Source organism: Hemicordylus capensis, chromosome 2 (genome assembly GCF_027244095.1).
Source record: "Hemicordylus capensis ecotype Gifberg chromosome 2, rHemCap1.1.pri, whole genome shotgun sequence".
Classification (NCBI taxonomy): domain Eukaryota; kingdom Metazoa; phylum Chordata; class Lepidosauria; order Squamata; family Cordylidae; genus Hemicordylus; species Hemicordylus capensis.
The window spans coordinates 150918386-150990474 of record NC_069658.1 but is presented as its reverse complement, the minus strand read 5'-3'; the positions used below and the strand labels follow the sequence as shown (position 1 = coordinate 150990474).

At 47.7% G+C, this 72089-nt stretch overlaps 1 long non-coding RNA gene across 1 annotated transcript; it reads right to left on the bottom strand.

The window, feature by feature from the left end:
* Window positions 1-25030: 25030 nt before the first annotated feature.
* On the bottom strand, window positions 25031-31912 carry LOC128344695 (uncharacterized). The gene is made up of 2 exons (XR_008315991.1): window positions 27244-31912; window positions 25031-27148 (listed from the first exon to the last, which is right to left on the bottom strand). It is a non-coding gene; the product is annotated as an uncharacterized LOC128344695 (long non-coding RNA).
* Between the last annotated feature and the right edge of the window lie 40177 nt (window positions 31913-72089).

Genomic DNA, 72089 nt, shown 5'->3' with positions numbered 1-72089 from the left:
GGTCTTGAACCGAACCCGAACCAGGTGGTTTTGTGCACACCCCTATGGTTCACTGAGTGGTGGAAACTGGGCTGGGCTTTCTTAGCCTGGTTTCCACGGTGCATGAAAATAGCCTGATTGCTGAGAAAGATGTTTCCCCCACAACACACATACTATCTGGGGAGAAAATAAAATAAGCCCTGATAATTTTATGGAATTGGACCAGAGCTCTGTGGTGTTTTTAGTTAACCCATCCCTTGGTCCAGGCCAGCTGTTGAATGGGGCTTTAGTTATTTGTTTTCCAGTCCTGGAGTAGAGGCGGGGCTAACAAACAGCCAGCAGCAAGAGCACTGAAAAGCAGCCTGCACTTGCCTCTTTCGGTACATAATATATATTTCATTAAACTGTTAATATTCCACTGCCTTGTCCTTGCAAACCACAACTCTTTCTACATGCTCTAGAAACCCAGAGGTGCCCCTGCAGCTTCAGGGATGACCATTTGATACCTATATATACCAGAAGTGGCAGCCTTGCTCGTTGCTCTCCATCTCTTTGCTTTTAACGTCACTTTGCTCTACAGCATGTTTGCTGTGTAATTCTCCCTCCGTAAAGCTTCCCATCACGGCTCCCAAGTGTCTGCCTTGCCTTCTAAGGCAACTTCTTCGCTCTTGAACAGGTGTTGGTGTAAAATGTGTTCCTGCCTCTCAGCCAAGGTGGCTTACCCCCAACTCTCAGAACACACAGTCGGAATGATGGGAACTCCCAGAGATTGCCCCTGAGACAGAACATCCAATGCCTCCCATGCTGGCATAATAATATACTATAATAATAATAGTCAAAATCGTGGGACCAGGGGCGCAGTGTTGATTGGACAAGGGGGGACAATTGTCCCCAGGCCCAGAGGGTCAGGGAGCCCCACAAGGCTCTCCCTGGCTCAGGGTGCACCTTGCTGCCGCTCTTTCCGCTGAGTGCTAGTGCCCTGCAGCTGGGGTGCATGCGTGGTTTGTGTTCACAATGGATAGAAATATGCTGGGGCTCCTGGCAGCAGCCCATAGTGACTCTGCAGTGGGAACGGTGGTGGAGATTCGGGCACTTGCATGCCTGCACAGAGGCATGGGAACCCTTTTGGCCCCGCCCCTGCAGATGAAGTCAGACACAGGGGGTGTGGCTTGGGGAACATGCACGCTTTGCATGTGCAATGGACAAACAAGGAGGGCCCCTAGCTGCACTTTATCCCCTGGCCACTGGAAAGCTCACTACGCCACTGAATGGGACATATCCTGTCTTGTGTGTGTTCCCAAATCATCTGCCTCATTCCACCTAGCTGTAAGGCCAGCTCTAGAAAATCCTATAGAGAAGAATCCATGCATCTTCTTCCAGAAAAATGTGACAGCCATCTTAATATATTGTTAGCCTACTTTCCTTAAGGAAAGTAAGCTTATGAGACCACCCAGCTCTCTCTCTCTCTCTCTCACTCTCTCTCTCTCTCTCTCTCTCTCTCTCTCTCTCTCTCTCTCTCAACTTTGTAGTGCCTGGATAGATTTGATAGTATATTTGTAGGGACACATAGGGACACCTCAATGGCATCATTTGTGATTATGTCATCCAGCCCAATTCAAGATAGTGGACATGTGAATGTTTGAGCTAGAAGTGGGCAAACTTGTGAACTGCCTAACCAATTTGGACCAAATCTGGTATATGTGTAGGGACACATAGGGACACTGCAATAGCATAGTTTGTGGTGATGTCATCCATCTCAATTCAAGATGGTGGAATGGCAATGAACCTAAACAGCACACCACTGTCTGGTGTGCAAAATGTCAGCCAGGAAGTGGCTCATGTGCACATGCTGTCATTTCCCAGCTCACTTTTCACACTCTGGTGGCAGCATTCATTAGTTCCTCTGCTGCTGTCCTTGCGGTGGCAGCTGAGAAGACAGGTGTGGCGAGAAGCTAGGTGGGAGAGGTGCAGGGCACCTCACAAAACATTGTGGTCCTGTGCCTCTGCCCCCCCCCCCCCCGCAACCACAGCACTGAGTATCCCCAAATCATCTGACTGGCTGGCCCTGGAAATTCCCATGGACGCATGTGCACCAATCCTCTTCCAGCAACCAAAATGGACTGTTTCTTCATATATGATTGTCCTGCACTGTACAATTCCAGCTTGCTTTTGGCCTCCTCACTTGAGGTGTTGCTCTCTCATTTCCTCTCTGTTGCCTACAGGACTTCCTGTTCACACATTGTTGTGAACTATACCTGGTTTCGCACTCTGTACATGCTCAGAGGGAAAGAGGCAAAGTCACATCATACACAAACAGAGTTGGTTCTTGGAGATAATGACCATGTAGGATCTGGGCGTGCAAACAGAGATAGAGAGACACACACTCAGAAAGTTCAATGGGCTTTATTATAGAGAGTTGCTCATCAGGATAAAATAATCCACATTAAAAACATGTTTCCGATTCAAGGTGTAGTGTAATGTGCCTAACTAACATATGTGTGGGCATTAAATCTTCCTAAAGCCTAATATAATTCAGATACAGGCAGAGAAATGGGGGGGGGGGGTAGGCTGAGGGCTGGCATGGTTTGGGGGAGATTCAGCTTGTTTTTGGCCTCCTCACTTGAGGTGTTGCTCTCTCATTTCATCTCTGTTGCCTACATGACTTCCTGTTCACACATCTGTGTTTAGTTGTGTTAGTCACTTTATGGGCATCAATGATGTTGCTGTATCTGGAGTTGTCTCCATCAGGCAAAGGTCTGCTTCGATGCCCTATTACTCCAATCAGCCACTATATGTTCATTTTACTGATTTCCTCAGGTAAGTCCTTTAATCATAATTTAAACTAACGGTCTGCAACCTTTTCAGAATGGCAACTCCTTTTTCATTATTTTCTTTATGGCTGGAAAAGGACAATTGGGTTTAAGGGAATTGGGGGAGGTACAGTTGAGAGTTGAGGGAATCATCTTTCCAGTCTTTTAACTTTGCAAAGTGCTTTGAGAATTTTTTTTTTTGAAAACCAGTATATAAATTGATTATAAATTTATTATAAATAACAACAACAATCCCCACAGTGTACATAGTTACCTTAGTCCCGCTGCTGTCTTAGTAAACCAGGTTCCTGCAAGAGAAATGATTTCTGAAATCTTTCATGAGAAAGTGCCACTGATGTGAACCATTTTTGGTGGGGAGAACACAGCCCAGTTGTGGGTCACAAAGAAGACCAATCATTTTAAAACAACCTCTGAATGAACTGCAGGTGTTTGCAGTTTGCTAAGAGACAGACAATCTCATGCTGTGAACGTTCTGCTTATTATCAGCGCATTTGAGATATTTCCTTCTATTATCAGTTTTGAATTTGTGAATGTTTTAATAGAAATAATACACTTGAAGATTCATCATGTTTAGTAGACCTTCATCTTTTAGAAATATACAACATTCTGTTTCTAAAGCTGCAACCCACCCACCCATCCACATGACTTTATTTTATTTTAATTTTATTCTTCTAGGTTGTGCTGTGGATCAGTCTCCAGACTTGGTGGTCAAGGAGGGGGGATCAGTATCCCTGAACTGCTCCCAAAGAAAAACCACTTATAATTACATATACTGGTATAAGCAGCAAAGCGAGAAGGACACAGAGCTTCAGCTTGTGGGTTTTTTCTTAAACGATTTCCACAGAGAGGATGATATTGCGGCAGCATTTCGAGACCGTTTCAAAAGCAAGGGGATGAAGGGTTATGCGGTGTCCTTGTTGCTGGAGAGCGCTCAGCCGGGAGATGCTGGCACTTACTTCTGTGCGAAGCAAGATCACACAGTGAGGCAACTGGTGAGGAAACCAGACAGAAACCTCTCCACAGAGAAATGCAAGCATGCCCAAGAGTGCCTGCTACACAAGGCCAGCCCAAGATATTTTGGTGCCAGAGAGAAAAAATCCAAGTTGCTGGCAACCCCTTGCCATTAACTCACCTGGAAGTTTTACGCACAGCAGTTTTACTGTGAGGTTTTTGCTTTTAGCTCGCATCTCCTCCGGAATGGAGGGTGCAAGTACACATATTGGCCAGATTTTCCCTGAAGTCCCTGTGAGTTATCAGGGAGCAGTCCACACGTGCAATTTGGGTTTTCCACTCTGCCTGAGTGTAGCCAGATTTATCTCCAGAGTAAAAAACGCCACTATTTTCAGCAGTTTTTTGAGACAGCTTTAAGTTCACAGTAACGCCTCCCGGTAAACCCGCTGTAAAATCTGCTGTGCATAAAACCTCCTGGGGCATAATCCATTATTATGGGTGTTATCCTGCACAAACCTCACTGAAGTGGGTGGGAGCTGTGAGAGGGATCGGTACCTTTCTGGTACGGGATACATGGTTTTCCTGAGGCAGATCATTGGTCTTTTTAAAGGTCAGTCTTGTCTGCACTGCCTGGTACTGCCTTGCAAAGGTCTCACGTCAAATTTGCCCAGATGTTCCTTTTGTGTAGATCCCATTCACTGCAATAAGGCTTTCCCAGAAGAACATTCCAGAAGATTGTGCTGCATGGCTCCAAATGATCTCTCCCCCCCTTTTCCATTTGGCAGTACTCACAGTATGAAAGGCCATCTCTGCCGTTGCCCACCTACACAGATCTTTGATGTAATTGAATTCGTGTTCTCTGCCAATGCAGTTGCTTCAAGACCCTGCACACTAGCTTCTCTCTTATTCACCTCAGCCATTCCTGTGTTTCTCCTTTTCAGTTCATCCAAATCCAAACCATTTCTAAATTCCCTCCATTTCCCCAATCAGTTTCATTTCAATGCTTCCCTTATTTCTTTACTTTCCCCTCTGTTCGCTGTCGCCAGAGCTCTGTTTTCTCCCCTCCCTTGTCTGCTATTCTCACCCCTCCCTCTTCATCAAAGGACCAGCCACTGGAGGCCCATGGGCCAAAGCTAGCCACTTGAGAGGGGTGATGCCTGTCCCTCCAGCTGCCAACTACTGCGCAAGGCGAAAGGGAGTGGCAGCTGCAGCAGAACCTGAACCCAGAACAGAATCTCTGCTTCTGGAGCCTGGCCTGCTGAGCTGCGCATGCTGAGAGCCTCATAGCCTCACCTCTTCTGACTGGGAGGGAACAGGGAATCTTGGGATTGATCAGACTTGTATAAATAATTCTGCAAACCTGGTCATCTGCCTTTGTCTGGTCAGCGGAGCAGCGTCTTTAGCTTGCTGCACTTCAGCCACTGGCCACAGGCACCCTGAGCCAGAAGGTCTACATTTTTGGACTGCCTTCCTGGCCCTGCCTGATCCTCACAGTGCTTCTCTGGGAGGTCACTGGGCTCAGGGCCCTGCGTCACCATCCCTGACTCCCTTCTTCAAGCAGGTATGGAATGACACTGATACAATGGAGATACTAGGCCCATCCACATGTTATGTTTAACACTCGTACAGTGAATGCACATTGTACACACGTACAGATCTATACACAGGTACAGTCATTCACGTGATATGAGGAACACAGGTACAGAAGTACACTTCCTAACCATGCCATGCGTTTGAAGGGCCGTATCCAGGTTCACTTTTGAAAATGAGCACAGGCACAGTCATTTACACAAACATGTGTGTGAGTGTACAGACTAGGCCTGTGCAAATCTGGATTCAAAAAGTTGGATTTTATCTGAAACTGTGGAAAATTGGTATTGGTAAAATCCGAATCCAACTTTTTTTTTAAAAAAAGTCAGAATTAATTCTGAAATGTCAACATTAATGTTGGAAATACGTTGGAATTTTGGAATTCACAAAATGGCATCCATGGCACATTTTGGTGGGATTGTCACCTAGAGTTCAATAAAGTAGTTAAAACAATGTTCTTTAGTGTATTTTGATGGGGGGTTTGTGGGGGGAGAAGGAGAAGCTTGAGAAAAATGCAAAAGCCATGCCTGCCTGCCTGCCTGAAGCCATGATCCAACCATCAGCCCCACCATCCTCGACGCTCTTCTCCTACCTGGGCTTCGCTGACCAACTCTGAGTGCTCTCCAACACAGGGTGACATTCTGCCCACCTGCAGTACAGTGCCAAGCCGAAGCACCTCTGAATCTTGGCCAGCCCATTCACCTGCCAGCCCACCTGCCTGCCTGCCTGAAGCCAAGCTCCAACCACTACCACCACCACCACTCTCTGCCCCCCTGCCCTCTCGCCTGCCTGCCTGAAGCCAAGCTCCAATCAACCACCAACACCACTACGAATCACCATTAATGCTCTCTGGGCTCCGCTGGCCAGTTCTAAGTGCTGCCCACCACAGGGTGCTTTGCTCTGCACAGTTCCAGCACTCCATGGCTACCTAGCCTTTCCTAAAATGTTGCAGGTTGCACTGAAAAGCAAGGGGGGCTCCATGCACTGCCCGTTTTTGGCATCTTTTCCTTTGACAGTTTTCCAAATGATTGTAAAGAATCTTTTAACGGTTTGACTGGCTTCCTTGAGGAAAGCACCCCAGAGGCCTGCCATCAAGGACGATCTCTGTGGCCAATTTCAGAGCTCTATGCTGAGCCATTTCAGAAATATAAGAGTTGGCATAATAAGGGTGCTGTTACCCTTTTTAATGAAGGCACATGAAGGCACTTTTTAATGAAGCCACTTTTCAAGGAAGACACAAATGGGATGGAATGAGGGTTCAAGAGGGGGATTCCATTCCAGAGGTTTTTGTAGTTCTCTGCCTTAAAACAAGCCAGTTCTGGCAATTCTTGGATTTCTTTTAAAATTAAAAATCCATGGAAAATTACAGGATTGCCCAATCTGCTTCAAATGCATACATTGCCTCTGGTTATCTAGCTCCACATGTGTGCCCAATATTTAATCCCTAGGACCATCCCCTGAAAGTTGGTGATTTTTTAAAATTTTCCCATTTACCATTATGGCGAAAAATCCAAATTTAAGTCAGAATTTGGATTCAAATTCTGAATCCAATCCAATATCTCACATCGCTAGAGCCCATCGAATCCAAATCTAACATTGTCAAAGTCAGATCAGGTTGAATCCAAATCTGAATCTTAATTTTCTGAATGTGCACAGGCCTAGTACAAACATCCATACACTTGTACAGCATAATGTCTGAATCTGGCTATTGAAGCTCTGGAAAGGTAAACAGGAAACACTTATTCCATAATTTGCTACTTTGTTACCTACACACAGCCCTTCCTTTTGAATTATCCCCCCCCCCCCGCCCCCATTCTCTTCATCTCTTCATTCTTGCATCGGTGCTGATTTGGACTCCAGAGTTTTGGCATTTCTGGCAGACGTGCCTCTGGTACCATCTGGTCCTATTGTGTTGGATATTTTTCAGTTGGTGCAGCCTGAGGATGTGGACAAGATCCTGGGCAGTGTGTTAGTGGCGACATCGTGTGCTCTTGACCCTTGTCCTTCGTGGCTAATAAAAGCTGCTAGGGAGGGGACAGGTAGATGGTTGGAGGTGATTATTAATGCCTCATTAAGGGAGGGCAGGATGCCATCATGCCTCAAGGAGGCGATGGTAAGACCATTATTTAAAAAGCCCTCCCTTGATTCCTCCAACCTGGACAACTATAGACCGGTCTCTAACCTGCCCTTTTTGGATAAGTTGATAGAGCATGTGGTGGCGTCTCAGCTGCAGGGGGTCTTGGATGATATGGATTATCTGGACCCTTTTCAATCTGGCTTCTGCCCCGGATATGGGACTGAGACTGCCTTGGTCGATCTAGTGGATGACCTATTCCGGGAACTAGACAGGGGGAGTGTGTCCCTGTTGGTTCTGCTGGACCTATTGGTGGCGTTCGATACCATCGACCATGGTATCCTTCTGGGCCGCCTCTCGAGTATGGGAATCGGAGGCACTGCGTTGCAGTGGTTCCGGTCCTTTCTTGGGGGGAGGGTCCAGAAGGTGGTGCTGGGGGACTACTGCTCGGCTCCTTGGCCATTGGGGTCCCGAAGGGTTTGGGCTTGTCCCGCATGCTGTTTAACATCTACATGAAACCGATGGGAGAGGTCATCCGGGGACTTGGACGGAGTTGTCAGCAATATGTGGATGACACTCAGCTCCATCTCTCCTTGTCACCTGATCCTAGGGAGGCGATGGATGTCCTGAATTTGGGGCTGGAGGCTGTGATGGGTTGGATGTGGGCTAATAAACTGAAATTGAATCTGGACAAGACGGAGGTAATGTTGGTCAGTAGGAGAGCCAATTGGGATGAGGAGATTTTACCGGTTCTGGATGGAGTTGCACTCCCCTTGAAGGAGCAAGTACGCAGCTTGGGGGTATTACTGGACCTGGCTCTGCTTCGGAAGCTCAGGTGGAGGTGGTGGCCAGGGGTGCCTTTGCACAGCTTCGGCTAGTGCAAAGGCACCAGCTGTGTCCCTTTCTCAAGAAGGCAGATCTGGCCATGGTTACCCATGTCTTAGTCATGTCACGGCTGGGTTACTGTAACGTGCTCTATGTGGGGCTGCCCTTGAAGAATATCCGGAAACTGCAGCTAGTGCAAAATGTGGCAGCTAGGGTTGTATCTGGAGCTGCCCGGTGGGAGCACATCACACCCATTTTGAAAGAGCTGCCCTGGCTACCAATTTGTTTCCGGGTCCAATTCAAGGTGCTGGTTTTGACTTTTAAAGCCCTTAATGGTTTGGGCCCAGGATACCTGAGGGACTGCCTGCTCCCAAGGGTTGCTGTCCGCTTGACGAGGTCATCTGAGGGGGCTCTGCTCCGGGTGCCGACAATGAGGGAGGCTAGGTTGTCGTGCACGCGGGACAGGGCCTTCTCTGTTGCTGCCCCCAGACTCTGGAATGCTCTCCCAGTGGCTATTTGCTCCTCAGTCTCCATCACAGCTTTTAGAAAGAGTGTAAAATCTTGGCTTTTTGCCCAGCCATTTATTTGATTCTCTGCTGCTGCTCTTTGTACTCTGTATTGCTTTTATGCTTTTGTTTTACATTTTTAATCAGATTTGTTTAATATTTTTCACTTAATATTTTCATTGTGTCTTTTTTACCATCTTGTTTTTAAATTTTGCTGTAAACTGCCTTGGGATTGTTTGAATGAAAGACGGTATATAAATTTAACAATAACTAACTAACTAACTAACTAACTATATAAATAAATAAATTCTGCTCCCCCTCCCCACCCACCACCACCTATTATAGTATTCAGCCTTTTTGTGATAAGTCTGTGTTCCAAGGATGGTGTGTATTGTTGGAACTAGCTTTCGGATCTGTTCATTGGTCTGTTGCAGGTATACTGATCAGATGCTCTCTCAAATCACTTCCAGTAGGGGGCAGTGCTGTATAAATGCAGGGCACATAAACCTTCTATACACTGAGACCAGGGGTCCCCAACCTGCAGCCCTCCAGATGTTGCTGAACTACAATTTCCATCATCCCAGCCACAATAAGTTGTACCTGGGGATGATGGGAATTGTAGTTGGGCAACATCTGGAGGGCCGCAGGTTGGGGACCCCTGACTTAGACCATTTCTGCATTCAAAGCATGCAGAACTATACTCGGCATACACTGACCTATACTCCTTCCTGTCTTCTAGTTCTTTCAAAACTACCACTTTTTGGGTCGGACATAGCCCACATGTAGTATTGCAAGCGAGCGTCTAGAGCAAGGGTCCTCTAGAACAGTGTTTCTCAACCTTTTTGGAGTCAAGGGCCGGTAAATTCTTCATGCATGGATTCAAGGACCGGTACATTCTTTGTATGCTAATGTTAAGCACTTTCACATATCACATCTCCCATTACCTTGCCCCTCCCTGCTGTTTGCGCTTCTCTGGGCTGCTTCTGCCTCCCTTCTCCCCGTCTCTCTCTAGTTTGGTTGGCTTCCCTGCTCTCTCACTCCTTTCCCAATCTCCTCTCTCCTCCTCCTCCCGCAGACACCCCCCCCTTTCTGCTTACTGCACTCGCTCCTCCTGTCTGTCTTATCTGCTTTGCCTCTTTCTCCCTCTCTCTCTCATTCTTCTTCTTCTTCTTCTTTTTTTGCAACTGCAATGTCTCTGCCCCCACCGCCACTTTTGCACTGAGCCTTGTTTACCCAGCAGGTGGTTGTGATGTCAGGGACAAAAAATAACAAAATCTCCCCCTATGGGTGCTATTTTTCCGCTTTCTTTTTTTTCCTTTCTTTTTTTGGAAGACTGTTTTTAAAAAGGCCAACTCCAAAGTGGTTGCAACGCACAATGCGCCCCAAACAGAGCCAAGAGCAGCTAGTCTAGGGTGGAGGGCGAGAAGTGGGGACTGTGTTGCGGAGGAAGACTGCCCTCCCTTGCCTGCTGCTACAGGGTGGGTTGCTTGGCTAGCTAGCCTGGTTGCTGCTGCTGCTGCTCTGCTCTCCCTCTTTCGGGAAGCTAGTTCCCGACTTGAGCGCGGAGGGCGCTATCGTTGTTTATTGTGTGGTTGTGTTGCACGCTGGGCTTGCTGGCTGGCTAGAAAGGGAGAGAGGGAAGGCGTGAGTAAGGGAGGGAAAGGCCGGCAGGCAGGCAGACTCACTCGCCCGGCCGCCGGCAGTGGGCTTTCCTTTCCCTCCCTCCCTCCCTGCTGGAGGCGGTTCCCCTCGCTGGCCGGCATGGCTGGCGCTTTCCTTCCCCGCTGGCCAGGCTGGGCTGCGGGAACTTCCCCTCCCCGCCTGCCAGTAGCGCTTCCCTTCCCTCTCTCTCTCACCTTCTGGGGCATTCTTCGCTCTCCCCCTCGATCCTTCTTTTCACCCAGCACGGCGGCTGGAGACTAAGGGTACCCAGCGCTCTCTCTTCCCGCCTGCTGCCGCTTCTCCTCCCCATCGCCATGAAATGCTGTGAAAAGCACGAACTCTTTGCTGCTGCCTTGCCCCGGCAGGCCAACCTAGGCCGCCGCTCTCCCCGCCGGTCCATCTGGCCCCTGCGCTGTTTGCCCACCTGACGTGGGGTTTTTTGGTCCCTTCCTTGTGCTTCTTCCTTGGCCTGCCCGTTTGCCGGGTGGCTTATTCCCGTGACTTCTCCGCCCCTTCCGGGCTTCTTCCTCCCCACCCGCCCTTCAAGAAGGCTTCAAATCCAGGCACTGCGGGGTGACCCAACGTCAGTCCCAGCAGCAGCACATGGAGAAGGCTGAAGACGAGGCAGGCAGGACTCTCCTCCTCCTCTTGCTTTGCGCTGGGAAGAACTTGGACTGGCTTGCCGGTCACAATTGTTAGGCAGTTTGATGGGTACCCCAGCCTGCACAGAACTGCGCAGGCGCACCTCGCAGTTGGGAAGCGACGCCGGGCCAGACAGCAGGCCTCGGCCTCGCTCTGTTATCAGTATCTGCTGCTGCCGCCGCCAGACCAGGGGCCGGGGCGGTAGAAGGAGGCCTACTGGCTCACACCTCCCCCACAGCCACCCCCTCGGCCGCGCAGCAGCTGAAACGGAAATATATACCTTTTGAAAACACGGAGGTTTGCAGCGCGCGGGGGAGGGGAGGTGTAATTGCCCAGGTTGCGGACCGGCACTCAACTCGTCCACGGACCGGTCGTTGAGAAACACTGGACTCTAGAAGCTGGCTTGGGCCGCCTGGAGGTTTTTCACGCCAGGCTTTGTGCCTCGGGGTATCTGAAGAGCAAATCTGCTTCGCAGCAGATTCACAAACTGTTTCCTTCGGGGGATAAAACTGACAGTCCACATAGCTGTCTGCCCCTCCCGCACTCCCTGTGATCTTTCTACTATGTGCGTTCCCTCTGCTGGTTTCAATTTCCCCCCTCCAAGCAATCACATCCCAGGAGGAGGTGCGAGATGCCTCCCTTCAGTATTACTTTTTAAAAAGTTTCATAGCCAGCGTCACGGGTATCATCGTTATTTCTGAGCCTGGTTCAGTAAGCATCACGTGCTGCTTGATTTAGAAAAGAACGGGGTGGAGGGAGGGAGGAAGGGGGGGGATGTTTAATTTAGAACATTTAATTTAGAAGTGGCGGCGGTGGCGGCAGGCAGCAGCAGCCTGCGGCAATTAATCATGGCGCATATTTGTGTGTGCGTATGTATGTGCCTGTGCATCCGCCCATGCCCCCATATTTCCAGCTTCTCCCATTTAAAACTCTGCTCCATCCCGATCTACAAAGATAGGAGCCCTTGAGTCACCACTCCCAGCCTTCCGCCCTCCCCACACCCACACTTGCATTTTGCAAAAGAAGAGTGAGCGAGCAAGCGTGTGGGTGCGTAATGGACAAGATCCCTCCAACCCCGGGAGGGAGGGAGAGCGAAAAGGTTTCGTGTTGGGAGAGGAGTCCTCTAGCCTCTAGCGTCTCCTCCCCCACCCCCTACAGCTCCCGGATGGCTGCTGCGTGAAGACTGAGCTGTCAAACTTCCCTTTGCTGACTCCTGGGTGGATTTATGAGAATCCACCCAGCAGACATTTTTTTTTTTAAGACACAGAAGTGTGAGTAAGCCAAATTGTCAGCAATGGCCCCTCCGCACATCAAAGGAAAACGTCGGGTCTCTTCAAAAGCCACTGGAAATACAGGAGTTTTGAAAGCTGGACACCCTTCGGGGTAAACCAGAATGCCCAGCCTCGATTTGGGGGGAAACAGAGTCATGTTTAGACTGGCCCATGATAGCCCACAGAGAGGTCAGGGTAAATACAACTAATATGTGGGCTGGCACACTGCAAGCCAGATTGGATTTGTATTAAAAGCCATGTGTGTAAAGCCTCCAGGTATTTTTTGGGCTGCTACAACTCTCATCATCTTGAAGACCATTGTGGCTGGGAATGATGGCAGTTGTAGTCCAACATCTGGGGACCAAAGATTGAGAACCCCTACTCTAGAGAAGAGCACCTTCTTTCTCAAGAATATAAGGACAGCCCCGTGTGATCTGTCCAACGGTCTATGCAGCTTAACAGCAGCCAGCTAGACTTATTTTGGAAGTTCACGAGCAGGATGTCAAAATGATAGGTGTCTCCTGTTTATCGATGCATCAAGAGGGAATCCAAATATCGTATACTGAACTGAATCCATATAGGGTTGAATCCATATAGGGTTTTGTTTTCTTTTGTTTGGGCCTGTTTATCGCCAGTACTTGGTATTCAGAGGTAGTTTGGCCTCAGCAGAAAGATCTGATAGGTTCTTTGAATGGTGACCATTCACAGAACTGTCTTCTAGGAATGCGTCTAAGCTACAGTATTTAAAAATCCTTCTAAGCTAGTAGCTTGTGGCCGTGAACTCCATAAGTCGTTGTGAAGAAGCAGAATAAAATGAGATCAGCCTATCTCTGTTATCTACTTTGAAGTGACTGTAGGATTCTGTAGTTGTTGGGCATCTGGCAATTACTCCTGGATAAAAACCAATTTATCCCCAGATAAATAGGGGAGGGGGAGGGAATGAAGGGCACACTTGCACAGGGACACAGGAAGCTGGCTTGTACCAAGTCAGATTATGGATCCATCTAGCTCAGGATCATCTACACTGACTAGCAGCAGCAGCGCCCCAGGGTTCCAGACCGGGTGCCTTCCCCAGCCCTACCTGGAAAGGCCAGGGATTGAACTTTGGAACATAGGAAGCTGCCATATACTGAGTCAGACCATTGGTCTATCTAGCTCGGTATTGTCTACCAGGGCTGCTCAACTTCGGCCCTCCTGCAGAAGTTGGCCTACAACTCCCACAATCCCTGGCTATTGGCCACTGTGGCTGTGAATTGTGGGAGTTGTAGTCCAAAAACAGCTGGAGGGCCTACGTTGAGCAGGCCTGGTCTACACAGACTGGCAGTGGCTTCTCCAAGGTTGCAGGCAGGAATCTCTCTCAGCCCTGTCTTGGAGATGCCAGGGAGGGAACTTGGAACCTTCTGCTCTTCCCAGAGCAGCTCCATCCCCTGAGGGGAATCTCTTACAGTGCTCACACTTCTAGTCTCCCATTCATATGCAACCCAAGCAGATACTGCTTAACTAAGGGGACAAGTCATGCTTGCTACCACAAGACCAGCTCTCCTCTCCTTGCATCTGCAGCAAGTGATAGAATGATGTACCTGCTGAATTTCTGCCTGGATGTTTATACTACTACTATTATTATTCTTTATTAACACAGTCAGACAGATCTTATTGACTGATTTGTTTTATCCAGACATCGAGTCCTTCCCAAGGACCTGGGATACCTGAATTTTATTGTCAATGTTGTTATAAATATCGTCGCAACATCTAGGCTGTTCCCAAAGTTCCCAAAGCTGTTGTTATGCATGGTGTGGAGAAAGTAGACAGACATTAGGTCTGTGCTATTGGAAGTAGCAGAACTCCGGATAGCGCCATTCCCTCCCCCACCATGGGGAGGCAGTGGATCGTGGGGCAATTGCCCTAGGCAGTGTGGTGGTGCTGGTGGTAGGTTATTGAAATCCTGACCCAGCCCTGATATGGGGGAGGCTGGTTGGGAGAATGCCAGGAGTGTCCGTGGGGAGGGTGGGGAGTAATTGGGGGGTGGGTGCTGAGAATGGGCACATGGAGGCTGGGAGAAAGTGTGGGGATGTCTGGGGACTGTAGTTCCTCCCAGAGCTTGTCCAATGGGAGAAGCGTTGCTAGGACTTCTTCACACAACAACATGCATTTATGAATTTGTGGTCACAAGACATGGTGATAGCCATTAGCTTGAAAAAAGAAGGAGGACAGGTTGTGCCATCGATCCAGGCAACAACAGAGCCATGTGGTTTTCTTGGTAGAATACAGGAGGGGTTTACCATTGCCTCCTCCCACGCAGTTTGAGATGATGCCTTTCAGCTCCTTCCTATATCACTGCTGCCTGATATAGGTGCTTCCCATAGTCTGGGAAACATACCAGTGGGGATTCGAACTGACAGCCTCTTGCTCCCTAGGCAAGTTGCTTTCCCGCTGTGCTGAATTTTATTATCTGTATTGTTATTATTATTATAGATGTCATTGTTATTATTATTATAGATATCATAAAATATAGGCTGTTCCCAGTAAACTAAAGTTGTTTTTTGCAGTTGGCTGATGGTGATTTCTGTGGGCCCTATGGTGTTGAGGTGCTCTTCAAGATGTTTTGGAATTGCACCTAGGGGTGCCAATTACTACTAGGATTATTTTGGTCTTCTTCTGCCACAATCTTTCCATTTCAATTTGTTGATCTTTGTAGTTTGTTATTTTTTCTGTTTCTTTTTCTTCTATTCTGCTGACACCTGGTATTGCTATGTTCTTCTTCTCCACTACAGTTATATCTGGTGTATTGTGTGGCAGATGTTTGTCTGTTTGTAGTCAGAAGTCCCATAATATTTTTGCACCTTCATTTTCTACCACTTATTCAATTTTGTGGCCCCACCAATTTTTGGCTGCAGGTAGCTTGTATCATCATCATCATCATCATCATCATCATCATCATCATCATCTGATTGTGGTAGGACGAAAGCCTCTCCTACCCGGCGGCTGACCTTGGTTGCAGGCAATTGGCCAACGAGAGCATAGTCAGCCCCAATTTAGAATAGGCGGCTTCTCCAGCTCCAATCCTGTTCCTATGCACGTCTAGTATGAAACTGAATACCCAGTTACTGGGGAGTAACAGAGAATGAAAGTAATTGCCTTCAGGTCCTACTCGTGGCTTCCCAGAGGCATCCACTTGGCCACAGTGGGAAGCAGGATGTCAGACCTTTGATATGATCTGGAAGAAGAGCTCTTATTTCTTATTTTACTGCAGGTGTTAAAAAATGGGGGCGGGGAATCCTGCCTCCATGTCCCCCTTTCTACACCAGGATCATGTTTGTTCTGACCTTGGTAGGCATCTTCTGCATAAAGACACAGTTAGGGCAACAGCTTCAGAAGTTTTTACTAGGCACACTCGGATGATTGGCGCATGCTCAGAAAAAAAAGAGATTGCCTAATCTGTCCAAGAATCATTTTCTAGTGTACACAAGCCCTTTATGTGAACGTTTGCCATCTGCTATAAACAGATGTGCAATGGCATTCTAGGGATGTGCACGAACTGAGGTCTGTGTACAGGTTTGGTGCCGGCGGTGGGGGGGGGGGCAGCGAGTGGCAAGCAGGATCTTTAAAAAGGAGCAGAGCAGCTCTGCTGCCGCATGAAGCTTTCTGCTGTGACAACACCAGCACCCCCCCAAGAACCCATGCACCGGGATGCACCATGCTGACCATGCAAATGGTGCCCACTCATGCGTGGTGCCATGTGTAATTTCTTGGGGGGAGTGCCGTCGCAGCTGTAAGTGGCAGCGGAGAGCAGCAGAGATCTGCTCTCCTCCTTTGTAAAGATCCTGCTTGCTATTCTTCCCCCGGTGGCCCCGAACCTGTGCACAAACCTCAGTCCGTGCACATCCCTATGGCACACGTGTTGTGGAATATACACAGTAGAGACTGTAATACCTCTGGAAGCATTGGTCTCATAAACCAGGTGGGAACAGTCACCACTACATTCATTTGCCATATGAGGAAATCCCCCCCTTTCCTTGCTCTGGCATGTGCCAAGCTAAACCCTTTATGGAGAGAGAGAGAGAGAGAGAGAGAGAGAGAGAGAGAGAGAGAGAGAGAGAGAGAGAGAATTACCGAGAAATATATGTTGCCATCAGGAAGGACTCCTCCAATCACAATGTCTGCACCTGGCATCTCTCCAAAATTGGTGAAGCCAAAAGCCACCCATCCTGTTGACTGGAATTGAAGGTCAAAGGTCATCAAGTCATTCACATCATAGTCCCATTGCAGGTAGATCTGGTGCCTGGGGTCCAGGAATGCCGAGAAGCGCAGCGGCGAAGTCTCAGAGTGGCTAGAGCAAAGGCACAGAGTGGACAAGAGAAACAGCAGACTTTTCATACAGGAGTGGCTCATCGTCATGGGAGCAGAGTGGGCTCTCTTGCTCGTTCTCCCTGACTGGGGTTTCCCCCATATTAGCTACCTTGTGAGGTAGAGACTCAGTTTATAGGCAAGAGGGGTGCGGGTGGGACCAGTTCCAGAAAGGAGGGGCCATGACTTTAGTTCTGCAGATCAGATTACAAAGGCGGGCTAGGCGTGTCATTTTACATAACCCAGTGGCATCCTTCCCAAAGGGCTAGGTAGGAGGTTTCTCCTTGCATCTGTCTTACAAAAAGTATAATAGCGCCTTCTGAAAATAGTTGGTGGTGAAAAGCTCCATTCAATGTAAAATGATGGAATAAATTTTCAAATGCTGTCAACATACGACCATCACAATGCTCTTTGTTGGCTTGTTACTCTGAAAAAGAAAAACAACAGATATGCACATTAGGGGTGGGGGAAGCAAGGAAATGCAAAATCGAATAATTTCTGCTTTCAGTGGCCACAGAGGGGTCTTAAATCTGCACTGCAGTGTCTGGTAAACAATGTGTAAAAGATTCCTTATGCGTCATTTATGAGTCATTTCACAGAACTTCACACATTCATCTTCATCACTCATTGACTGTTACATCAAGCGATGATTTGCATATATGAATAGGCCACTGAAGAATCAATGGCTACACAGACATCTCCATCACTTCCATTCTTTTCATTTGACACTCTTTGGTTTCCCCCCCTTTCCCTTTATTGCAATAAGGTTGCAGTTTATAAACATAATCAAAGATGATAACAATACATGTAATAGTCACCCCTTGGTGACTCTTAGCCAAATGTGTGAACAGGTTCCTTTGAAAAGCCTTGTGCTTGTGGGCCAGTTCACTTCTTTTCTCCTCTTCCAAGTTCACACATTCAGCTAAGAGTCACAAATGGTTGAGTAACCAAGTGATGAGAAACAAAGTGATGGACACGTATGTGTCAATCAACCTTAAGTCCACCCATTTAGTTTCATAGCCTCCCAGCACCCAGGCTAGAAAGACGGAATTTGACACTGTAGGATGAATGATGTGTGAGCAAAGGAACTGATCTGATGTGGTTTAAATAATTTACACTTTATAAGATTTCCGATCACATTACATCTTTCAACATTTAGTGATCATCCAAAAGAGGATGATGCTTCCTGGGGCCTCTGCAGAGGGAGTACCATGGGATACGATCACACTATCCTCCCTTCATCTCCCTTCTCAGCAGAGGTGCATCATGGGTGGGTATGTACTGCAGCATACAGGCTATTAGGCAAGCCAGACTGGTTTGGACCTTGTCTGAACTGGTTCGGCACCAAACCAGTTTGGTTCGGACTTGAACTGGTTCGGACCTTGTCTGAACCGGTTCGGCACCAAACCAGTGCAGTTCATGGACATCCCTAAAATAAATGTGTCAGGAAGGCAAAGCAACTGCTCCAGTGTGCATAGCACAGCATTGTTCATAGCACAGCATTTTCCCCAGAAGGTGGGTGGGGGGGAAAGGGTTTCTTTTTAAAAGTTTTCATTTTAATTCATTTTGTTTTCCATTTGTTTGAGTTTGTCTCGTCAGTGCTTTCATTTGTGTCCCCCCATTTGTTTTGTCCAAACCAAAAGCAGTGGCGGTGCGGGGGAGGGGGGAGCTCTTTCCTGGACTGTAGCAGGAGCTTCTGAGATGCTGCAGTCGCCTTCTGGGGGCAGCTATTTTCTTACACCATGTGCCCCAGCATGCATCATTGGCACAGGGCACCATGAATAAAAAGAAAAGCACCCACCAAGAAAAAGGGCAGTGCCCAAGGGACAACTGCCATTTTTTCCCAAGGCTGTGGTAGCCATATTTCTTTTTACCCACACTGCCCTGTGACAGCAGTACATTCTGGTGGGGATGTGCATGGAACCGGTTTGGAGGCCTTTTATGGCCCTCCGAACTGGTTTGAACAACTGGCGGTTCTGCCAGTTCGAAGGTGGTGGTGGTGGGGTTGACTTTAAGGGTGGGGGAGGGTGCACTTACCCCTCCCTCTGCTTTCCTCCCTCCGGTGCTCCATTGCAAACCAGTGCAGCAGGGTGGCAGCGTACCTCCCTGCCTCCCCGTCTGCTCCTCGGACTGGGAGTAAGTGGAAGTATCCGACGCGTGTGCACAAGTTGGAGGAAAAGTGGAGGGAGGGGTAAGTGCACCCTCTCACACCCTTAAAGTCAACTCATCACATTCAAACTTCCATGCACATCCCTACATTCTGGGGCATATGGTTAAAACAATGGCTATCACCATATGGTTAAAACAATGGCTACCACCAGCAGGCAGCTGTGCCTTGGAAGCTCCTGCAGAGTACTACAATACAACTAGGTTTTCTCTCCCCTTTGCCCCCCATTTAAGAGCTGAAATAAATTAGGGGTATGCATGAACCATGATTTGAGAACTGGTTCGTGCTGCGGGGAAGGGAGTGAGGAACGGGAACTGTATGAAAGCGGAGAGCAGGTCCCTACCTGCTCTCTGCTGCCCCATGCAGCTTCCTGTTTGGACGGCGCTCAGCCCAGGTACCCCTGGGCTATGCCAGCATGTACATGGCATCTGTGCATGTGTGGGCGCCATTTGCGTGGTCAGCATGGTGTTGCTGACCACGCAAATGGTGCCCGTGCATGCACGGACACCATGTGTGTGCTGGTGCCATGCGGGGGTAATTCGGCCCAGAACTGCCCCAGCAGGAAACTGCATGGGGCGGTGGAGAGGACTTCCTCTCCTCTCTCTTAAAGCTCTCGCTCTCTGCTCCCCTCCCTACGACGCTGAACCAGTTTGCACCTTGTCTGTACCAGTTCGGCACCAAACCAGTTTGCTTTGGACTTTGAACTGGTTCGGACCCTGTCTGAACTGGTTCGGCACCAAACCAGTGCAGTTCATGCACACCCCTAAAATAAATGTGCCAGGAAGGCAAAGCAGTAATGCCTAGAGTATGGGGCCAGTGATGAAATCTAGTCTGACATCCCCTTTGGGAACTGATATCTCCAGGGAGTAGAAACGATTCTGAGGCCACAAAAATTTCTCTTCCATACAAAACTGCAATGAATGTGGGTCCTGAAAGCCACCATTTGTTACCATTTGTTCCATTTGTCCATTTGTTTTGGGGGGAAATGGAACCTGATACAACTGGGCTCAATTTACATTGAGTTCTATATTCATTCAAAATAATAATAATAATAATAATAATAATAATAATAATAATAATAATAATAATAATAATAATTCGATATCTATACCGCTCTTCCAAAAATAGCTCAGGGCAGTTTACAAAGAGAAATAACAAACAAAGCAAAACAAAACAAACAAATAAGATGGCTCCCTGTTCCCAAAGGGCTCACATTCTAAAAAGAAACATAAGATAGACATCAGCAACAGTCACTGGAAGTACTGTGCTGGGGGTGGATAGGGCCAGTTACTCTCCCCCTGCTCAATAAAGAGAATCACTATGGTAAAAAACAAATGAACACGCCTAAAGGCCATCACTCAGAATGGGAGACTGGTGAGCATGTAGTTTCCCTGTGCAGCCTTCACTCCAACACAGGACTCCAGCAGTGAATTTGCTGAAGCTCAAACTCTATTGAGAGCCAGCATGGTGTAGAGGTTAGAGTGCTGGACTAGGACCGGGGAGAGCCGAGTTCAAATCCCCATTCAGCCATGAAACTAGCTGGGTGACTCTGGGCCAGTCACTTCTCTCTCAGCCTAACCTACTTCACAGGGTTGTTGTGAAAGAGAAACTCAAGTATGTAGTACACCGCTCTGGGCTCCTTGGAGGAAGAGCAGGATATAAATGTAATAATAATAATAATAATATTGTTATTGAAATATTGAAATATTGAAATTGAAAGGAGGTGGCAGAAAAAGACCAAAATAATCCCAGTGGTAATTGGCGCCCTGGGTGCAGTCCCAAAAGACCTTGAAGAGCACCTCAACACCATAGGGGCCACAGAAATCACCATCAGCCAATTACAAAAAGCAGCTTTACTGGGAACAGCCTAAATTCTGCGACGATATCTATAACCATTGACAATAAAATTCTGCCATCCCAGGTCCTTGGGAAGGACTCGATGTCTGGATAAAACAAACCAGTCAATAACACCTGAATAAATAAATAAATAAATAAATAAATAAATAAATAAATAAATAAATAAAAATCTTGTGCCCCATGCCGATTCTAGAGGTGGCTGTTTTTGATACAGATGGGATTGTGGCCATAGTACTTTGCCTGTGTTTCTTCCTAACATAAGAAAATAAACACTGCTGGATCAAGCCAATGCTGATCTAGCCCAGCATCCTGTTTCCCACATGGCCCACCAGATGCTTCTAGGAAGCTCACAAGCAAGAGATGAAGCCATGCCCTCTCCCCTACTGTTGCTCCCCTGCCTGGTATTCTGAACCTGGAGGTGGCCTATAGCCACCGGACTCATAGCCGTTAATAGACCATTCATAGACCTAAATTCTCCATAAATTTGTCTAAGCCCCTTTGAAAGCCATCCAAGCTGGAGGCCATCACCACATCACGTCCAGTGGCAGAGCATTCCATTGATCAATAGTGTGCTGTGTTAAAAAGTACTTCCTTTTGTTGGTCCCAAATTTCCTGGCCATCAGTTTCATGGGAGGACCTCTGGTTCTAGTGCTGTGAGAGAGGAAGAAACATTTCTCTCGACTCCATGCATCATTTTATAGTCCTCTATCATGTCTCCCCTTAGTCACCTTTTTTCTAAACTAAAAAGCCCCCTTGTTGTAGCCCTGCCCTCCTAAGGAAGGTGCTCTAGGCTTCTGATCATCTTGGTTGTCCTCTTCTGCACCTTTTCCAGTCCTATGAGATTCTTTTTGAGATACGGTGACCAAAATTGTATGCAAAACTTCAAATGTGGTTGCACCATAGATTTGTATATAATATTAGCAGTTTTATTCTCAGTCCCCTTCAGCTACCTCATGGCACAGTGGGACTTGATTAGTAAGCCAGAGGTTGCCCGTTCGAATCCCCGCCGGGCAGCAGTGATATAGGAAGGTGCTGAAAGGCATCACCTCATACTGCACGGGAGGAGGCAATGGCAAACCCCTCCTGTATTCTAACAAAGACAAGCACATGGCTCTGTGGTTGCCAGGAGTCCACACCGACTTGACAGCACACTTTACCTTTACTTTACCCCTTCTTAATGGTCCCTAGCATGGAATTGGCCTTTTTCATAGCTGCATACTGAATTGAATTATTTGAACATTCAATTAGCATTCACATATTAATTAGATACGTTCTCTTGCCATTGTATCTTTGGCTCCACCATAGTGTAGTGGTTAGAGTGTTGGACTAGGACCAGGAGGACCCGAGTTCTAATCGCCATTCAACCATGAAACTCACTGGGTGACTCTGGGCCAGTCGTGTATCTCCGGATATAAATGTAAAATAAATAATACATACATAGGAATGCAGAATACTGCCGGAAACTGCTAATCTTGGAAGCCGATTGCTTGGGCCCAGTGGCTGGCTTGTGCTTCTGTTCTGCCATTGTCTCATTTCCCCACTGCCCCATTACACAACACACATTCTAAGCTGTCCCTCACCTTGTGCCTACTTTTTTTGCTTTGTAATTCTCATAAGATCCATCACAGCCTGCCCATACTAATCCTTTGGAAAAGGAGAAAACTGAGGGGAGGACATTTAATCTGTGTCTTTAGGAAAGGATTTCAGTGGCTCAGATCATCATATTTTTCTTGGATCTTGGTTTACTTTGATGACAACCCTGCAGTACTGTATTAGCCGCACATAACGCTGGCATTCTGCTCTGCTTTTGCAATGAAGGCTTAATCAACACCCCTTCCCTTCCTTCCTTGATATTAGCTTTCTTGCTTATAAGTATTTCACAGGGGCTGAGGCAGGCAGCATTTCATGGTATTTGGGGGCGGGGGCTTAAGGATACCCGCTCTGAATGTGTGTGTGTGTGTGTGTGTGTGTGTGTGTGTGTGTGTGTGTGTGTGTGTGTAAGGAAACAAGATATGTGAGAAGCATCAAAAACCTAACAAATGAGTATTCTAACATATTTCAACTGACTTAATTTATTAAATAATTTTAATACAATTGCAATATATTATTAATACCATTAAAAATGTCCCCAGGGTTCAAATGCCTGTTAATCATCCCTGTGCCTTTGTGTTCATTGGCTAGAAAATTGGAAGGTTGGGCCAGGAACAGGTTTACTCCTTCCTGACTAACTGGGTAGAATACTGCCTGCATGTTTTCCGTGCCTGGAATGTAGCCCCACAACCTCTCCCAGTGTCAGCATCAGTACTTTGCGTGAGGGCATGAAGACATTGTTTAGGGTTGTTTTTTTAAAAAATTTTACACCTTAAAATAAGGCAAGGAAAGGTTGTGCCATCAAGTCGGTGTCAACTTCTAGTGACCACAGAGCCATATGGTTTTCTTGGTAGAATACAGGAGGGGTTTACCATTGCCTTCTCCCATGCCATATGAGATGATGCCTTTCAGCACCTTCCTATATTGCTGTTGCCAAATATAGGAGTTTCTCATATTTTGGGAAACACACCAGTGGGGATTTGAACCAACAGCCTCCTGTTCTCTAGACATGTTGCTTCCCCACTGCGCCATTAGGTGGCTCACACCTTAAAATAGAAAATGTGAATACAGCACATGGGTGCTTGAAAACATGGGTCATACAGGAAGATGTGGGATTGGTTGTGGCTCCCTGTCAAGAATACACTCAATGAGAAGTGCTGGTGTTTATTTCAATACATTTTATGAATCTTCATTTGCATATTGAGATTAGCAAATGTTTCTTATGCCCATTGAAGACTGATCATGTGCTGTCCTTTTTCTTAAAAGCCATTTATCATCATCATCATCATCATCATCATCATCATCATCATCAATTTTGATGGCTTAAGAAGATATAAGAAATAACACAATTCCATGAAAGGAGGAAATCTTGGGCAAGATTGAATGTCTCCCTTTTGGTGTTTTAATGGCATCTGAGATGTCTTCAGGAAGAATGAAAAGGTCTGTGTGACAACAACGAGAGATTAAGATATATGAACAGGAGATAAATAATTTTAAAAGCACTTGTTGAACACTTAACATCTGGCACAGAGCAGAATGTGGAGAAAAGCAGTGAAACTTAAACCCTCCAGTGAGACAAAGCATGCATTGAGGATAGAAGTCTGTGTGTCAACATCCTCTGTCTCTCTCTCTCCTTTGCTTCATCAGAGTATTAGAGCAGAAATTCTCTTCCTGCCTTAATCAACAGAAAGTGGCTCTTCTGCAAAGCAACATCAAACCTATTATTGGTTTATTTGTTTATTGAATTTCTATACTGCCTGATAAAGACATCTCTAGGCAGTGTTGCTGGGAATTGTTTGATGGAATTTAGTTGCTGGGAATTGTTTAAGTACACTTAGTGCTTCCTATCCCTTCTTTTTTCATCCCTCTAGTGGGTGACCCGATGGCAAGGTATCCCTGTCTGCTGTCTGGGTGCTGAATTCCCAAGACGCCTGCTTCTTGACCTTCAATTCACCTCCCAGTTAGGTTTACCAACTCTTCATCCAACCAGGGGCGCACCTAGGTGCCCATTTTGGTGCCCAGGCCTGAAGGGCTTCAGAGGGGCCCCCCGCCGCCACGAGGCACACACTCCCTGCCACAAGCCCCCTGCTGCCACGAGGCCCCCCTTGGACATTTTCAGTGCAAACCTAGGGGGCCTCCTGCCGCCACTGCCTGCACACGCCACTGCCCTGGCCGCCGCGCCACTCCTTGCCCTTTTCGCCACCTTTTTGCAGCCACCATGTGCATGGCCGGTGAGGGTGGGGGTGATCCAAGCAGGCCTCTTTCCATGGTGGTGGTGGCGATGGTTGGAGCCGCCGCTGGGCCTGTCATCCAGGGGCTTGTGATGATCTACTCCCACTGTGCAGGTGCGCTGGAGTGCCTCAGAGTTCTCAAGGGCTGCTGGGCTGCTCTGACCACCGACACGGAGGGAGGCCTGCTAGATCAACCCCCCACCCCCACCCCGGCCACGCACATGGCAGCAAAAATTATGAAAAACACTGGAGGTTCAGGACAGCCGGGCAGCAGCAGGGTGGGCACGGGTGATGGCAGGAGGCCCCCCTGACATTTTCCCCAAGGCCCAGGGGTAAGTGCGCCTCTGCATCCAACTGCCAATAGCAAGATATCTCCACAACCTGCTTCTCTGCACTAAGGAACAACTTAGGTGAGAAGAAAGTTGTATATTTTCAAATACTCAACCAAGGCAGCATGTGGCAAATGTAATTATTTATTTAATAAATTAACATTTGCTATATAACAACAACTTCTTCTTCTTCTTCTTCTTCTTCTTCTTCTTCCTCCTCCTCCTCTTCTTCTTCTTCCTCCTCCTTCTCCTCCTCCTCGAAATAAAAGGTGGTTTTGATTGCAATGAGTGCAAAATAAAGTAGCTCAGCTCCGGCAACAATGTCTGTTCTGCTGCCTCTTTTTTTCTGACTGGAACATCCTCCATTTGGTTGTTCGGAGAAGTGCCTTTTCTTATCATTGTTTGTAAAGAAAATTGGCCTGACACTCTTTCTGTCTTACAAGCAGTTTGATGGTTCTATGACTGAAGTCCAGAATTTGTTTGATCTTCTGCTTCTCGATGGACAGCAACGCCAAGCCATTAAGTCTTTGCCCCCAGATCCCCAAAGGAAGACACAACACACGTGTATGGATGAAAACTAGGGCCACTTTATTAACTATAAACTATGCAGAGATCTGCAACAGGTATAACTATAACCTCCCTAAACTAGAGTGTGGGCAACTCCAATCCCCTTTTTGGGTAGGCACAGCCTCCTAGCGAGGGCTGAGCTCCTCTCACTGTTGGGCAAAGCAGCCAGGCTTGGCAGATGCCCTATGAAACCTCAGCATAGCCCCACCAAGCCACACAGTTTACTGTGTCAAGGAAGTAGCCACCAGGGTCACCACCACTGTTCCCTCCAACATGGATCCCCAGATGTTGTGGACTACAACTCCCATAATCCCCAAGCAAAATCCATTGTAGCTTGGGATTCTGGGAGTTGTAGTCAACATCTGGGAATCCCTGTTAGAGGAAACACTGGTCACCACCCCTCCAGCCCCAAAGCTCTGAGTGGGTCAGCTGAACAGTGCCCTAAAAGTGGTTCCTTCGCTAGGTGACCAGATTTGGCTTTTTAAAAGCCAAATTCTGGCTTACGGCTCATTTGACCCACGAGTATACCCCTTAGGCTGTGGCCACCTCAGACACCCCTGGGCCACAAAACCCTGAAAGGTTGTTCCATGAAACCATCTCTACCTGAAAGGTACCTATGGCTGAGCACCAATCGAGATCTTAACCTCCAAAGCCCACACTCACCTGCCAAAGTGACCACTTAACCTGCAACCAGACTCCCACCCCTAAAATGGGGGTTATTCCCTTTAAAACACAGTCAGTGAGGAGTAGGCGAAAAAATCTCCACGCAAAGCCAATCAGGTGAAGACCAAAAATTCCTACTCGGCCCATAAGCGACCAGCTAATCTCTCACTGAACTAGGGAGGGTGGGCGGGAGTCGCAAAGCCTGCAGAGTTTGAGGAGGGAAGCATGTGTGGCGCATAAGTAACAGCAGCGCCACACTGACCCGATTGGCCATCCCATGCATGTAGCCACTTCTCAGAGAGGACGGCTACATGGGAGCCATGTCCTCCTGGTCAGGGCTGATTTGGCTTGATCTTGGACTGGACCACCTTTCCTGAAGGCCTGTCTGGTTCGCGATCAAACCATCGAACCAGCCTGGTTCGCAGCAGACCAGTTTGCTATTGAACCATTCGTACACACCTGTCAGGGTCCCAATATCTCTAGCCCCCACCTCCCATGTCCAGAGGGTTCCGGTGGGAACGTTCCCAACCAGGGTGGGAACGCTGCGCCCTCAGATGGGTCCCAACCCCCACCAGCTGAGACCGGCAGGCCCTACTGGCTCCCGTGGTCGGGTAACCTAGTGTCACCCAACACTGCCGTGGTCTCGTGGGACGTTGTTAGCATGTTGCAAGATCACACTCCAAACTCTCGCGCTATCACTAGTGAGATCGTCAGGTCCCGTGAGAGTTGCCGTGAGATTTCAGGGTTATATAAAATGGCCTGGCCCGTGATGAGGGGCAGACGGCTGAGAGCTGTCAAGAGGCAGACAGCTCTTGGAAGTCATGTCTCCAGCAGGTGACATAGGCAAAGGAACGCCTGTGGAGGCATTAGCCTAGGACATTGACAAGACCTCAGGAGTTATGAGGCCAGACCGACTGGCACCCCTAAACAGGGGTAGAATCAATCAGATGGAGACCTTGCACCCCACGAGGCCCAACAACACCCCCAATGAAAAGGAACACACTGCATAGCACGGGCAAGACCTGATGGCAATTGCATCTGCTTACCTTAAGCAGCTGGGATTTGCCACCTAAAACAAACACACACACACATACACAAGAAGAATGAAAAGGAACTCATTGCATAGCACTGGGAAGACCTGATGGCAAAATTGCCTCTGCTTACCTTACCCAGCTTGGATTTGCCACCTAAAAGAAACACACACAACACAAAACAACAAGAAGGAATGAACAGGAACACATTGCATAGCACTGCTAAGACCTGATGGCAATTGCCTCTGCTTACCTTAACCAGCTGGGATTCACCACCTAAAAACAAACACACACAAACACACACACACAAGGAATGTAAAGGAACACATTGATTAGCACTAGAAAGACAGGAAGGCAAAATTACCTCTGCTTACCTTACCCATCTGGGATTTACGACCTAAAAGAAACAAACACACTCACACACAAATGAGGAATGAAAAGGAACACATTGCATAGTACTAGGAAGACCAGATGGCAAAATTGCCTCTGCTTACCTTACGCAGCTGAGATTTGCCAACTAAAACAAACAAACACACAAATGAGGAATGTAGAGGACTACATTGCATAGCTCCGGAAAGTGTTGGAGATGGACTACCAGTGCATCAACTTTTTGCACCAACTATCCTTATGACCACTAGGGGCATTGGGGGTAGAGATAGTGAGTAAGGGTCTCCCTAACTATTCTATCGGTCTCTACTCTATAACCCCTGGTAGGACTCTTCAGGTATTTCCTGTTGAGAGTCAGAAAGAATCCCTTCCTTTCCTCTTAGAGAGCAGATGGAAACATCTCTCTCTCTCCCCCACCTATTCATTATGTTCTTCTATAAATTAGGGTTAGGTCTTTCCTAACCAAAGTATACTTCACCAATAAATACTTTGTATTTATTCTACAAGAATCTCCATGTGTCTTCTCTAAATAGCTGCAACAACTAAACTCTGCAACTACTCTGTAACTGGAATGGGTAGCTTCTTCAGTGCTCTGCTAATTAACTGGGGGATAAAAATTACAACCCCCCAAGAGAAAGAGCTGCTGGCAAAATCGCCTCTGCTCAGAGGTGCACCTAAGTAATTTTGGAGCCTGGACCTAAAGGCCTTTGGAGCCCACACCCCACATGGCAAATTAAACATTTTTTAACACATACATTCTTGAGGGCACAAACCACACCACCCAGGACTGACTAAAGATTATTTGGGAGCCCCCAAGGAGTATGGACGCCAGGGGCTGCATCCCCAAAATCCAGGAGTAAAAGCACCTCTGCCACTGCTTACCTTACTCAGCTCAGATTTGCCACCTAAAAGAAATGCACACACGCACAAACACACAAATGAGGAATGAAAAGGGGCTGGAATGAAATGCGGAATGAAATGAGGAATGAAAAGGGGCATCAAGGAAAGGGCAGGTTTCCTACCTGTAACCGTAGTTCTTCAAGTGGTCTTCTTTGCGTTCACACTTGGGTTTTGCGCTTGCCCAGAGTCGCGTTCTGGAACCTTCCAAAGCTTAACCCCCCCAAAAGGAAAAAAGAGCGGGAAGACCCACTCCCTCGGTAGGTTGATCCCCACACTACCTCAGTCAAGGAGACCGCCGCTCAACTAAAGAGACCAGCTGCTGTGGGGAGGTAGGGCGGGAGTGTCAATGCACAGAAGACCACTCGAAGAACTACAGTTACAACAGGGGCGTAACAAGGTTGGTTTGGGCCCAGAGACAAGATTTTAAAATGCCCCCCCCCTCCCGTCACCACCTTCATTCTCTGAAGAGATTGAAAGGTCTTATTCTAGGGGGGAAAGAGAAGATCAGGCATGAGTAGGAGAGACAACCCATCTTAAGAACACGATACTGAAAAAGCACTCATGCTTATGGCAGTATCGTGTTTGATTCCAGTTGGGCCGAGAAACAACCAGGATATTTGGAAGTAGGAAAGGCCCCTCACAATGATCCTGGAAGAAGAGCTTACACATTAAATCTCAGAAATGTAAGAAAGAACCTCTGCAGGCAGTCAAACCATTGCAAGGACCCCAGGAGTAGAAGCAGCAGGAGTCTGTGCCGCAGGAGGAAAAAGCTCAATGAGAATTTACCTGGGTCCCTGGCTCCAGGTAGTTGGCCCCGGACACCGCCACGTGCAGCACTGCCGACCGGAGCTCCTCGGGCAACGGCGGCTTGATTTTGCCGGAAGGCGGGGGGAGAATATAAGATTTCGTAGCGTGAGCAGGGCTGGTGATTCAGCCAAGGGAAGCTCATGGAGAGAAGAGGAACAGGGCAACTAAGCAGGCGTAAAAAGGGTTGGTCTGTGATGGTTTCTCCTCTTTTTTCAAAAATGACAAATCCAGGCCTGTGGAAGCCCTGAGGCAGTTAAGGCTAGAGGACTTAACAAGATGTTACAAACCCCCTTAGAATTAATTGTCATCTTTTTTAAAAAGGGGAGCTGCAGTTGCAGATCTTGTCTAATTTGCCACTGCCCTTTCCTGACACAACCCCCTCCTATTTAATCCCTGATGACTATGAGTCTACCGCAGCTCCGTGACGGTGTCCATGGCTTTTCTGAAGAAGGAGCCAGGGTCTGGATGCAAGGTTACTTGCTCCATTAACTCCTGGGTAAAGAGCAGAAGAGAGTTGATCAGTACCCATGGACTTCATTGGGATAGCTCCAACAACAACAACAACAACAACAACAACAACAATATTTTCACACTGTCTTTCAACAAAGGTTTCCAAACTTGCTTACATAGAGAAATAATAAATAGAACAACAAACAAACAAACAATCAAGATGATGCCCCAAACACACAGTCTTGGCAGTCAGGTTTGGACTGAGCCTGCGCTTGGTCATTCTCTTCCATTCTCTGCTGCATCTCACTCACCAAAATGGTTCTGGAACAAGGAGCATTGCTCGGCCCGGGAGCCCCGCGGGTGGAAGGGGTGTCTGTCAGGGCGGCTTCGCTCACTGCCGCCAAGGAAGTGCAGCCCTGGGGCTGGTGGGCATTCCGCTCCCGCTCCCGCCGGCCTCTTTAAAGCGGAGGAAGGGGGGGACCGGGGGAGATGGCTTTTCGCTCGGGAGACCAAGAGAGCCACCAGCGGGGCCCAGTTTCGGAGGAAAGCGAGCGCGGAGGTCCCTCATACTGACTCCCTCCCGGGCGAGCAGGCTCCGCCACGGAGCAGCTTGCCGCTCTCCTTCACTCACCAGGATGCGCTTGAAGAGCGTGTTTTCCAAGGGCGGAAGGCTCTGCTGCGACTGCTCCCTACTGCCACTGCCACCACCGCCGCGCCGCCTCTCCTCGCCACTGCGAGCTCCGGGTCAATTGACCAGGTCCCTTCCGCCGTGGCTCAATCACCGCTGCTGTTGCCGCCGCCGATTCACCATTGGCATCTGATATCATTCTATAATTGCAGCGGCGATCGGGCAGATGTTTGGGTGGGCGCAATTCCAGTGCCTGCCCTGGGCGCCATTTTCGCTAGTTACGCCTCTGGGCAGAAGTGTTAGCACCCTGCAGCTCCCAGCCAATGTAAGCAAGATCCAGTTCCTCTTTCAAAGCCAGGCTAACCTCATCCACAGCCTGCTGTGAGTTGCTTCTTTCTGCTTCCCTTCTTCCGAGGTTTTGTGCTCTCCGGAACTGTGGACTCTACCATTGCAGGAGCATCTTTAGCATCAATTCCCTTCCAAAAAGGAACGGGAGTCCCGAGAAAGACAAATGGCAAAAGTGTCCCTCATTTCATTTGAGATTTCTCTGCTTCCATTTTGTGACACATGAAAAATGAGCCGAATTGTTCCCATCTGGTGCCCTCTTCCAACTAGATACCATTCAGGGCCAGTTCAACGATGTGGCCAAAGTGGCACTGGCCAGGGGTGCCGAGGATTAATGGGCTCCGGAGGAGGATGCTGGGCTGGGGAAGGAAAGCGCGTACCTGCTGCTCTCCTGACCACACAGGCTTCCTATCTTGCTGGAACTGTCTGGGTAACAGGTGAGAGGGAGAGAGCTCCTTCACCAGCGCGCACACACACACCTGCTGTGTTTAGCAAGGCTGCGTGGTGTTTGTGTGGTGTGCTTAAGCACGATCATTCTCCCCCTGACCAGGGATCTCTTCTCAATTTCACTTGTGCTTTGGAAAACTGGGGGGTGGGGTGGGGGACACCCGAGGACTCTTTTTAAAGCCTTCCTGCCTAATCAAGCTATTATCTGGTTAAGGACACCTTGACTGATTAATCCAATTAGTTTTCATTTATCGATCAATTAATCAGTAAATCAGTTAGATGTGATTAACTGATTAACATGTGATATGACTAAAAATAAGAGTTTTGAGGGGAGGAAGTCTACTTGCTTCCGTTTTAGCTATTTGTATACTGCTTTTCAACACAAGTACATAGAAAAGTGAAATACATAGAAATACATAGAAATACATTGAAATACATAAAAAAGTGAGAAATAAGTAAAGATGGTTCCCTCAGGGACATTTCTTTTTGAGTAGCACACATTCATTCTGCATTTGTGCTTGCACTTATTTGGAAGGGGCTGGCTTCAGAGAGCAACTTTCTTTGAACAGTGGCACACATTAATTCTGTGTTTTGTTTCTTGCTTGAATTTACTTTGAGGGTTCATTTTTAAAATCCACCTCTGCAGCCCATTCCTTTTCCCTTTCATGTTGGCTCTGTTGTCGTAGCCTTGGTCCCTCATACCACCAATATTAAGATTCCAGGCATGCAGTTGATTGACAACAGTGTCACACAAACCCTCTCCAGTTGCATCATGCACTTCCAGGAAACCTAGGAAATGTTCTTCTATGTCCACAGTGCCTTCTTTGCAGGAAACGAAATGAATCATAACCATCATCTGCTCAATGTGACTGATGTCTGGAATGCAGTCCAATATTATAAAATAGTACTTTGCTTTCTTGATTGCAGACAAGATCTTTTCAGTGATGGTCTTGCCCAAAATTGAAATAATTTAATTTTGTATGTCTTTGCGCAAATAGTGGTATTTGGATTCCTGTCTCTTTTGCAAGCACATTAATTTTAAAATCTACTATCTAGGTTTACATTATACTGTATTCAGGTGACTTCGACTCCACTGTTTCTGTGGAGTCTGTTAAGGTGGTGGCCAGCAATCCTCCTTGCAGTATTAGATTGGATCAGTTTCAATCTTTGCTGCCTGAGCACATGGACTAGCTGCTTGGGGCAGTGCGGCCTACCACTTCTTCGCTGGATCCTTGCCCGACTTAGCTGCTTCTATCTAGCCCGACTTGGCTGCTTCTATCTAGCAGGGAAATTGTTGGAGATGATTGATTTGATTGGTTGATTGATTGATTAAGTGCTGTCAAGTTGATGTCGACTCTTAGTAACCACATATAGATTCTCTCCAGGATGATCTATCTTCAACATGGCCTTTAAGGTCTCTCAGTGGTGCATTCATTGTTGTCGTAATCGAGTCCATCCACCTTGCTGCTGGTAGTCCTCTTCTTCTCTTTCCTTCAACCTTTCCCAGCATTATGGACTTCTCAAGGGATCTGGACTTTGCATAATGTGTCCAAAGTATGATAGTTTGAGCCTGGTCATTTGTGCCTTGAATGAAAATTCTGGATTGATTCGTTCTAGGATCCATTGGTTTGTTTTTCTGGCTGTCCATGGTATCCTCAAAAGTCTTCTCCAGCACCAAAGTTCAAAAGCTTCAGTGCTTTTTCTATCTTGCTTCTTCAAAGTCCAGCTTTCGCATCCAGAGTGTCACGGGGAAAACCATTGTCCGAACAATTAAATCAATTAAAATACCTGGGGGTAATTTTTCAATATAATGCTGGGAAATCAGCACGTATTAGTGTGCTCACAGATTCGGCAAAACGCAGCACAGCAGCAATCTTAAGATTTTTCAGAACTCAGGGTGCAGGCTACATACCAGCTGCCTTAAGGCTTTATACTGCAAAGGTCATTCCGCAATTATTGTATGGCATACAACTAGGTCCATACTCAAGGTTTGACACTTTGGAAAGAACCCAATCAGGGTTCTTGAGGAATTTATTTGGTACACCAAAATGTACAGCAAATGTGACTTTAAGGACAGAGGCTGGTTTCATAAAAATTGAATCTCGGGCCTGGCTTTTGATTATTTATTTCTGGTTGAAAATACATCTGCAACCAGTTGGTTTAATTCCTGAGTTTCTTTCAGTTAGTCCCCAGCCATTATGGTGTACTACAGTAAGTACGAAGCTCACCTCTCTAGGCTTAGACCCAGCCCAACTGCTGGAATTGGGTCTAGTGAACGCCAAAAGAGTAGTGAGACAACGCTTTGTTGATATTGAGATCCAAGAAAACTGGGCTGCGCTTCCAGAGTTTGATAGAGCTATAAGAACTAATATGGATCTTTTCCCCGCAAAATATCTGTCGACAATTACTTTCTCTAAGTTTCGATGGATATTCACAAGAGTAAGGGTTAATTCCTTTCCATCCGCACTTCTAGCTGGGAGGTTTCAAGGTGTGCCTTTAGAAGAATGACACTGCCGTTGTGGGTCAGGAGATACAGAAACTGTCGCACATATCCTTCTCCACTGTAATCTCCATTTGTATCCTAGGGAACGCCTTATTGCTCCTCTAATATGTAAACTGGCAGATCAATCTGATGCTAACCTTGTAAAACATCTGCTTTCAGACAAAGATGCTTTAATTTCTATTCCTGTAGCTAAGTTTAGTTCTATTGCTTTTAAAAGGTATAATGGGATATCACCCCAATCTTAAACTGTATATATTTATATACATATTTTAATGTTTACTGGTTTTTACTCTCTGTTTGGTCAATTACTGTAAATAAAATTACATTACAAATTACATTACGAAGGAGAAAGTATACAGCCTTGTCTTACTCCTTTGTCAACCTGGAACCAGTCTGTTTCACCATGTTCCGTCTGGACTGTGGCTTCCTGTCCTGTGGATAGGTTTCTCATGAGAACAATGAGGTGTTCTGGGACACCCATTTTCCTAGGATATTCTACAAATTCATGGTCAATGCAATCAAAGGCTTTTCTGTAGTCAATAAAGCACATGTTGACTTCTTTCTGGTGTTCTTTGACTTTCTCAATTATCCGGCATGTATCAGCAAAGACGTCTCTTGTTCCTCAGTATTTTCTGAAACCAGCTTGAACATCCAGCATTTCCCTTCCACATAAGGCTCTAATCTGCATTGAATTATCCTGAGCATTATTTTGCGAGATGTGAAATTAAGGCTATTGTGCGATGGTTTGTGCAATCTGTTAAGTCTCCTTTCTTTGGTATGGGTATGTAGACTGACCTCTTCCAATCTGTTGGCCACTGTGTCATTCTCCAGATTTGCTGGCATAGTTTGGTTAGAGCCTTGACTGATTCTTCTTCTGTTACCTGCCATATTTCTGTAGCTATTCCATCAATTCCTGTAGCCTTCTGACTTGGTAATGACCGGAGTGCTAATCTAACTTCATATTCCCGTACTAGAGGTTCTTGCAAGTAGGAATATCTTCTAGAGCAGGAATTCACAACATTGGGTCCCCAGATGTTTTTGGATTTCAGCTCCCAGAATCCCCAACCAAAGGGCACTGGGACTGGAGATTATGGAGTCCAAAAACATCTGGGGACCCAACGTTGAGAATCCCTGTTCCAGAGTATCTTGGATGTTGGTGTCCCTGCTGTACAGATTTTCAGTATACTCCTTCCAACTCTGTTTGATCTTCTCTGAATCAGTTACTATCTGTCCTTTGGCATTTCTTAACATACCAATTCGAGGTTGGAACTTGGAACCTCCCTCTGAGTTCAGGGATCTTTTGGAAAACTTGCCTAATTTTTCCATGTCTATTTCCTTCCTCGAGGTCTTTGCAAATGCCATTGTAGTACTGTTCTTTGTCTTTTCTAACAGCTTTCTGAAATTCCCTTTTAAGTTCCTTCCTGAGGTCTTTATCTTTCTTGACTTTGGCTTCTCTCCTCTTCTTGGCCATTTCCACCGTCTGTTCTGACATCCATTTTGCTTTCTTCTGTTTCTTGGTCTTTGGCAGTCTCTTTTCACATTTGTCCTTAACAACTTCTTTGATTTCATTCCACAGTTCCTCTGATCCAACATCAAGTCCCCAAAGGACCTCCCCCAGGGGAGTGGCAGAGATGCTTTGTTTGGACATGGAGATGTTAAAAATCATGGGGGCCAAAATAGAATTCTATGGGACCCTGTTTGTCAAAGGCTATGGCTTTTGAACAGCCTTGAGGAAACCACTGCCAGTCTGAGTAGACAATACTAAGCTCGATGGACCAATGGTCTGACTCAGTATAAGGCAGTATAAGGCAGCTTCCAATGTTTCTAAGAGTGGTGGGAATGTATTTGGAAAATAAATCCAGTGTGCAGCACATACTAGGTCTGATGTTTAGAACTTAGCAGCTGATTTAAAACAATGCAGACTTCAGATGAACCACTAAATCATGTTATATTAGCTGTTCTGATCCGGAGCCTGTGGATTGTTATGTGCAAGTTAGCTCAGTACATTAATACTTTAATATATGTTTTTGAATTAGAACCCCAGTCCTTTACTATGATTCCTGTTGACTAAATAATGGGGTTGCAAGTGAGGGGGAGAGAGAGAGAGAGAAAATAAGACAAAAAGAGGCCATAGATTAAGATATAAGATAATGAAAAATGCAACTCACCACAGTTGGGAATCCTAGGACCAGGTGGCCTGTATTTCTGCTCAGGCTGCTGCTGTCTAGGATCTACATTCTCAAGACCCATGTCTGCTGCCTTATCTGAAATGCACCTGCGGGTTAGGCTGACCAGCTCTTCATCCGACTGCAAGTAGCAGGGGGCCTCACAGCTCCACATTAAGCAAGCCTCCATAGCCAGCTTGTCCAAAACCTAGGTGAGAAGATGTACATTTTAAAGTTCTCAGCACAGAGAACATGTAGTGAATGGAATGGATGTTTTGTATATATTAAATCAGCATTGGCAATATACTTTGCATATGTCAGCAAACAAAACATGGCTCAATGCTTTTTTAATCCTTTGTGCAAAACAAAGCAGCTAAGCTTTAGCAACACTGACTGCTGTTCTGCCTTTTTGCTGACATGTTCACCGCTTATTACAAAACCTAAAAAGGGAACACACACACACACACACACACGGAATGAATAAGAACATATTGGCATCGAAAGGAACACACTACATAGCACATAACAGGCAGAAACAAATCCTGAGTCCCTTCTGAGTAAAGTGCTGCCCCAGCTTTGCCCTTGTGTCTCTGCTCCAGAGTGAATGGGTGGACAGGGAAAGGTCATGTGGACCAGAAATGTGCAAATCATATGGAGCAGCAGGCAGCGCTCTAGGGACCTCCAGGTACACACATACACAAGGAATGAAGAGGAACACATCACTTAGACCTGAGAGCAATTTCCGCTGCTTACATTATCCAGCTGGGATTTGCCACCTATCACACACACACACACACACACACACACACACCGGGACCACATTGCAAACCCTCAGCCTCTCATTGCCCTGCTCTGACTGACAGCTGCTCTCAGGCAGAGCTCTTTTCCTAGCTACCCAGGATCCCTGGTCTTCCTCTTACCAACCCTGTCTGCTGTTCCTTTGCACAGGAAGCCCATGGAGACTCCAAGGGAGTCTCCAAAGGAAACCAAGATCTCAGAATTCTGTGGCTTGTGGTGACATCATGACCTGATCAGTCAGTGATGACGGCTGCTCTAGTCTAAATCCACACTCAGGTTGTTCACATGACCAGCCCTGCAGGGACAGGGCAAACTTACGTAGGGCTGGTCATGTGCAGCGCCAGAATCACTCCTGATCCCGGTGCTCCATCCCCAGGCAGCCCTGCTTTTACCCAGGCTAAAAGTGAGGTAGCAGGATGTGTACTTGCCTTCTACCTCACACCCAGGTGGTGTGGTCGCTCAGGCTGCCGGCAGCCATCCTTTCCACAGAGCGGGCGGGGGGGCGCATGGAGTGGAACAGCATCGGGAACTTCCTCAATGCACTGCGCTGTTCGCATAGTGCATTGTGGGATTCCAGGCAGCAGCGAAGTAGTCGTAAATTCCTAGGTGTAGCCTCACCCACCCAAACAGCGGCCAGAGGAATCCGTTTAGAAGGAAGCAGTGCATTTCAGTGGGCATTCCCTGCCATTTGATTGAGGACACTAACCCACCAGAGCACTTGCATGCTGACGGTACTTGCTTTAATCAGGTAGCGCTAGGAAAGACTCCTGCCTGAAACCATGAAGAGCTGCTGCCAGTCAGTGGGGCCCAGGGTCTGACTCTCGGAAGGCAGCTCCCTCTGTTCCTAAGATAGGTAGCATGCTAATCAACGGCTGGAAGAGCAAGAGCATCACACTAGCCCGATGTCGAAAGCCAAGGGCTTTGCATCCCTGCTGAGACCCCAGATGGGGGAAAGTACCCTCCCTGCAGCACTGCACCACTGCCTAGGGGGGCCTGGTTTCCTTCTCTCCCCACCACCCCGCCACTCCAGATCACCTCGCCACTCACCCCTGTGCTACCACAATACAACGTAAATAGATTTTTTAAAAAAATATGATTTGCTTGTTAGTTTCTCAGAATGGGAGAAAGATGTAGGCTAGATGGGATAGTGCCAATCCTTGATTAATACCAGCTCATTTTAAGATTCACACCAAGAATCCTCCCCTGCCCCCCACAGCTCTGTCCACCAGAGCCCAATTTCCCTCCAGTTAGGATGGGCTCCACCAAGGCTTTCACTCACAACCACCGGATGGGGACTCAGATCTTGCAGCTGGTGACGTGACAGGCTCTCACTCCTCAGAATCAGGAAGATGGGGCCTCTGGGGGTTCGCCTGCCCCTCTTTGTGTCTCTTCACACAAAAGTGTTCTTGCTGGGCTTCTCTACAGGCTCCTGGCACAGTTTCTTCGGGTAGGGCTCCACTGCTTCCCCTGCCACCTTGAACACTTGACAACCCAAGTGAATTTCAGCTCCTCCTTCCTTATACTACTGCTTCCCTGGCACCACATGTTCTCTTTCCCCCTGGCTCCACAGTAGCTGAATGATCATTACAGCTCTGAATTCAGCTGATGACTGGACTCTGTGGTCCTGCATGGTCTGCTAACTGACCCAATGACAGGTTCAGCATCTTTGCCCATTATCATTAGATCAGTCTGGGTCCCTAACAGTTACATAGTGTGATGAGGTAGGCAAATCACCTCATAATCAGGTACCTACACATACACACATAGTACACACATACCTTTGATTCTGATGTGGATCTTATTATAACTGGCACAAATTCTCATTTGGCCTACTTTCTTTCAGACCAAAACTGCAAGATCTGCCTAGGGACCTCCTGAAAGTTGAATTTTACCTCTAGCTTCCATTGCTGCATCTTTTGCTCAAATTCACGCTGAAAATGAATAGGGACACTTGGGGTTCCTTGCTTGATCAGGCTGTCATCTCCCATATTGATTTTGTGTTGGGCTAACCAAGTGCAGCCTATGTCATTCTCACCACAACTGAGGACATCTGAAGACAGTAGCAGAACCTCTTGAGCTGCCTGTATGTGCTCCAGCTTCAAACTGCCTTGATTTAAGACAAATATCTTCCAGCTTTGACGCTTTCCAGGGGCTACTGGCCTCAGGCCTCCCTTCAGACAATCTCAGCAGGTTGGCATAGATTGAATTCTTCAAGCCAGAATTCTCTTGCAAGGTAAACACTACGGATGCAAATGCTTCATACCAGGGGTGTAACAAGGCTGGAGTGGGCCCAGAGACAAAATTTGAAAATGGGCCCCTCGCTGATGCACACAATATATAGTCATGTGACTTGCCTCATGTGACTTGCCTCTGGGGGCCCCCTCGAGGCGTGGGGACCCCCAGGCAGCCGCCTCCCCTTGCCTAATGAAACGCAATTTGGGTCAAGTCTGTAGCTGACTTTCTTGGGCAAACAATGAGTTAAAGGAGAAGGCGACTCGAATATTCTAGTCTCTTCATTTTTGCTGAATGCCTTAGATCTATGGCCATCATTAGGCAGACTCTGTTGCAACAACTCTCTTGAAATAACATCCATTTTAGATTCTAAGCGTGAGGCCATCAGAATTATATAATGCTATGTGGCTGCAGTAAGAGAGCCAAATCGTGAAAGAAGAAAGTTCTGGTCAGGTAATTTCCCCTTAGTTTGTATTTCAGGGAAAGTTTCCTCAAGGGAATTGATTACCTCTTCCTGGTGATCCTCCTGCAAATCCTCCTGGTCAGCCAATAAATCCAAACGATTATAAAGAGGTATGGTTGGTTTGTCCTTTGAAGGAATTAGAAAGGCATCCAACGTCTGTTGTTTAGAGGAGCGTTCCGTAGGCTGGTCTGGGGGAGAGGAAGGGGAAAGAGCCACTCACGTTCTTTTCTTCTTGGTCATTATAACTTGTAATCAGCAAAGCTTTAACAGGGAGGCAGTCAAAATACAGTCTATCTTCCAGGCCGGAGATAAAATACCAATCAAAAGCCCAGAAGATTTAAAAAAGATTCAAAATAGGTGGAGGCTGACGGAGCTTAATAGAAACACAACCGCACCGGTAGAAAGCACCACCGGAAGTCCCTTGCCTAATGGTAGTTACGCCCCTGCTTCATATCAATGGCTGCCCCTTCTCACAGCACCTGCGGTTCTGTCCGTAGGTTGGCTATAGGCACCAGAACTTCACTTCTTTTCCTCTTGATCATCACGGATCCCACAAGGCATGCTAGCCAGTTGGCAAGCTTCAGTTCAAACAGACCATCCTGATCTTTCCAGATCCTGCCCCACAGTCAGCCTCAAATAACCATCTCACTTCTGGAAAGTGCAACAACATTACTCTTCACTTCAACTTCGTAAACTGATTGTAACGTTCTGCATTCCACAGACCAGAAGCTTTGCTCCATTATCTACTGGAACTATCAGTCCACAGGGTATGAAATGCCTCTCCTGTTCTTTGTTAACTTGCTCCCAAAACTGGCTATGAACAATTGATACCTTTGCACCGGAGTCCAGCAGAAACTGGTACTGTACAACTTGCAGATTTCCTTCCAAAGAGTATCCCAGGCCTTCCATCTCAGCAATTAACATTTCATTGTTGGAGCCACCATCTGTGTTGGCAGTGGATTGGCCCCCATCCACTGCCTTCCTTAGTTTCCCTGTTTTGGATCTCCCCTGTGCAGAGAATATTTCCAACGAAAATGACATGGGCTTCCACAGTTCCTGCATCCTTTACTTACTTTCTTACAAAGGGTTGATCCCTTTGATTTAGCCTATGTGCTCCAGTCACTCTTGCTTTGAAGTTAAACATGAACCACCTTTTTTAGCCTATGAAGTTCACAGCAGATATCTCGTGGGGTGCCCTGCTATCACTTGCATATTCAACTGCTCATCAGAAATGACTCCTGTTTCCTTGATTGTGTGAACATGCCCTTCGGTTTCCAGAGCCTGGAAATTTTTTGTTTCCGGTTTTCTAGCCTTTTCCAGTTCTGGGGCCAATTTGATGGCATTAGCCCAATGCCAAGACCGTCCTAACTGGAACTGGAGGTGCATTTCTCCTTTGAAGGCATTGTTAGCGATCTGGCCTCTAGCCATCAGATCTTGCACCTCTGCACTAGTTCCAGGGAAAGCTTTCACCGCTAACTCTCTGAGGGCAATGCCAAGTGCTTGCAATGATTCTGCAGGGCCTTTCTTATAATGAAGGAAAAACTGCTCCGTCCCAATCTGCATACCCACTAGGTCCCAGAGAAGTTCTTAATGCTTTCATCACTTGCATATAATATGTCGTATGTCTCTGCTGAGCCCACAATACTCTCTCCTGGCCTTTCCCATAAGTAACAGACTCAGGTGCTTTAAGTTAAGGCAGGGACTCTCAAACTTAGGTCTCCAGGGCATTTTCCGGATGAGATTTGCAATGCTTAAAGTGTTGCAAAGTGTAATGGAATGAGGCAGCAGTTTGAAACCCGCAAGCGCAGCGATTCTCAGGCAGTACGATATGCAATGTGACAAGGTTTTGCCCGTCCTTACTGCCCATCACTGCAGCAGTTTTTCCAGGCAGGGAGCTTCCATATCCCACCTCTGGAACACATCCACTGGCCCCTCATCCTCCCCAATTTTGGGCCAAAGGGGTTGCAGAGGGAGAGGCGGATTGCTGACATGATGGAACTTAAAGAATAAATAAATCGCAGTGCACTTGTGCAAATCCGCCAGTAGGGGGATGCACTGTTCCAAAACAATTCCTTTTGTCATAGCCGGCTTGTGCAAGGCAAGCAGGGGTTTAAAAAAAAAAATATTTATCCAATGGTGGTGGAGGAGGGAAGAGGAGGAGGGGAGGGGAGTGCTCCTCCAGTGAGGACGAGCAATCTGAAGACGCGGTGGGGGGGCGAGGGAGTGGGCTGCCCAGGAGAAGGTCTGGTCTCTGTGCCCCACCCCCCGCACAAGCAAGAGCAGTGGCTCTTCTCGGACTAGCAGTCCTGGGCTTTCCCTAACCTGGGCTGTCTCCACCGCCACCACTTAAAGTCCCCGTAAGTGCAAGGCTGGCCGAGGGGCTCCAGAAAAGCAGCGGATTTGCAAGGGGGAGGAGGGGCCGCCCAAAAGTTCCACTCCTTTGGCAGGGAAAGGGGTGGAAGGGAGCCTCTTGCCCACCACCCCCATCAAAAGCAGTGTGTGCCCCCTCCCTTCCCCAACCATAAAATAAAATAAAATAAAATAAAATAAAATAAAAATAACTGTCCACACTGCAAAATCCTGCAAGCATAAATAACGTGACAAGCCTCCCTACAATGGAAAAATACAGCTACTTTCCTGCAAAACATTTGCCACGTTATAGGGCAATTACGAAACAATTGAATCTGAAACAGGGCATGGGAAATATGAACGGTACCCTGCTGACAACATAACGACACTGATGTCGTGACACGGGCAAAATGGAGGGGCACTTTGTAAACACGTAGCGAAGCTGTTACCGCGCATAATCTGGAAAATGACCGGATGTTGGTGGACTACAATCCCATCATCCTCAGTCACAATGACCAGCATGATGGGTGCTGTAGTCCAACCACACGTGGGGACCCAGGTTTGAGAGCCCCTGACTTCAGGCTTTCATCCCAACCATTTAACTCACCTGCTGTTCCATGCTCCTCTGACCAAACACCCTTCTTTTTCTCCACTGCATGGCATAGGATTAAATAGTTGATTAAATGTATACCTCTTCATTCATTTTGTATTCTGTATAACAACCATTAATTTATACTGTCCTTCCTAATGGTGCAGCGGGGAAATGCTTGACTAACAAGCACAAGGTTGCCGGTTCAAATCCCCGCTGGTACTATATTGGGCAGCAGCGATATACGAAGATGCTGCAAGGCATCATCTCACACTGCGCGGGAGATGACAATGGTAAACCCCTCCTGTATTCTACCAAAAGAAAACCACAGGGCTCTGGGGGTGCCAGGAGTCAAAATTGACTTGACAGCACCCTTTACGTTTACCTTCTAGACCAGTGCAGGGGCGTAACGATAATAGGGCAAGGGGAGACAGTTGTCTGGGGGCTCACTGCCTTGGGGGGGCCCCCAGAGGCAAGTCACGTGACTGACTCCCCCAGCCACACACCTGCCGAGGCTTCCTTCAGTTGTATTCATCCTCCGAAATTGATGAGGGTGTTAAGAACTGGAGCTACCAGAACAGCATGTCTTTCTCTAGTAATATCCTATGTGCCACATTGTTACGGTTGCCCCAGATCCCACTCTGCCCCACGGCAGCCAATCTGTGACGGGCCCTGGGGGTGCCAGCAGTCAGTGGGATCTACCAAATGAGGCCAGAGAACCTAACTTAATGGGCAAGAGCAAGAAGCCGGTTCAAGGTAAATCAAACATCAGTGGCCCTAAAGACACATTTCAAACAGAGCAAACAGTGACCATTGCACTAGGTAAGACCCCCCCCCCACAGATCCCAATCTCCAGAGGTGCCCCTCCCCACAGAGCCCCCTCACCGCTCCCGTCATCATTGCCTGGCCCTCAGCACTGCTCTCTGCCATTCAGGATCTGTCGCAGCAGGACCGTCTCCTCAGGAAAGTCTCCGTCCTTCCAGCCTTGGTCTCTCCTCCTCCTCCTCCTCCTCCTCCTCCTCCTCCTCCTCCTCCGCTTCTTCCCCCCCAGCCTCCCTCCTTCCTTGGGGTCCTGGGCAGGGGCGGAGCAAAGGGAGATGGGGGGCCTGTGTGCCCCCTGACCCCTCTCTCCAGCAGCCCCTGGTGGGCAGGAGTAAGGGAGATCAGGCAGGAAAGAGGGAGGGGTGGAGCTGTTGGGTGGGGGGCTCGGGCTCTTTGAACCCAAAGTCTGCTCAATTATAGCTGCACCCCCAGTCCTGGGTCACCTTCCCTCCTCCTCCTCCTCCTCCTCCCCCCCCCCCCGGGGCTCTTCCTCCCCCCTCTTCTCTCTTCCAACTTCTCACTCACCAGCAGCTCCAGCAACAGTTCTACTGGAGGACTGGCCTGGTTACCTAGGCGACCTCCCTCCCTCCCTCCCTCCCTCCCTCCCACTCCCACCCCACGGCCTCCTCTTAGACATTGCCTGTGATGGTGTTTTTCACACTCGGTGCTACAGAATCACCCTGGGCAATCCGTGGCAACTCCACCGTGGAGCCTTAATGCCTTACTCTTTTGCAAAAGTGCATCCCCCAAATTTGGAAAGGGTCCACCGCCCTCCCCCCAGCTGCTCCATACAAGAGATGCCCTTTTGCTGAGTTAGGAAGACGTAACTCTCATAGTAGCGCCTGGAGGGGAGGTGACTCACCACCACAGACCAGCACCCCTCTCGCCAGACTCCTCAGACCCTTCCTGCCACCAGCTGTCCCCCGAAATGGCTTGGGGGGAAGGCTGCTTGCTGGCTTCGGCCTGGGCACAGGCAAGGACAAGGTGCAGGGCCCAGCCCGCCACCAGAGGCACTCCACTGGTTCTGCTTCAGCCTAGACTAGAGTCTGCCTCTCCCTGCACTCTAGAGTGATGTCTCTGTGATGCTGGGTCCTTGCTGGGCCTTGTTCCCAGGTCTCCATTTGTGTCGTATTTCATTACCTGCAAAAAGGAAGCAAACCAGGAATTCAGAAGACACCTGGCCATTCCCTCTTTCCTAGGAATATCAGTTATGCGACACATTGGAATATACCCATTTGAGCAAAGTCAATGTATTCACCTCTTATTTTGTTATTTCCGATTTCCAAGTTAATGTACACACGTTGGCTAACTCCACACAAACTGCTGAGTCTGAAATTGCCACCCTTTGTTCACTCTTTTTCCAGACAGTAGCATTGCAGCCTTTTGCATTCCAAGGTGTTCTGTGTTTCCCTCTTGTTTTTGTCCAGACATGATTTGTGGTGATTTTTCAAATTTTTCATTGCAATTGCTGCTCCATTGCGCCTAAATGCAATTGGATGGTGGCTTTCAGATGCAAACCACTGTTTTAATTCTGCTGCCAGATATCTGCAGAAAACCACTCAAGAGGTACTGGGCGGAAGCAACCACAATCAAGAGAGAAATTGACCTATCAGAGGCAACATTTGATCCATTGCTGCTTGGTTTATTACTCAAAGCAACTCTTTGAAGAAAAAGAAATTCTGGAGTAACTCCCATCAGAACGTGGGGATTTCTTGCTAGAAAACAGTCCTGATCCAGTGCCCAGTTCCCCCAACAGTCTTACTGTTGAAATGAGCAGCAGCAGCTGCTGCAGGGTGCTATAGGGAGCCACAACAGAAGCACAGTCTCTGCCCTGAAGAGGTACACAGGAGAAACATTTGGAAAGAAAGAAGGAGGAAAAAATAAGGGGGAAGAGGACAGAGGCACTCTTCCCCCTGGACTTCTGGGTAGAAGCCCAGGGACTCCACACCCCCTGGGGGGGCCCCCCAAATCCTCCTTAGTCTGTCCCAGGGGATGTGGTTGCCTTGCAGACAGCCCACACTGTGCCAGGTGGCCAAGCATGACCTCCGCTTTAGAGACAGAGAGGAAGTGGGGAAAGAAATATGTAAGATGGGAATATATTAAATTGCATGTTGAAATGATTCTGCTAATGCATATTTGCATAAACATTGATTGGATTGATTGATAGATTAAGTGCCGTCAAGTCGGTTTCGACTCTTAGCGACCACATAGATAATCTCCAGGATGATCTGTCTTCAACTTGACCTTTAATGTCTCTCAGTGGTGCATTCATTGCTGTTGTACTCAAGTCCATCCACCTTGCTGCTTGTCATCCTCTTCTTCTCTTTCCTTCAACTTTTCCCAGCATTATGGAGTTCTCAAGGGAGCTGGATCTTCGCATAATGTGTCCGAAGTATGATAGTTTTGCATAAACCGACCTGTTTTATATTATTACATTCTTGTGAGTTCCGTTGCTGCTTCTTTATTTTATACATTTATATCCCGCTCTTCCTCTGAGGAGCTCAGAGCAGTCTACATGGTTATATTTTTTTCCTCACAACAACCCTGTGAGGTAGATTAGGCGGAGAGATACATGATTGGCCCACAGAGTCACCCAGTGAGTTTCATGGGTGAATGGGAATTCGAACTCGGGTCTTCCCAGTCCTAGTCCAACACTCTAACCACTACGCCATGCTGTTTGTACCCTCATGAACCCACATGTTAAAAATACTGCGTGTGTCACGGTGTGTGTGTGTGTGTGTGTGTGTGTGCGTGCAGGGGGATGATGCTTAACTTGCAGTGGGTGGGGGTGGGGTGGGTCTCCAAAGGCCTTTAGGTCCAGGCTACAAAGTTACCTAGATGCTTCTCTGGGGAAGGATAGGTGTTCACTTACATTTGCTCATGCTCAGTTTTAGTAGAAGGTAAAGATCAGCGTGCCAAAGGTTTCACAGAAAAGCTAGGTGCTCCTCGGAATATCCCAGGAAATGTGTGGCTGAAGCCATTTGAGCACACATTGCCTGCACTCCAAGCAGGGTCAGCTCTTCTAATGAAGCAAGAGATGCGTTGCTTCGGGCACAGCTTGCTGGAAGGCGCAGAGCGCCACCCACTGGGCTGGGAAGGTGTCGCTGCCGATGGAACTTGAAGAAAAGCAACAACAGTCTCAGAATGTGCTGTGCCCTCAGCCTGAGCCCCGACCCCCTCCTGTGTGTCCCGGGGTGGGGAGCTCCTGCCTGTCTCTTTCAGGGCATGGAATCTGCATACAATTTGCAAAGATAGACAGACTAGCTGAGGTGGGGGGTGGACTCGGCTTCCCTTTGTTCTTCTCAGTCTGAGTCAACAAGTCATCAAGTCAAAACAAAGGGACTCTCTTTGTTTTGCAAAGAGACTCTCAAACAAACTAGACCAGAGCCAGTAGAAAGAGGCTCTCCTCCTCCCCTTGCTTGCTCCCTGGGCTAGACTCTCTGTACATGCACATAGGCACTCCTCACCTCATGTGTAAGGCTCTTCAGATCAGAGTGAGGAGAAAGGAGACATGGGGAGCAAGACCACAGGCACAGTCTCATTTCAAAGAGGAAGCATCCTTTAGCATTCCTATTTCAAAAACAGTAAGCAAAAATGGAGGGGTGCAAATGGGGGATGTTTTGTGAAATGGGGAGATACCGGGCATGGAAGCACTCTGTGTCTGTGATTCTGGAGATGGCAGAGTACTGAATGCAAAAAATGCAGTGCCTGTAGAATCCAGGGCAAAAATGCAAAAATGCAGTATGTTTTAGTTGCTTAATGCAGTATAATGTTCAATTTAATTTCCATTTCACACCATTGCCATCTCCTGAGCAGTATGAGATGATCCCTTTCAGCATCTTCCATTTAGCATATGTATCAATGTGGTGTAGTGGTTAGAGTGCTGGACTAGGACTGGGGAGACCCCGCTTGACTGGTTAACTTGCTCATGGGTGAAGCCCTAAACAGACTTAAATGTTATATCACAGTTTATTTTGTTTAAATGCAGTTTGAAATATGTAGCTGTTCATTTTGTTGTGTTTTTAAAATGATATTTAAAATGTGAACTTCCCTGTTTTCCATCAAAAATGTTTGTTTAAATGTTAACTGTGACTGATGCTTTTTTCAGGGGAGCTGTGGGTGTGTATATGTGTGTATGTTTCTATGGGTGCCCAGAGATGCTTCGGTGAAGATTCTGTTCCTGAGAACTTTCTTTCTGTTCAGTTCTGTTTCTATTAGGCTTTGTGTGAAATGCCACATTTTGTTAAAATGCAGAGGGTATTCTGCCTTTCTGCCTATTTGTTTTGCTGATGGGTGTGTTTTTTGGTCATATATGTGAGAGTGTTTTGGTGATTTGCTATATAGAGGCTGGGTTGTATATATATATGCTGAAGAAAGGGCGAGTTCTGTCCACTCCATTCTCCCAAATGTCTGATTGTGTGTGTCCTTGCCATTCAGATGCCATTGTTTTTGCCAAATGTGATTTTATACTGAAGTATTGGCTTATGGTGATTTCCTTATTACAAACTTGTAATACTTTCTTGAGCTAAAGAGAGCTTGGAGAAAAGCTTTGTATTAATGTATACTTTTAATTTTCTTTATATTTTCTGTATGGCCTATGGCTGTAATGAAATTGCTTGACTAAAAAGAGGGGGCTCTTAGATTCCTCTAACTCTGTTTCAGTTGTTTTTGTATAGACTGTACATGGAAAAGTGTTCCCAACATGGAGTCGGGCAAATGCTAAATTATGACTGGAGTGTAGTCTCCTCACTCCCAATATTGGGTGAAAAGGAAGATCTCTGAACAGCAACTTGTCATTGTGGGTAAGAAGGAAAAGAGATTTTAAATCAGATAGTCAAATGCAGTTATTGTTTTATATTTTTGTAATATGGATGAAATATTTCTGCTAATAGATTTTGATGTAAACTAAGAGTATTATCAATGGGTCTGAGGCTTAAAATTTATAAATTTGTCCCACCACCAGCCCTGCTTTGCTTTCACAGGGAACTTTAGGACTCCAGATTATTTATACCAAGTAGCAGAGAGTTCCAAAGGACCAGTTTGCATTTTACCTGGAAAACCTCCCAGCTTTAAAAGGGATCAAGTTTTTGTAACCCACACCCTGTTTTCACAGCTCCTGATTAGAGATTTGATAATAAATTGTGTTTATCACAGGCTTCACTCTTCTGCAAGACTATGGACAATCTCTGATAACATTTTTTTAAATTAAAGAAGCCTGTTTGTTTCATGAGACTTTAAACCTCGCAAAAGAGATTTTCAACAAGGTATAGTATTTTTGTTTGGGGCAAGGACTATTTCTTTTCTAGGTTTTTCTGAGGATATTGTTGCCCTACCAAGCTTGCTAGTGATGAGGCTGAAGACGGAGAGCTGGAACACTACCTACACGTGGCTTAGATGGGGACAGTGAAAATCCCAAAGGCCAGATGTCACTGACGAATCATGAAGTCAGATACACTGGATGGAGATTGATTGCCCTGACAGAAGTCTGTAAGTATGTAGGCAGCCAACGTAGTGGTTAGAGTGCTGGACTAGGACCAGGGAGACCTGAGTCTGAAGCCTCATTCGACCACACTGCTGGGTGACACTGGGCCAGCTATTTAAACGGCCTGGCCTGCTTCGAAAGATTGTTGTGAAAAGAAAAAACTTATGTACTACACGCTCTGGACTTTTCGGGAGAACAGCTGGATATTCGAGCACTGGAGTTTATGTTGTGGCCTCTCGAGTGATAAGACTGTTTGACCTGTCAGATTTTAATGCCTTTCTAGTCACAAACCCACAAGGGGGTATGGATGTGAACATTATTATTTTCTCTTTTTGATTTTCATTGTTTTTGCCTCCTGCTCAGGATTGCTCATCAGGTGAAGTAAATGAGGACATTATCCCCTATTTTGGACTTTGGGGGGAGAAAAGAGGGCAAGCAGGAAAACAAAAACATAAATTGGAAAGAAAATGCCAAAAGATCAAATTGAAAATAGCCTCAGGTTTATTTATTGTATTGGGCTACTCAGGAACTCAGTTTCAGCATGTTGTCCCTACCCAGGGGAGGGAAATTGGTAATACATGCATCTGTCTTTTATTTTTAGCATAAGCAGGATTGCCTTGAACTGTCACTCCCGAGAGAGATGTCTTTCTGTTACAGACCAAAGCAGTGGTCAAGTGAGAGAGAGAGGAGCTTTCAAAGAACCGGCAGTGTGACAGACCGGGCTAACCATCATCAGCAACAGCTGCTTCCTGAAGGGGGTTCACCATTTGCATTCCCAGTCCAGGCCAATGATGACGGAACATCCATCGGCTGCCCTGTCTTGTGTTCGAGGAAAAGGCCGTGATGCAGGTTTCTTGTTCCTGATCCTCCTGCATCCCAGAGTGCTATAGTTAAAGACTTGATGCCAAATATCTGAAGAAGGCCTGAAGGCTAACAGGCCAGCCAGATATTATACGACATTATTCCACATTGCCCATAAGGGGGGAGCCAAGGCTCTCAAGCACATGGACATCCGAGCTTGTCTATGAACACTAGCCAAACAAGCCGTGCTTGCCGAGCCAAAACTAACACTCAGCTCCGCACAGCAGTGTACCAAAATCGGCTAGCACTTGACTATTTGCTAGCAATGGAGGGTGGTGTGTGTGGAAAATTCAACCTGTCTAATTGTTGTATCCAGATCAATGACCAAGGGAAGGCCATAGAGGAAATCACTGATCGGATGCGCAAAATAGCTCATGTTCCAGTCCAGAACTGGGAAGGCCTGGCCACGCCCGATTGGTTTGAAAATTGGTTTGAGTACTTTGGAGGTTTGAAAACCATGGCGGGAGGAGTTCTGATATTGCTTTTTGGTTGTTTATTGATACCTTGTTTATTACCCCTGTTTATCTCTTTGGGACAAAAGGCCGTTGAGAGAATAGTAAGAAAAGAAACTGCCCCCCATATAATGGCTATGGATACAAGGTTCCACAAGAAGAGAAGCCATAAAATGGCTTCTAAGGGGGGAGATGTGGGATGGAAAAGGCCTTTTCAGAAAGCTGCTTTGTAATTGCTTTGTAGAAAGTGTGTTTGCAAGTCAGTGCCTCTGTGGGATGGAAAAGTACAGACCAAAAGGAAGTGTTGAGTCCGCTATCTGCCCACAGCAGAATAAGTGGGGGTTTGCAGCAGCGGGGAGAGATAGGCTCCCCTGAATAGTAACTGTATTGTTCTAGGAATGTGAAGGCTTCTTCTATTAATTAATTCTCTCTCTGCTGCGAAATAGAAACTTAGAGCGCAAAGTCCAGCCTCTATGCAAGCATATGTACGAATGTAATGAACTGATTGCTTCTTTGGGGCTGAATGTTGATGCCCAGCTATGTAGTTATGCCAAAGTATAAAAACTTGTGAGCCAGGCAGCTGGGCACGTCTCTCAGGTTTTCCCGTTAGGTACTGGGAGCATCACCAGCGCTGGTTTTCAATAAACGGTGATTTTGCTTCCTTCAATCATCCTTGTTCGTCTGGTTTGTGGTAACTGGGGGCCTCCCAGGTAACACAAGTGATACTTCATTGGAAGTATTAATAGTAACCGATAAGTAACGGAGCCAGCGTGGTGTAGTGGTTAGAGTGCTGGACTAGGACCGGGGAAACCCGAGTTCAAATCCCCATTCAGACATGATACAAGCTGGGTGACTCTGGGCCAGTCACTTCTCTCTCAGCCTAGCCTACTTCACAGAGTTGTTGTGAAAGAGAAACTCAAGTGTGTAGTACAACGCTCTGGGCTCCTTGGAGGAAGAGCGGGATACAAAATGTTAATAATAATGATAATAATAACAACAGAAAACAGAGTTTAGATATCAATAGTTAACAGGAAAAAAATTAATTATTAAATGAAGAAAAAAAAAAGGGCTGTGAAACCCACCCATTCTGCTGAAAACCTGGCGCCCTCCCCACATATGTTCCCCCGCCCTCTCAGTGCCCCCAGTCCGGCCCTGGTCCCTCCGCTCCAACCCGATCATCACGCCCTGCTGCTGGCGCCGCTGTTACTGTGCATCACGTGGACCTGCCTGGCGCCTGCGTGCAGCATCCCAACCATCTCCCGCTGGCGCCTCCTTCCTCTTCCCGCGCTCCAGACGCTGTGCTTGCTGTGACTCCCCTCTCAGCTTGTTGCGGGCATTGGTGGATGGAGGTTTAAACAACAAGCAGCAGCAACCAACCAAGCCAATTCTCTTGTTTTCCTGTGTGCGGGTCCGGCCGTTCCCCTTTCCCTGCTCTTGAGGGAGGACGGAGCTGCCTGAGCAGATGATACCAGACAGGGTGAAAAGCTGTGGAGGAGCTGCGCCCTGGAAGGAGTGGGAAACAGGTTCCCCTTTCCCTGCTCTTGAGGGAGGAGCTGCCTGCCTCAGCCTATTATATCAGTGTTTACAATGAGCAGCCTGACATTGACTCAACTAAGTTTCCTTCAGCTGAGGTTGAAACCTTAGTATCATGATCCCAACCTGATCCATTTGTTTGTTTTCCCGGCTGTCCATGGTATCCTCCAAAGTCTTCTCCAGCACCAAAGTTCAAAAGTGTCGATGCTTTTGCTATCTGGCTTCTTCAAAGTCCATATATATTATATGCCTAATTATATTAGATACAGTGTTATGTACATAATTACATGAAATCTTTGTGTATTAAATTTTGAATACAGACTAATTGTATTTCGAATTTTTATTTTTCACGATAACTAAGGGCGCTCAACAGAATGTTGCATCTGGGGGGCCAGATCCCCTAGAGCTGGCCTTGCTTAGAGGTCTATGTGTCAACATCCTCTCTCTCTCTCTCTCTCTCCTTTGCTTCGTCAGAGTATTACAGCAGAAATTCTCTTCCTGCCTTAATCAACAGAAAGCGGCTCTTCTGCAAAGCAACATCAAACCTATTATTGGTTTATTGGTTTATTGAATTTCTATACTGCCTGATATAGAAATCTCTAGGCACTGTTGCTGGGAATTGTTTGCTGGAATTTAGTTGCTGGGCATTGTTTAAGTACACCTAATGCTTCTTATCCCTTCCCTTCTCATCCCTCTAGTGGGTGACCCTATGGCAAGGTATACCTGTCTGCTGTCTGGGTGCTGAATTCCCAAGACGCCTGCTTCTTGATCTTCAATTCACCTCCCAGTTAGGTTTACCAACTCTTCATCCAACCAGGGGCGCACCTAGGTGCCCATTTTGGTGCCCAGGCCTGAAGGGCTTCAGAGGGGGGCCCCCGCCGCCACGAGGCACACACTCCCTGCCACAAGCCCCCTGCTGCCACGAGGCCCCCCTTGGACATTTTTAGTGCAAACCTAGGTGTCCTCCTGCCGCCGCTACCTGCACACGCCACTGCCCTGGCCGCCGCGTCACACCTTGCCCTTTTCACCACCTTTTTGCAGCCACCATGTGCATGGCCGGTGAGGGTGGGGGTGATCCAAGCAGGCCTCCCTCCATGGTGGTGGTGGCGATGGGCGGAGCAGCCGCTGGGCCTGTCATCCAGGGGCTTGTGATGATCTACTCCCACTGTGCAGGTGCGCTTGAGTGCCTCGCAGTTCTCAAGGGCTGCTGGGCTGCTCCGCCCACCACCATGGAGGGGAGGCCTGCTAGATCAAACCCCCACCCCCGGCCACGCACATGGCAGCTAAAATTATGAAAAACACTGGAGGTTCAGCACAGCCGGGCAGCAGCAGGGTGGGCACGGGGTGCTGGCTGGAGGCCTCGCTGACATTTTCCCCAAGGTCCGGGGGTAAAAGCGCCTCTGTATCCAACTGCCAATAGCAAGATATCTCCACAACCTGCTTCTCTGCACTAAGGAACAACTGAGGTGAGAAGAAAGATGTATATTTTCAAATACTCAGCCAAGGCAGCATGTGGCAAATGTAATTATTTATTTAACAAATTAACATTTGCTACAGAACAACTTCTTCTTCTTCTTCTTCTTCTTCTTCTTCTTCTCAAAGAAATAAAAGGTGGTTTTGATTGCAATGAGTGCAAAATAAAGTAGCTCAGCTCTGGCAACAATGGCTGTTCTGCTGCCTCTTTTTTTCTGACTGAAACATCCTCCATTTGGTTGTTCGGAGAAGTGCCTTTTCTTATCATTGTTTGTAAAGAAAATTGGCCTGACACTCTTTCTGTCTTACAAGCAGTTTGATGGTTCTATGACTGAAGTCCAGAATTTCTTTGATCCTCTGCTTCTCGATGGACAGCATCGCCAAGCCATTAAGTCTTTGCCCCCAGATCCCCAAAGGAAGACAGGACACACGTGTATGGATGAAAACTAGGGCCACTTTATTAACTATAAACTATGCAGAGATCTGCAACAGGTATAACTATAACCTCCATAAACTAGAGTGTGGGCAACTCCAATCCCCTTTTCGGGTAGGCACAGCCTCCTAGCGAGGGCTGAGCATCTCTCACTGTTGGGCAAAGCAGCCAGGCTTGGCAGATGCCCTATGAAACCTCAGCATAGCCCCACCAAGCCACACAGTTTACTGTGTCAAGGAGGTAGCCACCAGGGTCACCACCACTGTTCCCTCCAACATGGATCCCAAAGATGTTGTGTACTACAACTCCTATAATCCCCAAGCAAAATCCATTGTAGCTTGGGATTCTGGGAGTTGTAGTCAACATCTGGGAATCCCTGTTAGAGGAAACACTGGTCACCACCCCTCCAGCCCCAAAGCTCTGAGTGGGTCAGCTGAACAGTGCCCTAAAAGTGGTTCCTTCGCTAGGTGACCAGATTTGGCTTTTTAAAAGCCAAATTCTGGCTTACGGCTCATTTGACCCATGAGTATACCCCTTAGGCTGTGGCCACCTCAGACACCCCTGGGCCACAAAACCCTGAAAGGTTGTTCCATGAAACCATCTCTACCTGAAAGGTGCCTATGGCTGAGCACCAATCCAGGTCTTAACCTCCAAAGCCCACACTCACCTGCCAAAGTGACCACTTAACCTGCAACCAGACTCCCACCCCTAAAAAGGGGGTTATTCCCTTTAAAACACAGTCAGTGAGGAGTAGGCGAAAAAATCTCCACACAAAGCCAATCAGGTGAAGACCAAAAATTCCTACTCGGCCCATAAGCGACCAGCTAATCTCTCACTGAACTAGGGAGGGTGGGCGGGAGCCGCAAAGCCTGCAAAGTTCGGAGGAGGGAAGCATGTGTGCCGCATAAGTAGCAGCAGCGCCACACTGACCCCATTGGCCATCCCATGCATGTAGCCACTTCTCACAGAGGACGTCTACATGGGAGCCATGTCCTCCTGGTCAGGGCTGATTTGGCTTGATCTTGGACTGGACCACCTTTCCTGAAGGCCTGTTTGTTTTGCGATCAAACCATCGAACCAGCCTGGTTGTCAGGCTGGTTCAGAGAACCAGCCTGATGGCAATTGCCTCTGCTTACCTTATCCAGCTGGGATTCACCACCTAAAACAAACACACAGAAACACACAAACAAGAAATGTAGAGGAACACATTGATTAGCACTAGGAAGACCTGTTGGCAAAATTGCCTCTGCTTAACTTACCCAGCTCGGATTTGCCACCTAAAAGAAACACACACAACACAAAACAACAACAAGGAATGAAAAGGAACACATTGCATAGCACTGGGAAGACCTGATGGCAATTGCCTCTGCTTACCTTATCCAGCTGGGATTCACCACCTAAAAACAAACACACACAAACACACACACAAGGAATGTAGAGGAACACATTGATTAGCACTAGAAAGACAGGATGGCAAAATTGCCTCTGCTTACCTTACCCATCTGGGATTTGCCACCTAAAAGAAACAAGCACACTCACACACAAATGAGGAATGAAAAGGAACACATTGCATAGCACTAGGAAGACCAGATGGTAAATTTGCCTCTGCTTACCTTACGCAGCTGAGATTTGCCAACTAAAACAAACAAATACACAAATGAGGAATGTAGAGGACTACATTGCATAGCCCGGGAAAGTGTTGGAGATGGACTACCAGTGCATCAACTTTTTGCACCAACTATCCTTATGACCACTAGGGGCATTGGGGGTAGAGATAGTGAGTAAGGGTATCCCTAACTGTTCTATCGGTTTCTACTCTATGACCCCTGATATGACTCTTCAGGTATTTCCTGTTGAGAGTCAGAAAGAATCCCTTCTTTTCCTCTTAGAGAGCAGATGGAAACATCTCTCTCTCTCCCGCACCTATTCATTATGTTGTTCTATAGATTAGGGTTAGGTCTTTCTTATCCAAAGGTGTACTTCACCAATAAATATTTTGTATTTATTCTACAAGTATCTCCATGTGACTTCTCTAAATAGCTGCAACAACTAAACTCTGCAACTACTCTGTAACTGGAATGGGTAGCTTCTTTAGTGCTCTCCTAATTAACTGGGGGATAAAAATTACAACCCCCCAAGAGAAAGAGCTGCTGGCAAGATCGCCTCTGCTCAGAGGTGCACCTAGGTAATTTTGGAGCCTGGACCTAAAAGCCTTTTGAGCCCCCACCCATCGCCAATGCAAATTAAACATTTTTTAACACATACGTTCTTGAGGGCACAAACCACACCACCCAGGATAGACTAAAGATTATTTGGGAGCCCCCAAGGAGTATGGACACCAGGGGCTGCATCCCCAACATCCAGGAGTAAAAGCGCCTCTGCCTCTGCTTACCTTACTCAGCTCAGATTTGCCACCTAAAGGAAATGCACACACGCACAAACACACAAATGAGGAATGAAAAGGGGCTGGAATGAAATGCGGAATGAAATGAGGAATGAAAAGGGGCATCAAGGAAAGGGCAGGTTTCCTACCTGTAACCGTAGTTCTTCAAGTGGTCTTCTGTGCGTTCACACTTGGGTTATGCGCCTGCGCAGAGCCACGTTCTGGAACCTTCCAAAGCTTCACCCCCCAAAAGGAAAAAAGAGCGGGAAGACCCACTCCCTTTGTAGGTTGAACCACACACTACCTCAGTCAAGGAGACCGCCGCTCATCAAAAGAGACCAGCTGCTGTGGGGAGGTTGGGCGGGAGTGTGAATGCACAGAAGACCACTCGAAGAACTACGGTTACAAGTAGGAAACCTGCCCTTCTTCTTCGTGGTCTCTGTGCATCACAATTGAGATCATAGCGAGCTAGCTTACCTGGCTGGTGGGAGCAGCCTAATGAGAGACTGAGTGAAGTACTGCCGTCCCCATGCACGCCTGATCTCTGGAACGAACATCCAGCGCATAGTGTTGTATGAAGGTAGACGTGTTAGCCCAGGTAGCTGCCCTGCAAATCTCCTCCAATGCAATTCCCCGCCAAAAGGCTTCCGATGACGCCACTGCCCTCTTGGAATGGGCCCGAACAGGGCCCGGCAATTGCTTCTTAGCCAGCTGGTAGGCTAGACATACAGTCTATGCTACCCAGGATGAAACTCGCTGCGTTGATATAGGCATGCCCATAGATGAGCCTGAAAAGCTGACAAAGAGTCTCTCTGTCCTTCTGAAGGGTCTTGTCCAATCTATAAAGAAGGCAAGAGCCCTCCGAATATCCAAAGAGTGGTAGGCCCTTTCTTTCTCCAAGCCTGGATCAGGGAAGAAAACGGGCAGCCTTAGTTCTTGCGCCAGATGGAACTCCAACACTTCAATGACAGGATCTTCAAAGAACGAGTCGCCATGGGTTCGAAAGGTGGCAACATTAACCGTGGAAGAACTAGTTGAAGGTCCCATATGGGCAACAAACGTGGATGAGTTGGGAACAAATTTAATAACCCTTTCAAAAACGTCTTAACCACCAGGTCAATAAACAGACCCAAATAAGTGTGGTAGGAAGCAATAGCGGCCAAATGCACCCTGATGGATGCCTGTGCCAGTCCAGACTCTCTCAGAGCCAGAAGATATTCCAGGATAGTCTGGACCGGGACCTGATCAGGGGCTAGACCAGACTTCGCAACAAAATCAGAAAACTTCTTCCACTGGACAGGATAGCAGCGTCATGCAGATGGCTTCCGTGCTGCTTCCAGGACTTTAAGTACAGAGTCTGAGACGGAGGGGAGCGTCAGATCCTCCAAGCCGTCAGATGGAGGGATTCTACGTTCAGATGGATCCTGCGGGCCCCCTCCAATGTCAACAGTTCCAGGTATACCAGCAGGTGCACAAAGGTGTGGTTGGCCAATTGCAGGAGGGAAGTGAACCAGGGTTGCCGCGGCCACCAAGGCGCCACCAGAATCGCATCTGCTCTGTCCCTTTTCAGTTTCTCAAGTACCCTTGGAATTAAAGGGAACGGCGGGAATGCGTACACAAAGTCTCTTCCCCAGTGGTGAAGGAACGCATCACCCAGGGATCGTCGGCCCATCCCACCCCTGCTGCAATACTGGACGCACTTCCTGTTGCTCTCCGAGTCCCCCAGCGATGGAACAAGACTTTCAACACATTCCTCTCTAGAGACCACTCATGAGAGTTTCCCGTCTGTCGGCTGAAGGCATTCGCCAGGGTGTTCGAGACTCCTTCTATGTGCTCCGCTGTTGGCCAGATACCTCTGCGTGTGCACCACACCCAGATCTCAAGTAGCAGAAACAATAACTTGCAAGAGACCATCCCACCTTGACGGTTTAGGTATGAGCGGGCTGTGGTATTGTCTGTCAAGATGAGTACAGACTGTCCCCAGATCCAGTGGCGGAAGGTCTTTAGTGCTAGGAGGATGGCCATTAACTCCAGGTACTTTATGTGTTCGTACTTGAGATGGTGAGGCCAAAGGTCGGCCACTGTGAATTTCCCGAAGTGCGCTCCCCATCCAGATGTGGAAGCGTTAGTTGTTATTGACAATCTCGGAGGAGGGCGCTGGAAAGGGACACACACACCCGTCAGATGTGCGGACTTCATCCACCATTGTACCTATGCCAGTACGCTCCACGGGGCCCACATCTCTGTCGGGGCGATGAAGGTGGGGATTGAAGTTGTCCAGGAACCACATTTGTAGAGGCCTCATGTGAAAGCGTGCAAGTGGCAGAACAGCCGTAGATGAAGCCATGTGCCCAAGTATCTTCTGCACCACCCTGGCCCTGTGACACCTCTTATGGCAGAAACGCAGGGCTGCCTCTCTGATGCTCAGCACCCTGTGAGGGGCAAGGTATGCACTGCTCTCTCTGGAATCCAACAGTGTGCTGAGGAACTCCACACGTTGCAGTGGTCAGAGTTTCGAATTCGTTGACCTCTAGACCCAGGGACCGAAGCACCTGAAAGGTGAGCAGCTGAAAGGTTCTTTGAGGCCTTTGCGGGAGTTTGCTACCAATAACCAATGGTCGATGAATGGGAAGACCATCACCCCTTGCAGCCGGAGGTGTGCCGCTACCACCGCCATAGATTTCATAAGACGCGAGGTTGATGATTAGCCACCCGGAGCTGTAAGCTGGACGCAGAGTATAGTCTCCTGCCCACGGCATCCTGCCCTCCCTGTCTGAAGGAGCTGTCAAACGCCGTAGTTTGGACTTCGATTGGGCCAATTCAACTACAACCAAATTTGGTGTGGGGTGTCTGGTGAGGTATTGTGTATCTTGCATTTCAGACATGCCCTCCAGGCATTTGGAAGTGGAGGCAACTGAGGCAGGTTTCTCCCAGGCTACTTTAATTATCTGGGCAATGGTTGGTATCAGGGGAAGGGCAACTATCCCTGTAGGCTGCGGTTGGATCAGCTCAAAGATGGAATCCTGAGCAGTGTGATGTAGCTCCGAAGTATCCACCCCGAGGGAAGTCGCCAATGCCATGCGCAGGAGCTGCTCTGTGTAACGTTTCAGTTCCGCTAAGGAGGCACCCTCCGGTTGCTCCGCTTCCGGCTGTTCCGTTGCACTCTCTGTTCCATCCACATCTCTGGAGTACCTGGTGGATCCAGCGGTTGGAACCCCAGGTCCTCGACAGGAGTATCAATCTCCACCACCGGAGCTGGCGACGGAAGCATTGGATCTACTGGCTCTGCAGGCGGAGCCATAGGAGCTGGCAGCATAGGGTCCACAGACTGGGTCGGGGCTGGAAGCACAGGATCCACAGGCATCGGGGGTGGCAATGGGACCTCGAGTGGAGCGCTTGGGACCGAAGGAGATCGAGAGTCTGCTGGTCTTGCTTTCTTTGGCTTCTTCCCTTGTTTCCTGCTACGCCTCTTAGGGCTAGAATCTGATCTCGGAATCTGATCCCGACATAGAATGGGAGCGTGACCGCTTATGTCCTCTCCTGTTTCCGCCTAGATAATCCCTTAACCTTTTCTTGTAGAATGGACCTGACGGAAATCCAAAATAGTTCACCGGCTCCACATCAGTGTAAGGAGCCATCATCCAGTGCGAAGGGTGCGTGTCCCTCTCAAAGTGTGGGGCATAATCCCATCTAGAGAGCAATGGGTCGTAAAACCAATGATAACGTTTCCCATGATGTTTAGATCTGCCGGATGTCTCACTCGAGGAGGATGAGGGGGAACCTGTGTAGTAGGGGTCCAAACCACTCTCAGAAGATATTTCGGGATCTGGCTGAGGTTTCAGTGGTGAGTTAGATCCCGAGGAGACACTTGATAGCAAGCAGATCAGAGACAGATAAATTGGGCTTGGAGATGGGGAGTGCGGTACATGCATCTTCTTACTTTTACATTTTTTTTGGAGTGGATTCAGCCTCCCGCCTCTCTTTAGCAAGCTTTTCTCTCTTCGTGCCACCAGGGAGCTTCCTTTACTTTTTCTTCACTTGTTCTCGAGGCTCCTGAACAGTATTCGAGCCTGAGCCAGCTGTCATCGGGATGAAAGCACCAGCTTTCTTACGCTCCTTCAGTCCCAAGTCCCCACCTCCTGCACAATCCTCCTGAGTAGGCGGGGCTGGCCCAGGGCACACCGGAGTCCGCTTTGCCTTGATCGAGCTCGTGGCAGGTTTCGAGGACGCAAGCCGCACCTTCTCGCCCTGCACCATAACGGGAGGTAAGCCCGGCAGAGACGGTGGTAATTCTGGTGGAGGCGGCAGCAGATCGAGCACAGCTGCATGCACCAGTGCGGTGACCTTGGCAGTAGCGACCGAGGCGTTTTGTTGTTCAACAACAGGCTCAGACTCAGAGTGGGGCTGTCCTTCCATCCGATTTTGAGGTCCCGACCTTGGGCTACCTCCTGCCGCTGCCGAACTTGCTTGAAGGGCCCTTTCCCACATCAATGTACCTAAGTGGGAAGCTCTGTTGTGGCGAGCCTGCTTGGTGAAGCCCTTACAAATTGTACAGATATCCACCCTATGGGCCACCCCCAGGCAAGGAAGACACTTTGCGGGCCTGTCTGAGGTGGGGATTTTTGCTGCACAGGCTGAGCAACGTTTAAAGGTTACTTTTGGGGCTGCTGCCATAAGGGACAATGCTCCACTGGCCGCCAAAGTGTGTGGGGGGGGGGGCGCGAAAGAAATCAAAATGCAAAATGGACGGTCAGATATACTTAGAGAAGAGAGAAACAGATAGAATAAAAGGAGGTTACAGTAGACATTTGCATAGGAGATACGTTCTGAGGTGAAGGCAGAGCAAAGCTCCAACGTCTTGCCCTAGCAGCGGTCGATGAAAGACTGAGGTAGTGTGGGGATCAGCCTACAGAGGTAGTGGTGCCTGCCCAGTAGCTAAGCCCGGGCAGGTACAGCCAGCCTCCCTCTGTGAAGTTAAACAGTGTAACTGAGGTGTTTGTGTGCTCCCTGCCATGTTACACTGTTTAACTTTTTCTCACATTTTTTTTAATTTTGAAAGGTTCTGCAACGTGGCTCTGCTCAGGCGCCTAACCCAAGTGTGATGCACAGAGACCACAAAGAAGAAAGGGGGGTTTCCTGCAAGGCCTGGCTGGGACTGGACCCAGGCTCCGGTACCAAGGGAGGCAGTAGCAGCTTCCGGATCACCGTGTGGCTGCTGGAGGTGATGGGCCTATTTGCTCCAGATTTCTCCAAGCTGAATATGTGAAGTGAAAGATGAAAGATGAGGGGGAGAAAGATGAGGGGGAGACACACAGCTTATTTCTGGGTCTGTAGTGGGGCCCAGCACTTGGATGGTCAGCGCTGGCCTGATGGCCAGAAGAACCCTGGGAAGGAACCATCTCCCTGGACAAGCCAGAAGGACACTCCTGCCCCAGAGGGAAGAAGTCCTACCCAGGCTCCCCAAGATCCAGGTTCCTCCTGGGGAGGGGCTGCAATAATTTGGCATGCTCCACAGCAGCCTCCTGCTTCCTTCTGTGGAGTCTCCCCTCCCCCAGGTGGGAAGGTCTTTCCCCTCAGAAATCACACTCCCACCTGGTGCATTGACCACACACCTGGCTGCCTTGATCTTCCCCAGAAGGGCTGGTGGGTTGCCCTCCCATGGCGGCTTCCACTTGCTGCTGCTTTCTGCCTGGGGTTACCTCTTGGATCTTTTGACAGGCTTCACCCTTTCTGTTGATGGTTCTGCCCTAGTAGTTTACATAACCGCTGCAGATTTGTTTGGACAAAAACAAGTCTCACAATTTCAGAGCTGAATATAAGTAAGTTAACCATGAAAGATGAGGGGGAGACACATATCCTATTTCTGGGTCTGAGTTTGGGTCTACCTTGGGGGGGGGCAGCGCTTGGATGGTCAGCTCTGGCATTGGGTCGAGCCCCTACCAAGCTTGTGGTGTTTGCAAAGAAGAGGACAGTGTATTCAGCAGAGGTCAGCCCATTGGGTTCTGGGCCTTCATTCTCGTTATGGTATTTAAAGAACTCTGGGGAGGAAGCAGCTCCATGGAGAGGCCAGAAGGACACTCCTGCCCCAGAGTGAAGAAGTCACACCCAGGCTCCCCCAGGAGGTCCATTCACAGAATTTCAGAGCTGAATAAAGGTATGTTAACCATGAAAGATGAGGGGGAAACAGACGGCTTGTGGCTCTTTCCCTCCCGTAGCCTCTCCTGAATTGCTTTCAAAGCCACAGGGGGAGAAGCTGCAATCCCCCAACAAATACACATGGAGGCATCAAGCCCCTTGCTGCGTATCCTTCCGAATGTGAGCCTCATCTATCAGAAGAGGGCGGAAGTGTTAGCACCCTGCAGCTCCCAGCCAATCTAAGCAAGATCCAGTTCCTATTTCAAAGCCAGGCTAACCTCATCCACAGCCTGCTTTGAGTTGCTTCTTTCTGCTTCCCTTCTTCCAAGGTTTTGTGCTCTCCGGAACTGTGGACTCTACCTTTGCAGAAGCATCTTTAGCATCAATTCCCTTCAAACAAGGGATGGGAGTCCCGAGAAAGACAAATGGCACAAGTGTTCTTCATTTCATTTGAAATTTCTCTGCTTCCATTTTGTGACACATGAAAAATGAGCCGAATTGTTCCCATCTGGTGCCCTCTTCCAACTAGATACTATTCAGGGCCAGTTCAACGATGTGCCCAAAGTGGCACTGGCCAGGGGTGCCGAGGATTAATGGGCTCCGGAGGAGGATGGTGGGCTGGGGAAGGAAAGCGCGTACCTGCTGCTCTCCTGACCACACAGGCTTCCTATCTTGCTGGAACTGTCTGTGTAACACGTGAGAGGGAGGGAGCTCCTTCACCAGCGCGCACACACACACCTGCTGTGTTTAGCAAGGCTGCGTGGTGTTTGTGTGGTGTGCTTAAGCACGATCATTCTCCCCCTGACCAGGGATCTCTTCTCAATTTCACTTGTGCTTTGGAAAACTGGGGGGTGGGGGTGGGGGACACCCGAGGACTCTTTTTAAAGCCTTCCTGCCTAATCAAGCTATTATCTGGTTAAGGACACCTTGACTGATTAATCCAATTAGTTTTTATTGATCGATCAATTAATCAATCAGTAAATCAGTTAGATGTGATTATCTGATTGACATGTGATATGACTAAAAATAAGAGTTTTGAAGGGAGGAAGTCTACTTGATTCCGTTTTAGCTATTTGTATACTGCTTTTCAACACAAGTTACATAGAAAAGTGAGAAATAAGTAAAGATGGTTCCCTCAGGGACATTTCTTTTTGAGTAGCACACATTCATTCTGCATTTGTACTTGCACTTATTTGGAAAGGGCTGGCTTCGGAGAGCAACTTTCTTTGAGTAGTGGCACAAATTAATTCTGTGTTTTGTTTCTTACTTGAATTTACTTTGAGGATTCATTTTAAAAATCCACCTCTGCAGCCCATTCCTTTTCCCTTTCTTGTTGGCTCCGTTGTCGTAACCTTGGTCCCTCATATCACCAATATTAAGATTCCAGGCATGCAGTTGATTGACAAGAGTGTCACACAAACCCTCTCCAGTTGCATCATGCACTTCCAGGAAACCTAGGAAATGTTCTTCTATGTCCACAGTGCCTTCTTTGCAGGAAACGAAATGAATCATAACCATCATCAGCTCAGTGTGACTGACGTCTGGAATGCAGTCCAATATTATAAAATAGTACTTTGCTTTCTTGATTGCAGACAAGATCTTTTCAGTGATGGTCTTGCCCAAAATTGAAATAATTTAATTTTGTATGTCTTTGCGCAAATAGTGGTATTTGGATTCCTGTCTCTTTTGCAAGCACATTAATTTTAAAATCTACTATCTATGTTTACATTATACTGTATTTGGGCGACTTGGACTCCACTGTTTCTGTTAAGGTGGTGGCCAGCAATCCTCCTTGCAGTCTTAGATTGGATCAGTTTCAATCAGTTATGCCTGAGGACATGGACAAGCTGCTTGGGGCAGTGTGGCCTACCACTTCTTCTCTGGATCCTTGCTAAACTTAGCTGCCTCTATCTAGCCCGACTTGGCAGCTACTATCTAGCAGGGAAATTGTTGGAGATGATTGATTTGATTGATTGATTGATTAAGCGCTGTCAAGTTGATGTTGACTCTTAGTAACCACATATACAGTAGATTCTCTCCAGGATGATCTGTCTTCAACTTGGCCTTAAAGGTCTCTCAGTGGTGCATTCATTGTTGTCGTAATCGAGTCCATCCACCTTGCTGCTGGTCGTCCTCTTCTTCTCTTTCCTTCAACCTTTCCCAGCATTATGGACTTAACAAGGGAGCTGGACTTTGCATAATGTGTCCGAACTATGATAGTTCGAGCCTGGTCATTTGCGCCTTGAATGAAAATTCTGGGTTGATTCGTTCTAGGATCCATTTGTTTGTTTTCCTGGCTGTCCATGGTATCCTCAAAAGTCTTCTCCAACACCAAAGTTCAAAAGCTTCAGTGCTTTTTCTATCTTGCTTCTTCAAAGTCCAGCTTTCGCATCCAGAGTGTCACGGGGAAAACCATTGTCCGAACAATTCTAATCTTTGTAGGTGTAGACGCATCACGGCATCTAAATATCCTTTCCAAGGCCTTCATTGCAACCCCACCAAGTGCTAGTCTACAGTGTATTTCTTGACTTCTGGATCCTGTACTGTTGATGGTCGATCCTAAAAGGCAAAAGCTATCCAACACTGCAATGTCTTCATTGTCAATTCTGAGGCTGGTTGCTGTACCCGTTGCCATTAGTTTAGTCTTCTTGACATTTAGTTGTAGTCCCATTTTTTTCACTGTGCTCCTTGACTTTCATTACTAGAGCTTCCAGATCATCCGCATTCTCAGCTATCAGAGTGGTGTCATCAGCGTTGCGCAGGTTATTGATGTTTCTTCCTCCAACTTTAAAGCCACGCTCATCTTCTTCCAATCCAGTTTCTCTCCGTATATGTTCGGCATATAAATTGAAAAAAGAGGGAGAAAGTATACAGCCTTGTCTTACTCCTTTGTCAACCTGGAACCAGTCTGTTTCACCATGTTCTGTCTGGACTGTGGCTTCCTGTCCTGTGGATAGGTTTCTCATGAGAACAATGAGGTGTTCTGGGACACCGATTTTCCTAAGGATATTCCACAACTTGACATGGTCAATGCAATCGAAGACTTTTCTGTAGTCAATAAAGCACATCTTGACTTCTTTCTGGTGTTCTTTGACTTTCTCAATTATCCAGAATGCATCAGCAGAGATGTCTCTTGTTCCTCAGCATTTTCTGAAACCAGCTTGAACATCCAGCATTTCTCTTCCACATAAGGCTCTAATCTGCGTTGAATGATCCTCAGCATTATTTTGCTAGTATGTGAAATTAAGGATATTGTGTGATGGTATGTGCAATCTGTTAAGTCTCCTTTCTTTGGTATGGGTATGTAGACTGACCTCTTCCAATCTGTTGGCCACTGTGTCATTCTCCAGATTTGCTGGCATAGTTTGGTTAGAGCCTTGACTGATTTTTCTTCTGTTACTTCTGTAGCTATTCCATCAATTCCTGTAGCCTTCTGACTTGGTAATGACCGGAGTGCTAATCTAACTTCATATTCCTGTACTAGAGATTCTTGCAAGTAGAAATATCTCCTAGAACAGGGATTCTCAACGTTGGGTCCCCAGATGTTTTTGGACTTCAACTTCCATAATCCCTAACCAAAGGGCACTGGGACTGGAGATTATGGAATCCAAAAACATCTGGGGACCCAACATTGAGAATCCCTGTTCTAGAGTATCTTGGATGTTGGCGTCCCTGTTGTACAGATTTTCAGTGTACTCCTTCCAACTCTGTTTGATCTTCTCTGAATCAGTTACTATCTGTCCTTTGGCATCTCTTAACATACCAATTCGAGGTTGGAACTTGGAACCTCCCTCTGAGTTCAGAGATCTTTTGGAAAACTTGCCTTATTTTTCCATGTCTATTTCCTTCCTCAAGGTCTTTGCAGATGCCATTGTAGTACTGTTCTTTGTCTTTTCTAACAGCTTTCTGAAATTCCCTATTAAGTTCCTTCCTGAGGTCTTTATCTTTCTTGACTTTGGCTTCTCTCCTCTTCTTGGCAATTTCTACCGTCTATTCTGACATCCATTTTGCTTTCTTATGTTTCTTGGTCTTTGGCAGTCTCCTTTCACATTTGTCCTTAACTTATTTGATTTCATTCCACGGTTCCTCTTATCCAACATCAAGTCCCCAAAGGACCTCCCCCAGGGGGGTGAGAGAGATGCTTTGTTTGGACATGGAGAGATACTTTTGTTTGGACATTGTTAAAAATCATGGGGGCCAAAATAGAATTCTATGGGACCCTGTTTGTCAAAGGCTATGGCTTTTGAGCAGCCTTAAGGAAACCGCTGCCAGTCTGTGTAGACAATACTAAGCTAGATGGACAAATGGTCTGACTCGGTATAAGGCAGCTTCCAATGGTTCTAAGAGTGGTGAGAATGTATTTGGAAACTAAATCCAATGTGCAGCACATACTAGGTCTGATGTTTAGAACTTAGCAGCTGATTTAAAACAATGCAGACTTCAGATGAACCACTAAATAATGTTATATTAGCTGTTCTGATCCGGAGCCTGTGGATTGTTATGTGCAAGTTAGCTCAGTACATTAATATTTTAATATATGTTTTTGAATTAGAACCCCAGTCCTTTACTATGATTCCTATTGACTAATGGGGTTGCAAGGTAGGGGGAAAGAGAGAGAGAGAGACAAAATCAGACAAAAAGAGGCCATAGATTAAGATATAAGTTAATGAAAAATGCAACTCACCACAGTTGGGAATCCTAGGACCAGGTGGCCTGTATTTCTGCTCAGCCTGCTGCTGTCTAGGAGCTACATTCTTAAGACCCCTGCCTGCTGCCTTATCTGAAATGCACCTGCGGGTTAGGCTGACCAGCTCTTCATCCCACTGCAAGTAGCAGGGGGCCTTGCAGCTCCTCATTAAGCGAGCCTCTATAGCCAGCTTGTCCACAACCTAGGTGAGAAGATGTACATTTTAAAGTTCTCAGCACAGAGAACATGTAGTGAATGGAATGGATTTTTTGTGTATATTAAATCAACATTGGCAATATACTTTGCATATGTCAGCAAACAAAACATGGCTCAATGCTTTTTTATCATTAGTGCAAAACAAAGCAGCTCAGCTTTAGCAACACTGACTGCTGTTCTGCCTTTTTGCTGACATGCTCACCGCTTATTACAAAACCTAAAAAGGGAACACACACACACACACACACACACACACGGAATGAATAAGAACATATTGGCATCGAAAGGAACACACTACATAGCACATAACAGGCAAAAACAAATCCTGAGTTCCTTCTGAATAAAGTGCTGCGCAAGCTTTGCCCTGGTGTCTCTGCTCCAGAGCAAATGGGTGGACAGGGAAAGGTCATGTGGACCAGAAATGTGCAAATCATATGGAGCTGCAGGCAGCCCTCGAGGGACCTCCAGGTACACACATACACACGGAATGAAGAGGAACACATCACTTAGCACCGGCAAGACCTGATAGCAATTGCAGCTGCTTACATTATCCGGCTGGGATTTGCCACCTATCACACACACACACACACACACACACACACCGGGACCACATAGCAAACCCTCAGCCTCTCATTGTCCTGCTCTGACTGACAGCTGCTCTCAGGCAGAGCTCTTTTCCTAGCTACCCAGGATCCCTGGTCTTCCTCTTACCAACCCTGTCTGCTGTTCCTTTGCACAGGAAGCCCATAGAGACTCCAAGGGAGTCTCCAAAGGAAACCAAGATCTCAGAATTCTGTGGCTTGTTGTGACATCATGACCTGATCAGTCAGTGACGACGGCTGCTCTAGTCTAAATCCACACTCAGGTTGTTCACATGACCGACCCTACAGGGACAAGGCAAACGTACGTAGTGCTGGTCATGTGCAGCGCCAGAATCACTCCTGATCCCGGTGCTCCATCCCCAGGCAGCCCTGCTTTTACCCAGGCTAAAAGTGAGGTAGCAGGATGTGTACTTGCCTTCTACCTCACACCCGGGTGGTGTGGCCACTCATTCTGCCGGCCGCCATCCTTTCCACAGAGCCGGTGGGGAGGGGCGCATGGAGTGGAACAGCATCGGGAACTTCCTCAATGCACTGCGCTGTTTGCATTGTGCATTGTGGGATTCCTGGCAGCAGTGAAGTAGTCGTAAATTCCTAGGTGTAGCCTCACCCACCCAAACAGCGGCCAGAGGAATCCGTTTAGAAGGAAGCAGTGCATTTCTGTGGGCATTCCCTGCCATTTGATTGAGGACCCTAACCCACCAGAGCACTTGCATGCTGACGGTACTTGCTTTAATCAGGTAGCGCAAGGAAAGACTAATGCCTGAAACCATGAAGAGCTGCTGCCAGTCAGTGGGGCCCAGGGTCTGACTCTCGGAAGGCAGCTCCCTCTGTTCCTAAGATAGGTAGAATGCAATCAACGGTTGGAAGAGCAAGAGCATCACACTAGCCCTATGTCGAAAGCCAAGGGCTTTGCATCCCTACTGAGACCCCAGATGGGGGAAAGTACCCTCCCTGCAGCACTACAACACTGCCTGGGGGGGCCTGGTTTCCTTCTCTCCCCACCACCCCTCCACTCCAGATCACCTCGCCACTCGCCCCTGTGCTACCACAATACAACGTAAATAGATTTTTTAAAAAATATTTGAATTGCTTGTTATAGTTTCTCAGAATGGGAGAAAGATGTAGGCTAGATGGGATAGTGCCAATCCTTGATTAACATATGAAGCAGATTTCCCTTCCTAATACCAGCTCATTTTAAGATTCACACCAAGAATCCTCCCCTGCCCCCCACCGCTCTATCCACCAGGGCCCAATCATTTCCCTCCAATTAGGATGGGCTCCACCAAGGCTTCCACTCACAACCACTGGATGGGGACTCAGATCTTGCAGCTCGTGACGTGACAGGTTCTCACTCCTCAGAATCAGGAAGATGGGGCCTCTGGGGGTTCGCCTGCCCCTCTTTGTGTCTCTCCGCACAGAAGTGTTCTTGCTGGGCTTCTCTACAGGCTCCTGGCACAGCTTCTTCGGGTAGGGCTCCACTGCTTCCCCAGCCACCTTGAACAATTGACAACCCAAGTGAATTTCAGCTCCTCCTTCCTTATATTACTGCTTCCCTGGCACCACATGTTCTCTTTCCCCCTGGCTCCACAGTAGCTGAATGGTTATTACAGCCCTGAATTCAGCTGGTGACTGGACTCTGTGGTCCTGCATGGTCTGCTAACTGACCCAATGACAGGTTCAGCATCTTCACCCATTTTCATTGGATCAGTCTGGGTCCCTAACAGTTACATAATGTGATGAGGTAGGCAAATCACCTCATAATCAGGTACCTACACATACACACATAGTACACACATACCTTTGATTCTGATGTTGATCTTATTATAACTGGCACAAATTCTCATTTGGCCTACTTTCTTTCAGACCAGAACTACAAGATCTGCCCAGGGACTTCCTGAAAGTTGAATTTTACCTCTAGCCTCCATTGCTGCATCTTTTGCTCAAATTCACACTGAAAATGAATGGGGAAAATGGGGGTCCTTGCTTGATCAGGCTGTCATCTCCCATATTGATTTTGTGTTGGGCTAACCAAGTGCAGCCTATGTCATTCTCACCACATCTGAGGACACCTGAAGACAGTAGCAGAACCTCTTGAGCTGCCTGTATGTGCTCCAGCTTCAAACTGCCTTGATTTAAGACAAATATCTTCCAGCTTTGACACATTCCAGGGGCTACTGGCCTCAGGCCTCCCTTCAGACAATCTCAGCAGGTTGGCATAGATTGAATTCTTCAAGCCAGAATTCTCTTGCAAGGTAAACACTACGGATGCAAATGCTTCATACCAATGACTGCCCCTTCTCACAGCACCTGTGGTTCTGTCTGAGGGTGTTAAGACCTGGAGCTACCAGAACAGCATGTCTTTCTCTAGTAATATCCTGTGTGCCACAATACAACATCATCCTAAATTTTTTTTTTTTAAGGTTTTGTAAATTGTGGATGATGCAAGTCATTTAATGGTACTAGAGAAAGACAGGCTGTTCTGGTAGCTCCAGGTCTTAACACTCACATCAATTTAGGAGGAAGAATAGAACTGAAGGAAGCCCGGGAGGGTGCACAGCTGGGGGAGTCAGTCATGTGACTTTCCTGTGGGGGGCCCCCCAAGGCAGTGAGCCCCCAGACAACTGTCTCCCCTTGCCCTATTATCGTTAGGCCCCTGCACTGGTCTAGAAGGTAAACGTAAAGTGTGCTTTCATGTCATTTTTGACTCCTGGCACCCCCAGAGCCCAGTGGTTTTCTTTTGGTAGAATACAGGAGGGGTTTACCATTGCCATCTCCTGCGCAGTGTGAGATGATGCCTTGCAGCATCTTCCTATATCGCTGATATATATGAATATGAATGAGAGGGGGGGCATTTTAAAATCTTGTCTCTGGGCCCACTCCAACCTCGCTACACCCCTGGAAACACTGCAGTGAAGGCTTACCCTTAACCTTGAAGCCTGGGTCACTGGTTCTCAATAGGTTCGTTATCTAGACCCGTTACCGTTGCCCCAGATCCCACTCTGCCCCACGGCAGCCAATCTGTGACGGGCCCTGGGGGTGCCAGCAGTCAGTGGGATCTACCAAATGAGGCCAGAGAACCTAACTTAATGGACAAGAGCAAGAAGCCGGTTCAAGGAAAATCAAACATCAGTGGCCCTAAAGACACATTTCAAACAGAGCAAACAGTGACCATTGCACTAGGTAATACTTCCCCCCCCCCCACAGATCCCAATCTCCAGAGGTGCCCCTCCCCACAGAGCCCCCTCACCGCTCCCGTCATCATTGCCTGGCCCTCAGCACTGCTCTCTGCCTTCAGGATCTGTCGCAGCAGGACCGTCTCCTCAGGAAAGTCTCCGTCCTTCCAGCCTTGGTCTCTCCTCCTCCTCCTCCTCCTCCTACTCCCGGGGCTCTTCCTTCCCCCTCTTCTCTCTTCCAACTTCTCACTCACCAGCAGCTCCAGCAAGAGTTCTACTGGACGACTGGCCTGGTTACCTAGGCGACCTCCCTCCCTCCCTGCCCACCTGGTTACCTAGGCGACCTCCCTCCCTCCCTGCCCACCTGGTTACCTAGGCGACCTCCCTCCCTCCCTGCCCACCTGGTTACCTAGGCGACCTCCCTCCCTCCCTGCCCACCTGGTTACCTAGGCGACCTCCCTCCCTCCCTGCCCACCTGGTTACCTAGGCGACCTCCCTCCCTCCCTGCCCACCTGGTTACCTAGGTGACCTCCCTCCCTCCCTGCCCACCCTCACCCCACGGCCTCCTCTTAGACATATCCTGTGATGGCGTTTTTCACACTCAGTGCTACAGAATCACCCTGGGCAATCCGTGGCAACTCCACCGTGGAGCCTTAATGCCTTCTTTTGCAAAAGTGCGTCCCCCAAATTTGGATAGGGTCCACCGCCCTCCCCCCAGCTGCTCCCTACAAGAGATGCCCTTTTGCTGAGTTAGGAAGACGTAACTCTCATAGTAGCGTCTGGAGGGGAGGTGACTCACCACCACAGACCAGCACCCCTCTCGCCAGACTCCTCAGACCCTTCCTGCCACCAGCTGTCCCCCGAAATGGCTTGGGGGAAAGGCTGCTTGCTGGCTTCGGCCTGGTCACAGGCAGGGACAAGGTGCAGGGCCCAGCCCGCCACCAGAGGCACTCCACTGGTTCTGCTTCAGCCTAGGGTCTGCCTCTCCCTGCACTCTAGAGTGATGTCTCTGTGATGCTGGGTCCTTGCTAGGCCTTGTTTCTGGGTCCCCATTTGTGTCATATTTCATTACCTGCAAAAAGGAAGCAAACCAGGAATTCAGAAGACACCTGGCCATTCCCTCTTTTGTAGGAATATCAGTTATGCGACACATTGGAATATACCCATTTGAGCAATGTCAATGTATTCACCTCTAATTTTGTTATTTCCGATTTCCAAGTAAACATGTACACACGTTGGCTAATTCCACACAAATCGCTGAGTCTTTTTACAGACAGTAGCACTGAAGCCTTTTGCATTCCAAGGTGTTCTGTGTTTTCCTCTTTTCTTTGTCCAGACATGATTTGTGGTGATTACTCAAATTTTTCATTGCAATTGCTGCTCCGTTGCACCTAAATGCAATTAGATGGTGGCTTTCAGATGCAAACCACTGTTTTAATTCTGCTGCCAGATATCTGCAGAAAACCACTCAAGAGGTCCTGGGCGGAAGCAACCACAATCAAGAGAGAAATTTCCCTATCAGAGGCAACATTTGATCAATTGTAGCTTGGTTTATCACTCAAAGCAACTCTGTGAAGAAAGAGACATTCTGGCGTAACTCCCATCAGAATGCGGGAATTTCTTGCTAGAAAACAGTCCTGATCCAGAGCCCAGTTCCCCCAACA